The sequence below is a fragment of the Nicotiana tomentosiformis genome, chromosome 8 (genome assembly GCF_000390325.3).
Source record: "Nicotiana tomentosiformis chromosome 8, ASM39032v3, whole genome shotgun sequence".
Taxonomy (NCBI): Eukaryota; Viridiplantae; Streptophyta; class Magnoliopsida; order Solanales; family Solanaceae; genus Nicotiana; species Nicotiana tomentosiformis.
The window spans coordinates 136,501,247-136,573,335 of record NC_090819.1 but is presented as its reverse complement, the minus strand read 5'-3'; the positions used below and the strand labels follow the sequence as shown (position 1 = coordinate 136,573,335).

The window sequence follows — 72,089 nt, the reverse complement described above, 5'->3', positions numbered from 1 at the left end:
GTCAGCTTCTAAATTTACCTTGATTTGTGTACTTTATCTCCAAATAACCCTATAGTTATAGACTTCCACATGAAATCGCAAATTTTAGAAAAAGTTGAATCACTCTTGAACATCGTAGCTTGCTTTAGGCGCGATTAATAATAAATTACCGTGACTATCGGTACGGTTCCCGTGGCATAATCATGATACGTAAATCACAATTCGAGTGTGCGTTTTACGTGACTCGACCACAACTTCAAACAATAATAAAAATAAGCATGTCGTAAATTGCGGGTACATTTTATGTGGCGCGGTTTGCGATGTGTGCCAAAACGACAAGTGTACGACATCGTGACTTGTTCCAGAAATAATTCCATAAATACTAAAAGCGGTTAAAAGTTAAAAAATACATAAGAGGTTTTAAAACATGTATTAAATCAGATAATTAGGTCAATTATTAATAGTTGAGCAACCGTGCTAAAACCACGGAACTCGGGAGTGCCTCACACCTTCTCCCGGGTTAACAGAATTCCTTACCCGGTCTTTTGTGTTCGCAGACCATAAATAGAGTCAAATTTCCTCGATTTGGGATTTAAAATAAATCGGTGACTTGGGACACCATAACTTATTCCAAGTGGCGACTCTGATTTTAATAAATAATCCCATTTCGATTAATATCACTTTAATTGGAAAAACTCCCATATCTCCCTCCCCTCGGGAAAAAAGGAGGTGTGACAATAATGAGTGCCAGCGCCCAGCGGCTGGCAAATGCCATCAGTGTCGCGCGCACCGATAATGCCGCGCGCACAAACCATCACGTTGCCAACAGCGTCGCACGCACAGACAGTGCCCCGCGCGCAGATCCAATGCCAAGCACCAGCGCCCAGCCACTGGCAGATCCAAATAGTGTCGCGCGCGCCAACAGCAATGCGCGCGCAGACCCTGATGCTTAAGACAAAGTTGCTGCCATCAGACTTGCTTCCACCTTGTAGAAGACTAAGTCCTTTTCATTATAATTATAGAGTAGTTTTACTTCATTCATTTTCAGTGTGCTTCTACAGCTTTCTTAGGTCAACTCATGTAACTTTGGTTTATTTTTTTTAAGCATTATTAAGGGGGACCAAAGCATTCAAACATTCAAACAATTTTCTGTATTGGTGTCTCTCCCCCCGACACTGCATTGCATCTTGTAATAGCTTTCGTCATCATCAATACAATCATCATCTTTTATCATTAGTTGCTCATTTTTCGCTGCTCAATTGCTCACGACATTGGTTTTCCCGTACGACAGTGACAATTTAGTCTAGCGTACGGAGGGGACCTCAGTTGGCGCATAGCAATCACACTGATATCGGTTGCTTAGCCTTACGTCGCCATTCCAAGGAACTTCAGGAAGGCGCCGCGTAACAGTATAAAGTCACAGTTTTGTTAGAGAAATCTTTTTCTCCCAATGTAGAATTTTTCGACGTGAATCTAGATTTAGTCGGGTGTCAAATATGGATACTGAATATTGAGAAAGAAATCAAAAAAAGAAAATGATGGTGACTATGATCTATATATGTAGGAGTGATTTAAATGCTACTCTTGTCAAGCCAACTATTATATATGGGCATGGCGAGGTTCTTGAATACATGAGACAGCACTAAGTTAAGTACACAAAGAAAATGAGACCACATGGTCCCTTCTACAATTTATCTGTCAGATTTATGTGTAAGGCAACTGAGGCAATTGAATATAAAAAAGGATAGATCCACCTAAACGAAATTATGAGAGCTTATTCCACTAATAATATTTTCCAGCTAAGTTAGGATTAAATAATAGGAGTAATTAGTTTCATTTTCAATTGATGTATGGATCTTGAGAGGGAAGTTTACAACTAGAGCACAATGGGTGGTTTATTTGAAGTAAGTTTGTGTACAAAAATTACTCCATATTTATATTGGTGAAAAATACAGACACGGCATATTATAAATTTCTGGAATAATAGATCACAGGGACCACGTTAAAGAAAAGGTAAGATAAGCTTGTAATTCAGTTTCAAGTATATGTTTGTATGTCACTTTGTCGTTATAATTCATAATGTCACAAATTCTTAGGATTGCTTTTCACTTTATTCAATGTCCCTTGGACTCTGAGTATCATGTGTTCATCTGCCCAACATTTATTTATTTATACGATCACTTTTCAATTAACTTCTCTTTCTTCTCTTTTGTGAAAGACCAATATGGGCTTCTATAATCAATTAGTTGATGATGGGCTTGATTTGGTTTCTATTAGCCCAAGACTTCCTTTGTTTGGACTGGACTCATCCAAAGAGTTTGATGTGAAGTTTTCATCAATTGTCCCTTTTTGTATGCTGTTTAGGAAATGGTATTCTTTTTATTTCTCCTGCAAAAAATGGATTATTTAGACCACGATCTAAAGATTCTTTTTTGAGAAAAAAAACGATAAACTACAGTCTAATATTTTGTGAGCAAACTGAAAATTAGGCCCGAGTCTAATGTTATCCCGAAAGAATAAATTTTCAAGGATTGTATTTGTCCAACCTCTTAAAAGGAAATAAAATCTAAATAGGGGCCTAAAAGGGGACATTTGCGTAAGTCAGCCTCACTTGAAATGAAGAGCCTTTCGGCTGCAGTATATTTCATACAAAAGGAGAAAAACACTTTGGTGCTAAAGAGAAGGAAAAATGACACTGTGTAGCCGCTGTAAAAATAATGGCCGAAAAAATGTATAAAATTTGTATACTTTTTATATATATACACATTTTGTATGTTATATATAGAAATTATACAAATTTTATACACTTTTTTGACTACCAGATATAAATAGTTTCTGATGGGGGCTAAAAGAGAAAACACTTTGACAATTCTACTACCCAGCCCATACATCCAGAGAGACTAATAGGAGTGATTTGCACAAATAGGACATTTTGGTGCCAATTTTGATTTTTTGACCTCGTTTATGGGCAGAACTTCAACTTTAACGAGTATTATTTTTCGCTTGCAAATGGGCAACATTTTTTACTTTTGACTATAAAGGTTTTCTCATGGAGTAAAGGAGGTCAAAGAAGTTACTGCAGCATGGAGATTGAATTTTATTCTAGAAATAGCGTGTACATGATTTTGGATATTTATGCTAAAAATGTTCATCTTCATGCTACGACTGTATTGTCATGTTACTATAGGTAGGATTTGCTCCACCCTTTACCATTTAGGTGTAAGGTTTGATCAATAAATAGTCATGGTAAAAATTTGCTAGTATCGATATTTAAATCAATACAATAAATACGTAATACGAATATTTACAAATATAATTATCACTAAGCCATACAACAACATACTTAATATAATCCCACATAATGAGATTTGGGAGGGAAGTGTGTACGCAGACCTTACCCCTATCTTGTGGAGGTGGAGAAGTTATTTGCAACAGACACTTGGCTCAGGATATCACTAAACCATAGTCTTAAAAAATATGCTACAACGAAGGCGTAATATATTTTTCTCTCTTTTCATCATTTTTATTGGCCATTCACTGATTCACGGTTTGTCAATCAATAATGTCTAGCGGATTGTCCATGGCGTTTGGATGTAGACACTCGTGAAAAAGAAATCCTCACTTCAAAACTCGATCTCGAATATAACCTAAACAATAGCATATATAGTACTTCATCCGTTTCAATTTATGTGAACTTGTTTGACTGGACATCGAGTTTAAGAAAAAATGAAGACTTTTGGAATTTGTGATCCTAAACAATTAAAAAAGGGGTCCACAGTATTTGTGTGGTTATAAAAGTTTCTCATTAAGGGTAGAATTGTAAGTTTAAGCAAAATTGTTTCCAAATTTAGAAAGGAGACATTCTTTTTTTAACGGACCAAAAAGAAAATATGTTCAAATAAACTGGAACGGGATAGTAGTATCTTTTTTATCTTAAAATTAAGTAAAATATGTCGCTATCTACTTTGGATCTTAATTAATTATGTCAATGATAACTGAGCTTAACCGTCACTCTTACTCAAAATTTAATTCTCTAGTTCACATTATTAGGGGCCCAATCATACTTAATTTACACTATTTCTCCGTTAAATTAAATAAGTTCTGGTATTCCTTCAGCTGATAGGATATCAATTTACCATGAATGTCACTTTTTATGACGGTAACTTGCATACATTTCGATTAATTTCATGATCAGGTACGCACTACTCCCTATCGGTACAAAGTAATGGGTAACTTGGGCACCAAAATTTGGGAAAATAGAAAAAGATCACCTAATATATTTTGCCTCGACTGGAATTTGAATTTGAAATCGTATGATTCTACCCCATTTTGTTAATCACTAGACCATACCTTTGAATGCAGTGAAGTCAAATTGAGTTTCAAATTAAGTTCCATATATATGTAGAGTTCCCAAACCCCAAATTATTTCTGTTGAGTTGTTTCAGAAGATGAATAAGAAAGAATTTATTCGTTCGGCATCCTATGATCAATAAAAATGTACGTAAACTTGAATTTCATGACTCGAACTAGCTCATCTAGTTTTAGGTAAAAAGAAAAAGAAAAAAGAAACTCTTATGTGCTTTTGTACATAACTGGTAAGAGGCATAACAAGATCATCGGGTGAAGACACACTATCATTATACTATGAGTAAAGTGCGAAGCTATACTCTAAAGATAGATACACTAGATTCCGACCTTCTCGCTGCTCTGAAAAATAAAAAAATAATCATCAATGATTATGATGGAATGAATAAGATTTTTCTAAGAATTTGGATTCGAGTCTTTGAAATGAAAAAATTCCGACAGACAATGCTTTCCTTTTCAATGCGAATTCAAATTATTCGAGATTATAATACAAATATCGAATACCAACTAAGAAACAAAAAAAAAATAAACAAACGAGTCTGCTAAAAAATATAAAATAAATTAGGACCAAATAAAATAAAATTGAGAATGATGTTAAGTTGGTCAAGGAAAGGTCATCAGTCTCATGATTTGAAAGTTGAGACTTAGCTCATTAACTTATTTGCACTTTTTTTCTTTTTTCTTTTTTTTTTTAGTTGACGTGGACTCTCCTATATATAGGGGTTCCCCCATACCCCTTAATACTCAAAGTTTAGAGCTTTTTGTTTTGGGGTTTGGGGGGTGGGGGTGGGGGGTTAGTTAGGTACAAGAGCAGGAGAGACATCCCACATGATAGAATGACCCACATTTCTGACTAATGTCTCTGCTAATATCGTTATCATTATCAGAGTTTTGAAGAAATGTGAAATTCTGACTGATAGAGTAGTCCACTTCAGAAATCTTCCCTGCTCATTGGCTCTTAAATGTATACAAAAATTTTAAATTATATATATTGAAATTTTAATGAATTTTTTAATAATATTAGTACAGTTCAATCGGTTGTGGCAAGTTAATATTTTATTTTCGAAGTTAATATATCATATATGCTTGATAAAGAGAGTTACACATTACTGGTCAACTTAATTAAAAATGATACTATAAAAATTCTTTACATCATTAGTGTACACATAATTAACATAAAACTTGTAAGGTATTATCCTAAATTAAAACAGTGAAGATGACAAGAAGAAAAATCATAGCTTAAGTTAGGTTATATCTATAATTATTGCATTCATGTTCAGCTTGAGGCTGCAGCTTAAATTATAATGAATGAAAGGGAAGCAAGCAAAGGACATGTTACATGAATAAATCTTAATTACAAACATGAAAAGAACAGGAGAAAGAAATAAAGAAGGGGAGGTTAGATTATAAGATAGACAATGCCAGCTCCGAAACAAAAGAAAATCCAAATCAAGGGTCAAAAAGAAAAAAAATAAAACTACAAATCCACATCAAAAGAGATAATGTTTTCTCATTGTTGCCAATGCAAAGGACTCCTTTGATAGGGTCGTTGGGAAAAAGGTGTATAAGAAGAGTGCTGTGTTGATAAAGTTAAAATTAATAATAGTAAGATTAGTTATACTGAAATTAGTTTTTATCGATTGTTTGATTGGTGTATTAAAGATTTTAACATGATAGTTTTATTTTTATACATATTTATCCATGTATTAAAAATCATGGCATTGCTAATGCAATGATTTGATATGTATAAGAATAATATTGAATATGGTATATAATTAATATTTATTATCGATTGATAATCATCAAGCCAGATAAGGTTTAATGAATTTTTTGAGTATTAAAGATTAATAATAATAGCTAAAAATTGAAATAATTATAAATAAAGAAGACTTTCGTCCAAAAATAATGAAAGCCATTTTTTCCTTTTTGGTGGAAAATATTTTTCCTGAAACATATATTCCGGCAATCAAACACTAAAAAATGACATGCTTTTAGAAATCATTTTTAGAAAAATACTCCCCTTCAGAGCAAACATACCCTTAATCCCAGAAAAAGATTCTTCTGCATTATTTTATTACTCAAAATCAAAGTTCTCCTGACATGCATAAAACACACACTAACACTCTAATAGTGGGCTCTGTTTAATTAGCAGCAAAACGTGATTTTACTGTAAAGCTCTGAGTAAGCTCCTCAAAAACAAATAATCTTTATATTGCTCACAGGAAAATCATGTGTCGTGCATATATTAAATTAGCTCATTGAGAGCTGAGTGAGACAAGTGGCCGGGTGCATAGGCGGATCCAGGATCTATACTTAATAGATTTAAAATTCTACAACGACTTCAAGTTTACTGGTAACTTGGTCTAAAAATTAAAAGTTGTACATATTTAATTAATTTCATAATACATAACAAAGCTTAAAATAAACCTATTAAATTCGACTGAAATCGTAAATTAACTCCGCCCCTACAGTGGGGAGGGACAAAGATAGTGTTGTTACAGTAGTTGCATATGCATATGCATAGCTGTAGTTTGGCATTTTTATGGAGTTTGAAGAATAAAAGGGGTACCAACATTACTGTAATTCCATATTGGACATGTAACATGCAGTGGAAACAGCTTTTTTTTAATAATTAAGAGCAGTGAATAATTAGCTTTTGTGCTAATACTATTTATTGTGTGTGAATCATCATGTTTTGTCTTAAGCTGTAACAATATTCACTTTACAAACAAGTTTTCAGAAGTGCATGTGATGGTCTCTACTAAAATCTATAGTAAATAAAATCATCTCTTTTTATTTATCTTAATTAGGTCAAGGCGTTACTAAACCCTAGAAAGACAGAAGATAAAAAATGAATAGAATAAACTTAGATCCCTGTAGAACGTTGAAGTTTTATGAGTTGTGCTTCAACTTTGTCTGTAAATTTGAGAGCATCAAGTACATATTAGTACTGTACTTTTGTAAATATTATTCATAAAAAATCAGTAATTTTAACGCAAATTAAGGCCACATATCCTTTTGTTTTGGGGGAATTAACTTTATGTTGGAAGAACATAAAAGTGCAAGGATCGATATAGCTAATATATATTGACAAGTATAAACTTTTTTTACATTACCACTATAGCTAATATATGTTAACAGTATAAACCCTTGTTTACATTATCAGTATATCATATGCTAGACTTTTTTACCCTACATATTTTACATTTATGTACTGTACATTATTAGGAAAGATTATTTTTACCTACTAAAATAAATTTGAAAGGACCTAGGTATAAGCTTCCAACTATATTATGTGAAGTCAAAGAATTATAATATGTCATCATGAGGAAAATATTTCTTTCACTTGTTAAATGTGATACAAATATATACTATTGTTTAAGACCAAAAATCAAAATATTGCCTATGTATTAAATTGCGAGGAAAATAAATTTTTTCACTTCCTAGAATAAGTTACCTCACGCATATATTGCTTAAAATATGAGGGGGGGGGGGGCAACTTTTGCCTTCTCCATATTATTATTTATGTCTAAAATCAATATTTTTATATGAGAAACTATTTAACTCAATCACGTATTACCGTCACTAGGAGATTTAAGTCTAAAGTTTCCTCCTTTATCAAATTTAATCTTCTTGTTTGCTCTTTTCTTTCTTGACAGTTTTACAAAACAAAAAAAAATCTGTAAAATTTATTCTTTCTTGAATTATATGTTCTAAAAATTAAATTTAAATCCACAACGGATCTTTTAAATGAATTTAGCATGACCACAGGGTTTAGTCATTTGATGGTTAATTAGAATGTAATTTTTTTCTCCTTGTTGCGCCTAATGAAGCTAGTGGTTTGTGCTATCACATGTCTAATTAAGCTTTGATTAAAAAGAAACCTTTAACTTTTTTGCTTTTTAGATGCAAGTTGGTGTTTAATATCTCATTAATAACGTGGTAATTAATATATTTTCATCCATATACTTATTAAAAAAACAAAGACAAATTCTGACATGCCTTGTAATATTCCTAACCTTAATTAGACTTTATGGCAGGCAACTTCTGATAACTTCAGTATAAAAGTAATAAAAGATTTTGGAACTAAACGCGTACAAATCTCGTTTGGTTATCATGGAAGTCCCCTATTTTAATTACAAGAACGGCTAGATTTTTAATAATTTAATTCTTTAAGTTAAGTGAATTGCTTTGGCATCATTAAGTGGAGTTAGCTGGCTTAGCTCCTAATCCTCTCCTAATAAAGCCTATTTGCCTAAAAATACATTACATATAAACTATAATATCTGTCTTATTTTTTTATGAAAACGTTATTATTTAGAGAGCCAAATAATTTTTTTATTTATTAAAATATTTCAAACATTTTATATATATTTCTAATTATAAATTATTATGACTTAGAATTTTTAAGTGATTTACAAGTATGAAAATTTCTTATAAGAAATACTAAGGAATTCATGATAAAAAAAATTAGGTACTTTGAGCCACGTATTTCGAACACTACAATTTGTTTTTGGTTAAATAAAGGAGATAATATTAACTACTTCAAGTTATTAATATATTAATAATTAATTCTAATTAAAAATATTCTGTCAAAAAGATAGGATTGACTCACTTTTGACTAAGAAAAACCATATGCACACGTAAAAGTGTAAAACATATACTTATATCAACATGGTCATCTTATTATTTAGAACTATAGCTGTGATAAAGTCAGTCCACATAAATGCTGACTGAAATCCACATCAGCTACTATATTAGGCAACAAATTGTGTCCATATTCCTAAAATTGAAATTATTATTGATCATGATACAAAAAATTATATCCTTTATTAGTTCCAATATATATTGCATCTTTTCCCACTACTCTAAAATTCATATTCTCGGTCACTCTATAATTTCTCAAATATACTAGATTCCTGTTGCTTAAGTGTTATTAAAGGGGAAGAGTTTCCTACTAAATATTTTTTAATTCCTAAAGCTCGAACCCGATATTTTAGTTAAAAGTACAGGGATCACATTCATCCCATCAGAATTCTGAACAGTTATTTTTATCACTCAAATAATACTCTCATTTAAACATCATAAAAAAAGAGAGTATGACGGTGCTTTTTGTTTTCAATATAGGTCTAGCAATAATTAGCTTTCATAATGCGTAGAGTGATTAGAATAATCAGATGTTTATATTCTAACGAGTTAATGGTAAACTGTCTCAATATCCTAAATTCCAGCTGATTAGAAAGCTAGTTTAGACTACTACTTCGAGAGAGAAATATATCACGGGTTCTGTTACGAAAATTTGTGAAAGGATATGAATTCTAACTGCTTATTATATAAAATTAACTATTACGCACTATTTGTTATAAGTTCCTAGGAAAATTTATTTGTATTTAATTAGCCACTGAAATAACACAAGTAATTTCCTTTAAAAATATAATGATGGGACGAAAACTTTAACGGGAAGTGGGTCTCCTACGTTTGTTGTTTTTTTAAAAAAAGCCCCTTGCTAGTACCTTTATACAAAACAAAATTAAAATGTTACACAAATACGAAAATAAACAATTTCTCCTTCCAACTATCGCCTTTAATTTTTATAATCTACGACAATTTATGGATATCAATTTACATCCAATCATGCAAGCGAAAACAATCCAGAGCTTTAATGACGTATCATAACTTAGCTTTTTCATTTTTGCATTTGAGATTATATTATTTTAGAATATCTAAAAGACTGTGATGTCCGAATCTACTTGTTTATCACGACTATTTTATTGGATATATGTTATCTCTCATCAAAGTATCGAACGATTTTTATCCATCAAATTTTGGATAAATGTGAAGAAATTATTGACTTCATTGGTCATTACTATGAATTTTTTCTTGGTGCTTAGGGTAGCAAAGATTGCAAATCTTGAAAGATATAGAAAGACGTACGTTTTTTGAGTATTATCGCTTGGAAAACTTTTTGGAGCAGAAAAGCTTTTTAAATAGTATTTTTTTTTTTTAAGATTTACTTGTTGGTTGTTGATTTAAAAAGATTTGGTAACGTTTCAAAAGAATTTTCTGAAAAGCATTTTTAGTGAAGAAAAAAAACCAACACTTAAAGACAGGGTTAATTTCACTGATGGTCATTGAACTATCTTCCAATTTCACTAAAATTATTCAACTATTTTTTGTCACTTAAAAGTAATTAAACTTTATTATTGTCACTTAAAAATCATTTTGCCTCAAACCTCTACCATAAATATGACATGGCATAAAGTTTAATAAGAAAAATCCAAAAATAAATGTCACATAAGCTTAAATGGGTCATACCTACTTTAGATCCATGTCACCGTTAATAAGATCTCACCCAAAACCTAAATGGCTTTGATAAAAAAAAAATTAAATTCCACATTAGTTTAAAATGATTATCCTATATTACAAAAATTTTGCCTTTTTTGTTACATAATGCACATTCATAATTATTATATACTAAAATAATCTATGTTAGAAAATTCTTATTTTGTTTGTATGCCCTATTCTAGTCATTTTATAACTTTACTGAAGCTAAAATATTCTATATCCCAATATCTTCTGTCTGTAATTGCATGTCTATTGACAATTTTTATTATGCACTTTAATTGCATGTGTTGCTTACTAAGCACGTTATTTGTATGCTAGTGTTGCTTAATAAGCAACATTTTAAAATTAATGGAATGGTAGTTTGTGAAAATAGATTCTTATTAGCCTTATTATTATTGTATGCTTATGATGCATTTATATGTTATGCGAGATAGAAACAATAGTATTTTAACTTCATTAGAAAATTATAAATATGTTATGTGAGTTGGATACAGTAGTATTTTAGCTTCAGTAGAGTTATAAAATAACTCGGATAGGGCATACAAACAAAATAAGAATTTTCTAGCATAGATTATTTTGGTATAGAATAATTATGAATGTGCATTATGTAAAAGTAAAGGCAAAAACTTTGTAGTATAAGATAATCATTTTAAACTAATGTGAAATTTAATATATATTTTTTTTATTGAAACTCATTTGGATTTTGGGTCAAATTTTATTAAGGGAGACATGGATGTAAAGTGGGTATGACCCATTTAGGCTTATATCACTACTAGAAATTCGATAAAAACCGACCAAAAAATCGACCAAAGTTGGTCAATTATGGCCAATTACCGACCAAAATGCGACCATTAGGGTGTGGACGGTGTTTTGATGGTTGGAATGGCTTACCGACCAAAGTTGGTCGGTAATTACCGACCAACTTTGGCCGGTAGCTTAAAACGACCATCTGACAAGTTTAAGTACTTACCGACCAACTTTGGTCGGAAACATATTTTAATAATTTAATTTTACCGATCAAAGTTGGTCGGTTTAACTAAATTATATTTTTTTTTATTAATTATTAAAATTTAAAAAAAATGACCAACTTTGGTCGGTAATTGAAAATATATATATTTTTAAAATAATTAAAATTAAATATTACCGACCAACTATGGTCGGTAACCTCAACAGTGGAGGCAAAATACCGACCAACGTTGGTGGGTAATGTTAAATTTTGGGAATTCAATGTTCATTAACCGACCAACTTTGGTCGGTATTTTGAAATAATTATTTTTTAAATTAATAACCGACCAACTTTGGTCGATTTTTCTGGGTTTAATTTTGGCATAAAATGCCTGTTTTGGAAGCTACACCACCTGCCAGCATACCAATACATCTAATAACAACACAACAACAACAACAACAACAACAACACAACAACAACCAAAACATTCAATAAAAATTTTAAAACTAACAAATTAAAGTTCAATTGAACATAAAAATCCAAAACCAAGTTAAAACTAATTACAACTAGTTCAAAACTGGTTATATTTGTCTAGTTCAAAGTATATAAAAGCAACATCATCATCACTGTCTAATGAACTTTTATTTACAAATACTGTTTTGTGGATGACGGGAAGAACGATCACGGGGATGACGGGAGGAACGATCACGAGCAGGACGGGAGGAACGATCACGTGGAGGTCGACCCTCTGGAGATGACTCACGAGATCGGGGCAACGAAAAAGCTCCACTAGATAGGAGAGTTCTGATATGAGCTTGCATGCCAAGGAATTGAGTATCTTTAAGCCTTTCTCTTTCCTTGGCCGCTTCTAGCTCGGATGTGAGCTTTGTTACTGTCTCCCGCATAGCGGAGAGGCTCTCCCTATTAAGTTGCTCGCCTTGCGAGAAAGTCCCTATTCCTCGCATTCCACACTTATAGCGATGGAAGTTTTTTAGTAGGAAGCCTGTATACCTTACCCCATTTTGGACCGCCAACAGACTCCAACCATATTCTTTCAGCATCTTTGTCCAAAGGTTGGGTTGGCTCACCCGATTCACCGGCTCGATGACTACGGATGAATTCCTTCACGTTACTTTGGTAGCGACCCTATATTATTTTAAATTAAATTATTCTTTCCAAATTTTTATAAAAGTAAATTATAATAATTAAAGAAAATTAAAAGCTTTCATATGCAGTCGAGGCCCACCTATCTTAATCCCCCTCTTTCTTCTTCTTCACAATATGCGTCTCCTTGAATAGCTCATCGTGACTCATTGGACGCCCATACTTCTTTTCCTGAAAATAAAATAATTTAGTTTAATTTGTTAATAAATAGAATAGATATACTTAAAAAATTAAAATAATTTAAGCAATTACGTACCAATCTTTTTTTTATTGTTCCTAGGCTGATTGTATCTCCAGTGTGCAAGGAGCCTCCCTTCTCGGATACGCGAGCTTTCTTTCCTTTTTCGCACCTCTCTAAGATCTCTGCGGTAAGCCATTGCCTTTGCAAATCATTCCACAAATTCTCAAGTAACTAGCCAAGCCTTTTGTTCTTCTTTCTAGCATCCAAGAAAGCATTTGCCAATCTCTTGCGTGCTTTATGATAAAAATTTGCAGCAACTTTCGCGCTATAGCGGTCTTCCCATACACACTTACGCTGTATTTCAAAAGTTAAATATTAGATGGAAATATCATAAATATAAATTATTAAACTGTTTAACAGAACATTTATACCTTAAAATTGATTGAAAATTTGCTCCTTCAACGAGAATGGGCAATCAGTCCAAGTCGCATAAGGGCCATCATAAAGCTTTTTGATGGCATTTGTGATTATCTTTGTAGTCTTATTACCCGGCTTGAACCTGCAATTTAACAATAAAAAACATTAATATCTTAGTAAAAATGTTACAAATCAATAGATTAATGTAACTTGCTTTGGGCTTGAACACCTTACCATTGTTTGTTGTGTGTAAGTATAATTCAGGCCGCCTGCAATATTCTTGTAAGCCCATTATAGCCTTCGAGGTATCTTTTGTCTTACCTTTAACATCCATCACTGTATTGAATAAATTGTCAAAATAATTTTTCTTAATATGCATGACATCAAGGTTGTATCGGAGAAGATTATCCTTCCAATAAGGCAACTCCCAAAATATACTCTGTTTCGTCCAATTATGATTAACACTATATCCGGAAAATCTATAAGGTGGAGCCTCAGTAACTTTACTGAAGTTCTAGACCCTCTCCCAAATTTTCTCACCTGAAAGTATCAGAGGTGGAGAATCATATTCCATTTTATTCTTTTTGAATGCATTTTTCATCCTTCTAAACTCATGATCATCAGGCAAGAATTGACGGTGACAATCAAACCATGATTGCTTTCGGCCATGTTTCAAAATGAACGCTTTACTATTTTTCATGCAGTAAGGACAAGCTAGATTCCCAACAGTCATCCACCAAGACAACATTCCATACGTAGAAAAATCATTAATAGTCCACATTAAATTAGCACACAAATTGAAATTCTGCTTGGTTGATATGTCATATGTTTCAACACCATCATACCACAATTGTTTTAGCTCATCAATCAAAGGTTGTAAATATACATCAATCAAACTTTTCGGATTATGTGGACCGGTGATAATACAATTTAAGAATATATATGGACTAGTCATACACAACTCAAGTGGTAGATTATAAGGTGTAAGAAAGACAGGCCAACTTGAATATGGTGTCACAAATATAGAAAAAGGCGTGAAGCCATCCGCACACAGACCTAACCGGATCTTCCTTAGTTCACTAGCAAAATCTGGATATGTCCTATCAAAGTGCTTCCAAGTTTCTCCATCTGAAGGATGGCACATAACTCCAAGTAGTCTTCTATTTTCAAAGTGCCATCTCATATGATGAGCATAACTCATCGACGCATATAACCTCGTTAACCTAGGTATAAGAGGTAAATAATGCATCGCCTTAAAAACAACCATATTCCCGCTGGAAAGCCTCTTGAAACGAGGCTTTTCGCAAAATTTACAAGTGTCTAAAGTTGCATCATCTTTATAATATAACATGCAACTATCTTCACAACAATCAATTCTCATTAACGAAAGTCCCAACTTAGAAACCAATATTCTCTTTGCCTTATAGAAATCACGAGGTAAGTTGATATTAGAGTCAACTAGTTCACTCATAAAGTCAATGAAAGAGTTCATGGCTGCTTGAGAAATATTCCAATCAGATTTGATACTTAGTAATCTAACTGCAACAGACAGGTCAGAGTGCAGACTTCCTTCACGTAGTGGACGACTAGCTTCCTCTAACTGTCATAAATATGTTTTGCGTCATCATTAGAAGTTTGTTCAACATTTTCATTGGGCTCACCCCTGAAGTGCATCCCAAAAGCATCTGCAACCATATCCTGAATTCTAGAATCAAGATTTGTATTCTCCACCGACCTATTACTTTCACCAACAACCATGTTATGAAATATCCTACGGCTACCATCGATCTCTCCATGATTAGTCCACACAAAGTAATTCTCTATAAACCTCTTCCTATAAAGATGAAGCTTAACTTCCTCCGATTTTTTAAACTTCATATAATCGCACCTAACACAAGGGGCACCTAATTACTCCTTCACTTTGGTATGGTGGAAGTGACATTGCATGTCTAATAAAGTCATCAACCGCTTCTACAAAATCCTCCCGCAATCCCCGCCGATTAGGATAATTCCTATTGTACATCGAAGTACGATGTTCCATCTATACAAATAAAACAAGAACAAATTAATTTATTCTACAATTATAAATTAATTATATATTTTTTAGTTAATTCAAGATAATTTTTTTTCTAATTACACCAATTCATATCCAAAAGGTCGAATTCATATCTTAAAAGTTCAATTCATATCCTAAAAGTTCAATTCACAAGAACAAATCCTAAAAACTAAAATTTTAACTCATATCCTACGAGTTCAAACATAAAATAACTAAACTAAAGAAATTCAACCCATACCCTAAAAGTTCGATTCACAAGAACAATTTAATTATATCTTTTTTAGTTAATTCAAGATAATTATGTTTTCCTAATTACACCAATTTATATCCTAAAAGTTCAATTCATATCCAAAAGGTCCAATTCATATCCTAAAAGATCCAATTCATATCTTAAAAGTTCAATTCACAAGAACAAATACTAAAAACTAAAATTTCAATTCATATCCTACGAGTTTAAACATAAACTAACTAAACTAAAGAAATTCAACCCATACCCTAAAAGTTCGATTCACAAGAACAAATTAATTTATTCTATAATTATAAATTAATTATATCTTATTTAGTTAATTCAAGATAATTATTTCTTCCTAATTACACCAATTTATATCCCAAAAGTTCAATTCATATCCAAAAGGTCCAATTCATATCTTAAAAGTTCAATTCATATCCTAAAAGTTCAATTCATATCCTAAAAGTTCAATTCACAAGAACAAATCCTAAAAACTAAAATTTCAATTCATATCCTACGAGTTTAAACATAAACTAACTAAACTAAAGAAATTCAACCCATACCCTAAAAGTTCGATTCACAAGAACAAATCGTAAACCCTATATTCTAACTAAACTATTCAAGACAATACAAAGTTAATAATTCAATTCTAACTAAACTATTCAAGACAATACAAACTCAAAATTTAAACACTCATCAATTAAAATAAATTCATAACTAATTGACTAATTAACAAAACTAATTAGTTAATAAAACTAATTAACAAAACTAATTAAAACAAGACCTAAACCCTAATCCTCAATAAAATACAATGTTCAATAATTGAAACGCTAATCAATTGAAACTAATTCATAACTAATTAACAAAACCTAGAAATAATAAATATACAGATTGTAATTCAAACCTAGAATTTTTAGGAGATGGAGAAGGAGAGGGGCGGCACTGGCAGTGGCAGCGGCGACGGGGACGACGGAGGCTGGGCGGTGGCGACGCAGGGTGGGGAATGGAATTTATGTGAGGGAAATAGAGAAGGAGAGGGGAAGGTATTGAGTGCGGAAAATTGAGAAGGAGAAGGGAAGATAAGAGAGAAATGGGGGTTCCCCCATTTTTCAATTCTGATTTCAGAATTACCGACCAAAGTTGGTTGGTAATTTTGATCGGTACATTAAGTGTTGACCGTTTTACCAAAAACCAATCAACTTTGGTCGTTTTTAAAAAAAATTAAATTCTTTTTTTTTGTATTTTTTTTCTTAAAATATTATAAACTATAAAAAAATATTATAAATTATAAGCATTTATTTTATTTAACTATAAAATTATTATAAATAATTATATACTATAAGCATAATCTTTATAAATAATTATATTAACTATTTACTTTTAATAAATTATAATAGCAAAGTAAATTTTCTAAGTTATAATTAAGTATGTGAGTAATTTCTCTCTCACACACACATACACTATATTGTAATTGATGCTAATAACTTCTTTTTTCATTCGTTTATCACTACTAATGCATGATATAGATTAATCGATATATAGGTCGAGACGTTTTGATGAATCATCGATTAGTTTTTATCGATACATCTAAGTAAGTTATAAGTCGATGAATCAATTTACAAATAGATATATTTGATGATAAAGTATATATAATAATTAGTATCTTCCCAAGTCTATCCCTAAAAGAATCCGCCCATGTGGTCCTAGAGTTTCGTGTTCTTATATATATACGGCTATATATATATATATATATATATATATACAGACACACATACACAAACACACTTCACTGTAATACTTTAACTATATACATAGCTTGTTATAGTATATGTTAGTGTGTATATATATAGCTTGTTAAAGTTTGACCATATTTGACCTATTAATTTAACTCGTTTACTTAATACTAATAACTTCTTTCGTTTATTTAATTTGTGATCTAGATATATATATATATATATATATATATATATATATATATATATGACAAAGATGTTTAGTATTAATTCTTCTATTTTTCATTCATTCATCACTAATAATGCATGACATAGATTAATCGATATAGGTCCAGACGTTTTGTTTTTACTATTAGTCGATATAGGTCAAACATTTTGTTTTTAATATTCATCGATGCATCTAAGTAAGTTATAAGTCGATAAATCAATTTACAAATAGATATATTTGATGATAAATTATATATACTAATTAGGATCTTCACAAGTCTATCGCTAAAAGAACTTGACCCTATGGTCCTAGAACTTCGTGTTCATATATATATATATATATATATATATATATATATATATATATATATATATATATATATATATATATATATATATACACGCTAAATTGTACTACTTTAACTATATATAGAGCATGTTATATATAGTATATGTTAGTGTATTCATTATTTGTATTACAAAAGTGTTAACGAATTACATTTATATTATTTAGATAGTAAATATAAAAGTAATTCAAAAGTTTGACCATGGTGACGTAATAATCGACCAACTTTGGTCGGTTATTTTGCAGAAAATAACAGTTACCGACCAAAGTTGGTCGGTAAATGCTTCCCGTGCATTAACCGACCAACGTTGGTCGGTAAATTTAAATATAAATTCTTAATTATTATAAAATATTTTAAATAATAAAATAATTATTAAAATTTTAAAAATTGGGTCCAGATTACCGACCAACGTTGGTCGGTAATCCAAAATTTTCTTGTCTAATCAGCTGAGTCAATTCGTTGACCAATTTACTGATCAACGTTGGTCGGTATTTAGTTTTAAAAAATGTAAAAAAAAAAATTCCCAGTTTCCGTCCAAGCTGGACGGTTTTTGGTCGCTTTTTTTGACCGACCAACGTTGGTCGGAAATATTTGATCGGTTTTTAGCGGATTTTTAGTAGTGTTATGTGGCATTTATTTTCGGATTTTTCTTATTAAATTTTATGTAATGTCATATTTATTGTAGTGGTTTGAGGCAAAATAATTTTTAAGTGACAATGATAAAGTTTAGATATTTTTAAGTGACAAAATAATTAAATAATTTTAATGAAATTAAAATATTATTCAATAACCATAAGTGAAATTAACCGTTAAAAAACATCATTCAAATCTTTTTTGTTTAGCAAACGACAGAATCACAGAAAGACAAAGGAAGAAACAGAAGAGGGGAACAGAATTGAGTGGGCGATTTGGAAATTAGTGAAGAAAATGTGATGAGTCTGAGCAGGAGAGTGGGTGCTCCCTTCCAACTGGTCGGAGGTGGGTTGTGGCGGGCCGAGGCAAATGTAATTTTCCTGTTACGAGTTCTATCTGTATTCAATATTTTTAATATGTAAATATATACATAAAAATTATTAAAATATAAATAATTATTATCTGAACCCATAATATTAAAAGTATAAAAAATTCAATATTTTATTTTTTATAGATTGAACTCATCAGGTCAAAATACTGAATTCGTTAGGGTATCTTTTAGACACACACTCATCTGATCTAGATTGGACAAAAATAATACTATTCATATGTGTATATATATGTATAATAAGGCTCTATATATATTCTTGCATAGTAATTCCATTCTTTCGTGGGGCATCATGTCTTGGCGTTGTAAGACATGGTTTGAGGGTGAAGGTCTCCTTTATATTTCCTCTATTTTAAATTTCTCCTTCTTTTATATATATATATATATATATATATATATATATATATATATATATATTTTGATTTGGTGTAAGAAAATAGTTTTAACCGAGTCAAGTTCGTTGTAAAGATTAGTTTTTTCAAATGATTAGAACTAATGACGTTTACAATATTTAATTCTAATTCTTTTAAAATTACAAGTGTAATAAAAGCATTCGTCGACATTTTCATTCGTAAAATGCAGATTTAGTATTGTAAAATACAGAATAATCAGTACGTTTAAAGTAAATCTGAATCTGTGTCGGACACATTTACTAAAGAAGTAAATTATTTATTATCAAAAAATTTACGTTCATAAAACTCAAACTCGAGACGAAACAAGGGTGTCCATTAGGGGTGTTCATAGGTAGGGTTGGTTCGAGTTTTTCAATTACCAAACCAAACTAATTATATCTGGTTATTAAATCTAAAGACCAAACCAAACCAATAAAAGTCGTGTTTTTAAATCTCTTTTTCTCGGATTTTTCGGGTTTTATGGTTGTTTCTGTTTTTGTTTCATAAAGTCTTCATAGCAGAAAACATAGAATTTGTGCTCCAAATATTTCTTTAATCCTAGTAAGACAGAACTATATAAGGTATTTTTTTTAATAAAATAGCATAAATATGAAATGATTTATGGCATTTTATTGAAATATTTAACAATAAAGATGAGAATCGCATAAAATAAATATTATTATTAAGCCATAGTGAAAATAAACATAATTTAAAATTACTAATAAGTTGCTAAAATAAGTACGACTAATAAGTACTATTATTTACATGACTAAACACTAAAAGAAAAATAAGTTATGCATTTTATCTAAATCAAGGAAAAACTAAAAAATAGATATCTAACATTATTTTCATTCAGAGTACAATTGAATTGAATGTCTTTTATTATCATTAGTATTGATTTGATTTTGGTTTAATTTAGGATTTATTTGAGTTACTAACATTTATGAACTATAAAACTTATTGGAGCATCCAAAAATTATAAGTCAAACCTTGAAATAATACGTTAAAAGATAAAATTATGAAAAAGTTTAAAAATATTTATAAACTACACTACAATAAATATTTTTATGTATTAAATATATTTAAAACTTCTATACATATAACGTCGGGTTGGTTTGGTTTCGGTTTGATTTTTTTTAGTTAAAACCAAACCAAACCAAATATCGTCAGATTTTTTTTTCCAATACCAAATCAATCAAACAAATCATAGTCATTTTTTTTTCTCGATTTGACTCAAATTATCGGGTTGATGCGATTTATCGATTTCATTTGTGCATCCCTCACGTACATCACTATAAGTGGAGGGGCCTAAAGGAGTGTTGTAGAAAACACAAGTACCCTACTCACCCAACCTTGGCCAAGAAAATGCCACGCCTCTTTTCGCTTAAATCCAAATCCCATGCTCTTTGGCTGGTTGGCCACCAATTGCCGACATTTTCACTTTTAATCCCTATTTGCCATCTCTTTTTTTCTTTCTTTTGGTTCTTGTTGCAATACTCTTTATATCTTGGATCCACAGACATATATTCATTTTCATTATCTCCATATATAAAAAAAAAAACTAAAAATAGCTAGATCTCACAACCCCATAATTCTTGGAGTAAAGTGATCTCGATCATGTTTCTTGATCCACCAACATCGATCAATTAAGATTTGAATATTCACGATTTTTTTGTATCATTAATGAAACTATATAATTTGTGACTATACTCATGCGTATAGTCACATCCTTTGCACATGTTGCCTTTCATAATCCATTAATAAATGAATTTTCGACAAATAATGTTATATCTTATTGATGTCGCACTTTAGATGTCGTACGTAACGTGCGACATCAATATTCAAATTTTCAACAGTGTTCTAATTTTTTTTTGAGCAAAAACTAATTGAATTTAATGTCCTAGCTACATACGCGACTTGTAAGACTTTTTTTTTTTTGCTCCTTAGCGATATCATAATTTCCTAATGGTATATATAATAATGCTAATGTAAAAAAAAAAGGACATTAAAGTGGAATATGGATAGTCACAACTCATCTACGTTTTTTGTCACATACGTGGTGGGTTCAGTCCTCCAAACCTGTTAGAGCTCTCTTCAACCTACTCATACGATCAATTTCACGTCAAATAGAAGAAAGATAATAGATATAGTGATAATTACAGGAGGCACATAAGGGATAACATGAAAATACGTTGCAGATTTCCTTCACGAAGTGGACAAATTGATGGGGTAAAGTGGCGCCCTAATGAAGATGCAACGGTGACAACACGATGGGCCATTGCACCAAATATCACCCACTAGCCATAGCTAATGTGTGAATCCCTCAAACCCTAAACTTTTGCGTAACATCGTTTTCTTGCTGCTTTAAAATTTATAAACTTTAAATTTTGTGTGTTCGTTGATGTTCGTTACTCCTATTTTAATTTGTTATTACTCCATCATGTTTTGGCTTGTTTTGTTAATGTGACTTTTCAAGAAAATAAGATGATTTATTGTTTTTTTTTCATTTAATTTTGTTGCTTTTTTATGATGTTTTGGCCTGGAATGTTTTGTGAGTTTTCAATAAGCTAAGTAGATGAATGAATGGATTTTCTTCAAATTTGTTTTTCTCCTCGTGCTTTTCAAAAGGATGATTAAATTGCTAGAACCATTCGCCCCCACTTGATGCCTTTGGATATTGCATAATTTCTTCGTGGCTTTTCCCTTTTGGTCCCATTGCTTTATCATTCATCTCGTCTTATGCACGCACAAATAAAAAAACCTCTTTTTTTGTTAATTCTTTTTTCCGTAATATTTCCGTAGATTGTCACAAAAATTTAAAGTGATACTGATGGGAGTCTTTCGTACAATAAATAATGATTCAATACTCACTGTTCTCCTTCCTTTTACTCTACGAAATAAAAATATATTTCGAACGACTTTGTTGGTTGATATCGTTTTAATTTGAAATAGGGCTAGAGCTTGTAAAAATATGGCGAGTTTAGAGTAGCAGCCAATTAATACATTTTTGAGCGATTTCTATTTTTATGATTACATTTTTCATGTCTTGGGACTTGTATGTACATAACCGATACGATTAATTCATTTTAATTTCTTCTTGTAACTGGATAACTTGGTAAAGAATATTGTGTAATTTGTGGACTTTGGTCAGTTTTCAATCACTCTCAACGAGAGATAGCAAATACTTGTACTCAAAATACGTTGAAAATATAAAGGTGAAATTTCAGCCAAAAGGTTGAAAAGAGAGCTATTGGCACCCAAATGAGTCCTTTTTGAGGAATTTCATCTATCTATGTTAGGATCGGAAACCACCTTTTACAATCTATTTTCGCCATAATAATTTTCAAGAAAGTAAAAGCCTGTGCATTTACATGATTAGTCAAATTTACATGTGGAATGAATTTTTCCTTTTATCATACCCTACATTAAAGCGTGATATTTCGTGCACTGAGCTGCCATTATATATATATATGTCAAATTTTCAGCCAAAATTATTGGGTTCAACTGAACTCATAGCTTATAATATATATCTGTTCCTGTATTTATGAATATAGTATATACACTGATCATATAACTTTTTAGTTTTATAATAAATAGATATACAATATTAGATCAACGAAAATTCGTAGGTCACTTCCTCGAGAACAACTAATACCTTTTTTTCTTCTCTTTTGTGGGCTGTGACTCATCTATTGATTTTGTCATAAAAAGAAATACTCAACTTGTTCAACGCACAATTAATTTCAATTTAGACACATAAGGGATGTTGTCATAATTAATCCTTGAAAATGAAACATGATCTAGTAAAGTGATAGTCGTTGAAAAATTTTAAAAATTCTAAAAGTGTCCTTAGTTATAATAGTAACATATATTACTCATAGATATCTTTTAGTACTCAACAAAGAGCTTTTATGTTATCTTTTGGTGTATAAATTGAATACAAAATTATTTGCCAGTCTTGTGTTTAGATATATAGTGATATATAATATGTCATAATTGTTTTTTGGTCCACCAAATTTTACTTCATTCATATCATTAGATTTGTCTATATATTTATTTAATATAACACTGAAAGATTATTTAAATTCGTCACAGAAAAAGATGTAAATGAAATGCACAAAGGAGCCTCTTCATTCCCTTTTTGAGTGACGATATATTTTTCTTTATGGATAAGAGTGAGTTGCTCTAGTGATAAACATCCTCTACTTTCAACCAAGAGGTTGTGAGTTCGAGTCACCCAAAGAGCAAGATGAGGAGTTCTTGGAGGGAGGAAGCCGAGAGTTTATCGAAAACAGCCTCTCTACCCAGGGTAGGGTAAGGTCTACGTACAAACTACCCTTCTCAGACCCACTAGTGGGATGTACTGAGTTGTTGTTGTTATATATTTTTCTTTATGCTTTACTTTTCATGTAGTTGCTCAGATATTTTCAATACACTAATTTTTAGTTGGATTATTGTTCATATATGCAATTCTCGACCATTAACTTAAGTGAAAAATTACATTATATATCCCATAGTATTTAATTGCACAAACTAAGTGAGAAATTTTTCCTAGAAAGCAGTAATACTTCATAATCTCAAAATTTTTGTCTACATTTTCAAACATTGAATTGGATGAATTAAACGCTCTTTAAATAAATTCATGTAGTTTTTTATTTTTGGTAATTAATATTTTATGTTAAAATTAACACTGCTTAGACCAAACATCGAAATATGGAGAAAAAGCAAAAAGACAATGCTTGAAGAGTTGAAGTAATACTTAAGTATTGGACAAAATCTCACTCAATTGAATCCTCTTGTATTGACCAAACATGCATTGAGATTGAGAACATTTAATTACATATTTAAAAATAAACAATTAATGTATCAAATCACATTTATTCCGTTTTCATACTCCAAATCTTACAATTTTTTTTTTCAATTTAAGCATCCCAAATTTAAAGCACATTATATCGATTCATTCCATTTCCATCAGAAAAAATACACTATAGTACGGTTATAATATAACTTTGTATGCATATCAAATGACCCCTGAAAATCTATTCAAAATTACCGAAGTGGTAAAAAGAAAATCTGAAAATTTGACTGTTGGAAGTAAAAATAGAGAAAAGCATGAGGTAAAAAGGGACAAAACAAACATGTTCATCAGTGAACGACCCAAATTGTACGACAACTCCACCCCTACAACTCCCGAATGGGACATTAGCGTATAATACAAACACATCGTCACGTCCCCCCCCCTCCCCCCCCCCAATTTTCACAGGTTCCCCGTAATTTCATTCAAACCCAAGTCCTTTTCTGTCTTTTCAACACTCCCCTTTTCCTCCTATATAATTCACCTCCCCGTTTTCCGTTTTCTCTCCGCTTTCTCAAATCTCAGCTTCTTCCCTCTCTAACCATAGCTCCATTTTTTACACACACTAAATTGCTAAATTGCTTCACACAATTCGTGGGTTTGCTTTTCTTCTTCTGAAACCGAATATTTTAGTATTTCGATTTTCGAGAAATAATGGGTTTTCCAGTTGGTTACACGGATTTATTCCTACCCAAATTGTTAGTCCACGTACTAACAATTCTGGGTTTTATCAGAAAGTTCATTTGCACGCTTTTCACTGTTCTGGGTCTAGGAGATTTCCTCGAACCCGAAATGCCATTCCCGACCCGACCCGAATCTCACTCGGAGCTCCACTCAGTGTCAGCAACGTTGATCCGGGAGCTGTTGCCGGTGGTCAAGTTCTCCGAGCTGGTTGAACCGCCGGAGAGCTGTGCCGTTTGCTTGTACGAATTTGATGGGGATGATGAGATCCGACGGCTCACAAATTGCCGACATATATTCCACCGGAGCTGTTTGGACCGTTGGATGGATCATGATCAGAAGACTTGTCCACTTTGCCGGACGCCGTTTATTCCCGACGATATGCAAGATAGTTTTAATGAGAGATTGTGGTTGGCTTCTGGCATTTCTGATTTTTACGGCGAGTATTCTCCGGTCGCCGCCGGTTTGTAGCGTTACTAATTTATATTTGGTGGTTGGGATTTGATAATGTAAAATGTATATACTACAAGAGAAAGAAAAGAAAAAAGATGAGGGAGGAAAAGAGAACATAAATTACTCCTATTGTATAGTGTACAATTTTGAGACTATGGAATGAAATCGATAGTTTTAATTTTCACTTTTCGTGAATTTTTTAACTCTACTTACATCTTTTGCATTTTAATTTCTGCTAAATTTAGATGTCTCACTCATGTTGTGTAAATCAATTAAGGTCTAGTCAATATTGTTACAATAATTAGTACACTTTGCTTGGTCAACTATTGAATATGTTGGATAAAAAAGACTATCCATTCACATAAATTCATTTTTTGGCAAAGACTATGAATGAGAAAAAAAATATCAAGACGTGTTCAAAATCATTTAATTGAAGGGCAATTATGTAAGAAAGAATAGAAAAAAAATGCAATTATAGCAATTTAATGTGTATTTTTGCTAGTAATATGAATCAATTAGACAATTAGTTGTACGAGTATCCTTGATATGCTGGCTGTTGGAGTATTTTGTTTTTTATACAATTAATTGCAAATAGGAAACTATTTAAAATTATAAAATATCTCAAGCTTGGAACTGACAATATTTTTGGTCAATATTAACTTTGGATTAGTGCAAATTGAAGCGCGGCTAATTATTTGATTAAGCTTTGAACAAGAGATGAGAGATGAGATTTGATATCATAACTTCTATCTTTTAATATTTAGGATTATCAATTACACTGAAAAATTATCATAGGACGTTCCTTTCAGGAGAGGAATATAAAGCATTAGGGGGTTGTACTGTTGGTGCTCAGTGTTAAATTGGTACCTTCCCGTTTAAATCGGATCTTGTCTTCCACTTCCCCAGTGTACGATACTACTCCAAGATTTCTACTTAATTTGTAATTTATTTTCATTTATATTAGTAATATGTTCATAAATTTCCCTTTAAATATTTCTAGGCAATTTTGGTTAAACTGCGTTTGAAATTCAATTGTCATGTTATAATAACAAAAAGATCATTTCATACTTCACCATCTAGTACACATGTCTTTACTCTTAACTAAACGAAACAAATTACATTTTGGTTTAGTTATTTGGTGCCTCTCGATTAATTCACATTCATCTGCCTGAAAACTTATTGACCGAGAAAAATACTTACTATTAAAAGTTTCATTTTCAAAGTTAATTGATGATAATAAATTATATTTTAACCATTCCCTTTCTGGCTAATCGATGAACCACTCCATTTCAATAATACTTCCAATAAAAAAGAAGAAAATGCAATGAAGTAGTAATAATTAAATGGCTCTCATATAAGTTAGCGCTAGCAACTTTTTAGATTGAACTTGGGTTTGGAGTTTGGTGTCAGCATAGAAGAATAGAACCTATGTCTTAGGTCTTAGAATTAGCTAGGGTTTTCAGATACCTAATATTCGTTGGCCCCTACAACCAAAAAAGACCTATGTATCCCTGGCCAAGTTTAGACTAGGACTCAAAAGCAACTCTTAACCTTTTTTGGTTTCTTGTTTCGTATTCGTATCCAAATTTCTATTAAATTTAAATTCGTATTGAAATTTTTTATATGAAGGGTAAAACGTTCCTTAATAAATATGATTTCATACTTAGCAACGGCGAATCTAGAACAACGAAATGCATTATTCAATATTTTTGGACTGTCATGTCCTTATGATAATATTAGATCAATTTTATGAAATATATATACATAAAATACCTTCTTTGATGGAAAGACCATGAGTTCATGTGCATCATAAAATAGACCGATTTTAGCCTGGCCCGACCCGGTAGTAAGGGGAGGGGCAAGGCTGGGTTGGGACGGGGACTAAATTATGCTGGGTAGTTTTTTGGTACTGGTTAACCGACCAGCATGATCCATTATGGTCAAGTCACATGGGAACCAGTTAACTGGACCGGCCCGGACGATTCAATGGCTATTTTTTTTTAATTTTATAAAGTTGACGATTGTTATACAAAATAAAAAAAATAAAAAATTAAATAAGCCCGGCTCGACCCTGCCCATTAGACCCGGAACCGTTCCGGTTAAATTTTGCACCGGGGAAGCCCGCGGAACCGGTAAACCCGGTAAAAAATAATCGGAACCAGTCCGGTAACGAAACCGGCCGGTTCCCTTTTCCTCAACCCCTACCCGGCCCGGCCCGACCCTTTGACATCTATACCATAAAACGACCTAAATCCGCCATTGATGCTCACGACTCGAACTTGAGATTCATAATTAAAGAACAAAGAAGTACTTATCACTTCAACATAATTCTAAAAGGACTCTGAATTCGATTAAGGTTTTTTTTTAGTTTTGACCTATGTCAGAAACTATTTATATTCGGTAGACGAAAAAGTATATAAAATTTGTATTATATTTTTTTAAATATAACATAATATGTATATATACAAAAAAATATATATATAAAGCCGCAATATTGAAAAGCAAGTGTCAATGTGTCAATAGTAGTACATTGTTATAACCTGGCCTCATGGGTTGGTCTTAACTCTTAATAGGTTTGGTAAAACTTTGCCATTTGTAGTGTTGGCCTTGATCTTTGTGCGATTCTTTGTTTGTTTGTCCCTGAAATATTCAATTAACCGACACCTTTACGACTTTGTTACTGTCTCCTAATTATTGAGCTTTATTATTGGTGTTTATTAGTAATATTCCTCATCTCCTTTGTTTTTTCGGGTACAATGTGAAAGCTGTCAATATATATATACCTTAAGTTCTTTGTCGAAAAAGAACATTTCAGAGATAAAACAAATTATAATAACCATCATTCTCAGTCAATTTTAAATCCATCCAATAGAATTGCACAAGAAATAAGTTGATGAAAAGTGGTGGAATATAGTGCCATGCATTGTGGTAATAGTTCTAAATCTTTGCTTATCAAAAGTTGTTCTGGATTAATTTTATGACAGGTCATTCAAATTTAATCAATTGATTACTAATCATAAAACTAATATAAAAAATTAATCATGCATTATATCATAGAAAACAAAATGAACGTAAAATTATGATATAATGTAATTATGAACGTAATGTAATTATGAACGTAATTATGAACGTGACACAAAATTATGAACGTAAAATGAACACAAAATATAATCATAGTATATCATAGAAAACAAAATGAACATAAGTATGGTCTTTTTATCCTTAATCAAATATTTTGTGTTCGAGCACTAAAAATTTAATTTTTTTAAATAGAGAATACTTTACCCTTTAATAGATCTTATGCGATACAAATTTGAATTAATCGGATCTCCAAAGTACGTACCGGATAATGAGTGAGAAATAAAAAATAAAAATAAAATCCGTCATCCCTATTTTTTCACCAATCTCCTTTGTACTTAATATAAACTGAATTATCGCTTGGACTGCAAAAGGTACACATAGTATGTGATATACAAATATATCTTTTTCTTTCTTTGAACAAACAAATCACATTAAAAATTAGTTCATTCGTGCACGAAAAAGAGAAGAAAAATATACTTCTCCGTACATGTATGAATTATGAACTAGACGTGCTCGACGCGTAATGAAGCTTCTATACTGGATTACTTTCCTTAGTGCCACGTGTCTAATGCCCGACAAATTGATCTATTCTATAGTTAGCGACTTCGTCTCAAACTCTCAATTAGTAGGAACGCAAAATCTATTATGCAAAATGATTGAAAGAAAAAGAAATTATAAGGAAAATACTTATATATATATATATATATATATATATATATATATATATATTATTTTAAAGAATTAATGAGCTGATGTCCAAAATAATGTTAAATGCTTTGATCGTTGTCCTATGAATGTTATATTTTTCTGGAATGATGTAAGCAGATAGATAAGTTTCAATAATTTCCCCTAAATTGATGTTTTGAAATTATTACATTGGTACATTCGAATTGGACAATTGATTTTTTTCCTTCCAGAATTAGGTCTATAATTTCTTATCTATCTATTGTTTCTCTTCTTAATTTTTCTTTTCTTTTTCCGTTGTTGTCACGTATCATGATTTCGGAGTTTCATTGTCACAAAAACCAGTGTTTTTCTATTCTAACAAGGTCGAAATTGCCAAATATTCTATCTTTGGTTGATAAAAGCCACCTCAAGAGTTGTTACCTTAAAACAAGAAAAAAAAAAGAAAGAAGAAAATGAAATAAAGAAAACAGACGCCTGCGCTTCATTTTAGGTTGTCTTTTGAAAAATACAACCCAAAAAGGAAAATTATTACAACTAACACAATGATAATGTTGCTAAATTATATCCAAAGAAGGGTAAGTTCTTTGTAGCTTCACGCAGCTAAATTCATACGTCTTTTTTTTGTCTTTTACTCTCATAATAATCTTTTATTTTATTTTTCAAGAAAGATGGCTTACATCATTGGTGATGGAATGATAAGTCAAACGTATAGTCACAGGCAGCTGAATAAAACAAATTTATTTATTTAATACTCAAACACAAATAGAAGAAAATAAAAGCCAAACCATGAAACGTTTCCTTCAAATTACAAAGATGAAAAGTAGATAAAAAGAAGAAAAAGAAATTAAAAAACAGCCGCCCACGCTTCATTTTAGGCTGTCTTTTGACAATATGAACCAAAAGGGGAAAACCATTACAACTAACACAATGATAATGTTGCTGAATTATATCCACATAAGGGTAACTTCTGTGTAGCTTCACGCAGCTAATTTACACATTTTTCTTTGTTCTTTTATTCTTATAAATAATCTTTAAAGTATTTCTTTTCAAGATATGACTTACGTATTTCTGTTTACCCGAAAAATAGATAGAGTTTAAATTTATACGCAGTTCCGAAGATATGTGGTGCAACTTAATACAAAATGCAATGATAAATAAAATGTGAATATAGATTGGAGAAAATATAATCTAGACAAGGCAATCAAGAACAATGAACCTTAGGATTTAACAAATAGAATCAATCTAAAAAACTGGAATAACCACTCTTTCTCGTAGAGGAATATAATACTTTCATTATAATGTAAATCTTAGAAAAAATATATCTGTCCCTTACAGAAATGATAACCAAGCCCTTTTATAGTGGAGGGATTCAGCTCCAAGCATAATAAAATAAACATTCAGTGGTAGACCCATGATAAATCAGCTTTTCCATAATTTCTGCCAAGATTCCCTCTAGTGGGATTGCAACGGCTTTTGTCTGCGAGCTCGATCTTGCTTATAATCCTCAATTTTGGTTCGAGCTTGATTTCGGCTCGAACTTGTGATCTTGGTTCGAGGCCGATCCTGGTTCGAGTCTGATCCTGGTTCGAGCCCTCGAATTGATTCCAGGTCAATGTAGGTTGATTTTTGGATTATCAGCACGATAGATCTACACGCGTCATGGTTCGATTCTTGTTCGAGTTTGATTATGATATCGATCTCGACACGGACCGGCCTCCTCGGGTTCGAGGTTAGTTCGCGCCCCCTTCGGGATCTTACTTCGATACACCACCCTTCGAACCATACCGGACATGCCAAGACTGAAATCTATTTTGACCGTATACAGATAGTCCCCTCGTTTCTCAGAAAGAATATGGCGAGAAACGATATGATTTTCAACAGCTCGATAGGATTATATCTTGTCGTTTCCATCGGGTTCGACCATGATGCATATGGTAGCTGTCCCGTCGGTTTAGTCTTTCAAGGCATTTAATGCATGTCAGGCGGTGGTCTGCTACTGCTGATACTGAACCGCCATCGTTTGAACCTATAAATAACCCTTACCTTTATCTTTTACCATTTTTACATCTTCTATCTTCTAAAATTTCCCAAATTCTTCTTTATACTCTCCAACTTACCAGAAAAGTTGTGATTTCTTTCCGAAAGAACCCCTCTTCAATTCTACCAAATCTCTATCACTTTCTTCTACTCCTTACTTTTGAATTCAAAAATGGCGAAAACATCGCAAACCATTCCTCAGAAAGAGAAGGCTTCATCTTCACAGTGTGTCGCCGATGAGACACCGACAGAACCACGGCCTGAGGAGTGTGTCCCCGGGGCATGCGTCCTTACTTCAGATTTTAAGGTTGATAAAGGTTCATCGGTCCCTGGCCGGTGTGATCCAGTATCGAGGTACATGTGTTCGATAACCGAGAATCACCTCGATCTGTTAAAGAAGGATTGCAATTGGGGTGAAAAAGAAGTAATAATACCTAGCCCTAACGATGATATCACTTCTTACGTGTAAGGGTTTTTGACTGTATATACTTACCCTTTCACTTTGGGTCCCCTCGATCCCGTCGTTATTAACTTCTGTCTACAATATCAGGTAAACTTAGGCTAGGTCCATCCTTCTTTGTGGCAGATCGTTATCCTGATCCGATATTTCATGAGTAAAATCAAGGGGATGACGTTCACCCTCGATCATCTTATCCTGTTGTACCGTCCCCGACTTTTTCGGGGAGGTTTAATAAAACTCCAGCGTCGGGCTACCAAGGCTCTGTTCTCAAGTATTGATGAGGACAAGGACCGGGGTTGGATGAGCAGGTTCGTTCGAATAAGGACTTCGGACCTGATCCCGACTGAAAAGATGCCCTTTCCCGAGGAGTGGAATATGAAACGTAAGTGTGATCTTGCTATTGCTTCTATTTTGTACTTTAATTTATTCTCTTATTGACACTCCTCTTTTTGTGATGTAGCAGTTCCCTGGATGCCCGGAGCGGTTCCCGATCTCAAGAATTGGGTACGGTCTCTTGTTTCGACCTCCATATACGTCGAGCACTCATGACGTGATTTGTCAAGGGGTCGGTGGGAGGCCAAAAATCACGGTAAGCTCATTTCTCGGCCTCCGACGATCCAAACAAGGCGTTTCTCAAAATATATTTTATAAGGTTTCCCATATGCAGGTTTGGGTAAAGACGCGGTCTTGAGGCCTCTGTCCAATGAGGAGGATGTTTCGACCTCTATCCCAAAGCCGGTGAAGGAAAATAAAAGGAAGAGAGCCTCGTTGCCCAAATATCCAAAACCGAAGAAGAGGACGGCTCGTAAGCCGAACAAGAATGTCATTCCTTTGACCGTAGAATCCGTTTTGCGTCTAAGGGATGAAGATGAAGAAGAAGAAGAGGACAATGAGTCCACGCTGGCGGTCCGAACGAAGAGAGCCACCGATGCTTCATCGCCGGCTGGATCGATGATGCTCTATGGGGCTCCACCTCGAACTAAAGATATACCGGAGAGAGATTCAGGTAGAGTCCCCGAATTATCATATGTCGAAGATGCCTCTCATCGGAGTCAACCGGCAGGGGTTACAATCGAAGAGCCCCTCGAACCCCTCCGAGCCGAGGGGAACGCTCCAAGCAAGTCACTTGGGGCAGCAACGATCGAGGATTCACCTACGTTTCCCGCTTTTTCCGCAGGGGTGATTCGGGAAGCTCAAGCTCTGGGAGCCCTAGATGTAGACAGGCCTCACGATGAAGAAGATCCATTTCGTGACCTGTTTACCGGTATCGAGGACGTTGCCGGTGCCGGTGATGAATCCGATCTTTTTCACGGTTTGCGACAGACTTTGAATTAGGTGAGCCTTTAAAAATCTTTTTGTTGGTACTACCTTTATGTTCGTTTTTCATTAACTTCGCTTCTTGTTTCTTTGTAGGTTACGATAGTCCATCAAGAACAATGTTCTCATTCCCAGAATGAGCTGCATCGATACGCGGCTGACCTAACCGCGCTACTAACGAGAAGAACTCCCTTAGACTTTCCTTAGGGCAGAGAGAGAAGGAAATAAAAGACCTCCGAGCTGAGCTGGACAAGGCTTATCGAGATCAGAATGATTTGTCTGAGCAGGTAATGATGCTTTTGAAAACCTATGGGTTCGATACCGGAACGATAGCTAACATTTCGGTCTCTCAGCTGCAGCAAAAAATCGATATGATAAGGAAGCTTCATGAGGAGTTCGACGTGATAAGGATGGAATCCTTGCGGTGGAAAGAAGGTATGGACCTCTTTGCTGCAGTAAAAGAGACTGCTCGAGCCTAGTTATCGTAGTCTGAAACCCAACTTCAGAAAATGAAGGAAAAAGGCATGGTTCAAGCAAGAAGAATTGAGGAGCTTGAGGCTCGGTTGGCCTCTGTACTCGCCAAGGCCGAATCTGATGCTAAAAAGGCAAATGCCGATGCGGATGTGCTCGTGTCTATCTATTGGGCCGATGCTGAAGCTGCCCAAGTCCAGGCAAGAGAGGCAGCCAAATTCGCCGATGGTCGAGCGCATTGGGTCGCCGAACTTGCTAAGTACCGATCGAGAAGGGAAACTCTTGAGGAGATTCATGCTCGCGGCTTCGATCTCACAGAAGAGATAAAAAGGGCAAAAGAACTCGAAGCTGATGCTGAAGCTATGGTTTCCGATGATGATGACGATGGCAATGGGAGCAATAGCGGATTCGAAAATGGGGGGGAACCTGATAAAGAAGTGACCGCTCCCGGTTGAAAATTTAGTTCTTAGTTTTTACTTTGTAATCACCCATGCAGATAAATTTGTGTATATGCATATCTCCCCTTTTGCCGACTCGTTTTTGTTTTTGTTTCATGTGTTGTGGGGACTTTATTCGCCTTATGAATGTTTCCATAATGTTTTAAACCACTTAATCAAATTTGGACCTCGTAGTCTCTGCAACCAAGCGAGCGTTTATTCAAACTTGGGGCAATGTAGCCCTTTAGGATTATTAGTTGTCAACGATTCGATCTTGAAGAAATATAGCTCGTGGGCGTGATGGTCGAGTGAGTGTTTTGCTCGCACTCGAATTAATGTAGACCGTAGGATTTAACGGTCGTGCGAGTGTTTTCCCGAATTCAAAAATAAAAAATAGCTCGTAGGCTTGGTCGAGTGAATGATTCGAACTCGAATTAATGTAGCCCGTAGGCTTAATGGTCGAGTGAGCGTTTGCTCGAACTCAAAATAAAAAATAGCCCGTGGTCTTGGTCGAGTGAATGATTCGAACTCGAATTAATGTAGCCCGTAGGCTTGGTCAAGTGAATGATTCAAACTTGAATTAATGTAGCCCGTAGGCTTAATGGTCGAGTGAGTGTTTGCTCGAACTCAAAAAAATATAGATCGTAGGCTTGGTCGAGTGAATGATTCGAACTCGAATTAATGTAACCCGTAGGATTAATGGTCGAGTGAGTGTTTGCTCGAATTCGAAATAAAAAATAGCCCATAGTCTTGGTCGAGTGAATGATTTGAACTCGAATTAATGTAGCCCGTAGGCTTAATAGTCGAGTGAGTGTTTGCTCGAACTCGAAAATAAAAAATAGCCGGTAGGCTTGGTTGAGTGAATGATTCAGACTCGAATTAATGTAGCCCGTAGGCTTAATGGTCGGGTGAGTGTTTCCTCGAACTAGAAAAAATAAAAAATAGCCCGTAGGATTAATGGTCGAGTGAATGAATCGAACTCGAATTAATGTATCCCGTAGGCTTAATGGTCGAATTGTATCTTAATTCTTCGCACGTTATTACACGCCTGGGTTCAGGCCAATCTATATGAGCATGTCTCGCTTCGACCATTTGGCTCTTTACAGTTTTCCTATTGGGACCCTCTTGCTTTGAAATAACTCTCTTGCGGGACCTCAGATATTGTTATAAATGCTGCACGACCAATGGTTGCCTCATTAAAAACCTTACCGAAAAACCCATTTGGGATAAAACCGGTCTAATGGAAAAAGAGTGCAACGCGTGCTTTCTGGCGAGAGATCCGTCCCTTATTCGGACTTCTACAAGGGGCAGTTTCGAGATATAAACGAATATGGAAAGGTTGTACCTTAACAGTAGTACCATTTTAGATGTGATACATTCTAGTTGCTTGATAACTGTTTGCCATTTATAATGTTGATCCTATACGACCCCTTTCCGGAGTCCTCGAGTACCTGATATGGTCCTTCCCAATTCGGTCCTAGCTTCCATTCATTCGGATTTCGGGTATTGATGGTAATTTTGTTCAACACTAAGTCCCCAGGCTTGAAATGGCGGAGCTTGGTTCTTCGATTATAATACCTTTCGATTCGCTTCTTTTGGGCGGCCATTCGGACGAGGGCAGCTTCTCGCCTTTCGTCCGATAGTTCGAGGCTTGTATTCATAGCCACGTTATTTGATTCTTCCATCAAGAATCGAAATATGGCACTGGGTTCACCAACCTCGACTGGCATCAATGCTTCGGATGCATATACTAAGGAGAACGGGGTCCCCCCCGTACTGTATTTTGACGTTGTCTGATATGCCCAAAGGACTTCGGGCAGGATTTCTCTCCATCTCCCTTTAGCGTCATTCAACCTCTTCTTTAAGTTTTGAATGACAGTTTTATTTGTTGATTCGGCCTACCCATTCCTACTGGGGTGGTATGGCGTCGACAATATCCTTCTTATCTTGTGATCTTCGAGGAATCTTGTTACTTTGCCGCCAACGAATTATTTTCCATTGTCACATACTATTTCGGTGGGTATCCCGAACCGGCATATGATATGATCCAAAATAAAGTCTATAACTTCTTTCTCTCTTCATTTCTCGAACGCCTGCGCTTCAACACATTTAAAAAAATAGTCAGTCATAAATAAAATGAATTTGGCTTTACTTGGGGTCGATGGCAAAGGGCCGACGATATCCATTCCCCATTTCATGAATGGCCACGGGGATAGGACCGAGTGGAGTTGTTCTCCGAGATGGTGGATCATCGGTACAAACCTTTGACATTTATCACATTTACGAACAAATTCCTTCGTCTCTTTGCCCATATCGATCCAATAATACCCTGATCTGATTATGTTTTGGACTAATGTGTCAGCTCCAGAGTGATTCCCGCAAGTACCCTCATGCACTTCCCGTAGGACGTAATCGACATCCCCCGGACCCAAGCATACCGCCAACGGTCCATCAAATGTTCTTCCGTCCACTGTTTTGTGTGAAGCCAGAGTGAATCGAGCAGCTTTGGTCCGTAGGGTTCTGGAATCTTTAGGGTCCAATGGGAGTTTTCCGTTTTTCAAATATTCGATATACTTGTTTCTCCAATACAGGTTAAGCTTGTAGAATTTATTTCGGCGTGACCTTCTTCGATTACCGATCTCGAAAGTTGAACAACATTCCCCGAGCCCGTATCATCTACCTTGACCGAAGACCCCAAATTCGCCAGTGCGTCGGCCTCATTATTCTGTTCCCGTGGTACATGCCGTAAAGCCCATTATTTGAAATGGCGCAAAGTGATAAGCAATTTATCTAAATACCTCTGCATTCTACCTTCTCGAACTTCGAAGGTTTTGTTTACTTGACTCACCACTAGCAAGGAGTCGCAACTGGCTTCAATGATTTCTGCTCCCAAATTTCTAGCTAGCTCGAGACCTGCAATCATGGCTTCATACTCGGCCTCGTTGTTAGTCAACCTGATAGTTTTAATTGATTGCCTAATAATGCCACCCGTGGGTGGTTTCAAAACTATGCCCAGCCCGGACCCCTTTACGTTCGAAGCCCTATCCGTAAAAAGGATCCATACCCCCGATGATGTACCTGATTTCAATAGTTCTTTTTCCACTTCGAGTACGAGGGCTGGTGTGAAATCGGCCACGAAGTCTGCTAAAACTTGAGACTTGATGGCCGTGCGGGGTTGATATTCGATATCGTACCCACTGAGTTCAACGGCCTATTTGGCCAGTCGGCCTGATAACTCGGGTTTGTGCAAAATATTACGAAGTGGGTAAGTGGACAATACACATATGGGATGACATTTGAAGTATGGCCTTAACTTCCTCGAGGCACTTATCAGTGCAAGCGCCAACCTTTCTAGGAGCGGATATCTAGTTTCCGCCTCTCCTAAGGTTTGACTCGTATAATAAATGGGGAATTGCGTACCTTGCTCCTCTCGAACTAGGACACCGCTTACGGTGACTTCCGATACTGCCAAGTACAAACAAAGTTTCTCGTCCATTTTTGGAGTGTGAAGCAGTGGTGCGCTTGATAGGTATCGCTTTAGTTCTTCTAATGCTTGTTGGTACTCCGGGGTCCAAGAAAAATCGTTCTACTTTTTGAGTAGAGAGAAAACTTTATGACTTCGATCAGATGATCTCGAGATGAACCGGCTTAAGGCGGCGATCCGACCCGTTAGTCTTTGGACGACCTTCACGCTGTTTACGACGATGATGTCTTCAACGACCTTGATTTTATCGTGGTTAATCTCTATTCCCTGATGTAATACCATGAAGCCAAGGAACTTGCCCGAACCGACCCCGAAGGCACATTTTTCGGGATTGAGTTTCATTTTGTATTTCCTTAGAATCTCGAACGTTTCCTGCAAATGAATTAAATGGTCCTCTGCGCGTAGGGACTTGACTAACATGTCATCAGTATAAACTTCCATTGATTTTCCTATTTGTTCTTCGTATATTTTGTTCACTAGGTGTTGGTAGGTGGCCCCTACGTTTTTTAGCCCGAAGGGCATCACATTATAACAATACGTTCCATATTTGGTGACAAATGAGGTTTTTTCCTGGTCCTCCGGGTTCATCTATATTTGATTATACCCGGAATAGGCATCGAGAAAAGTGAGGATCTCGTGGCCGGTCGTGGAATCGATTATGTGATCGATGTTGGGCAACAGAAAGGAATATTTGGGGCATGCTTTGTTCAAATCCTTATAGTCCACACACATTCTAAGTTTGTCCCCCTTTTTAGGGACTACAACTACGTTGGCTAACCATTCGAGTTATTTTACCTCCCGAATGGACCCTACTTTGAGAAGTTTGGTTACCTCGTCCTTTATGAATGCGTTCTTTCTATCAGACTGGGGTCTTGTTTTTTGCTTCACCGGTCTGAACCTGGGGTCCAAACTTAGCTGATGCATCGTTATGTCCGGCGGGATCCCTGTTATATCTAAATGGGACCATGCAAAACAATCGATGTTATTGATAAGAAATTAAACGGGTTTCTTCCTGAGTTCAGGGCTCAACCCTATTCCCAAGTATACCTTTCGCTCGGGCCAACACTCGATTAATATGACTTGCTCTAGCTCCTCGATCGTCGATTTTATGGCATTGGAGTCATCGGGAATCATGAAAGATCGAGGGATCCTTTGGTCTCTATCTTCTTCGATTTTCTGGTTATCTGGCTGGGTTGAAGCCGATGTCTGTGATTGCTATTTGGTGTCCGATTATCCTTCCGGGCCCAATCCTTTACTCGGCGAAAGTGAGGACACTGGTTTAGCTTCATCGACGACAAACATTTCTTTCGCGGCTGGTTGTTCTTCGTACACCATTTTGACACCTCCCGACATCGAAAATTTGAGGACCTGGTGTAGGGTCGAAGGCACAACTCTCATGTTGTGGATCCATGGACTTCCGAAAAGGGCTTTATACCTCATATCGTCTTCGATCACGTGAAACTTTGTTTCCTGGACGGTTCCGACCACATTTAGACTATATCCCCTTTAGTGGTTTCGCATGCCATATTGAACCCGTTTAGGACCAGAGTTGCAGGTGCGATCTGATCCTGCAGGCCGAGCTGCTCCACTACCTTCAATCAGATGATGTTGGCCGAGCTACCTAGATCGATTAACACACGCTTAATTTTAGTTTTATTTACGAGTACGGATATTCCCAGCACATCGTTGTGAGGTTGGATGACCCCCTATGCATCTTCATCACCAAAGGACAGAGTCCCAATGGGTGCGTAATCTTGAGTCCGAGATCGCTTTTCCTTCACCATCGATGTTTTAGTGCGTTTAAGCATTGGTCCCCGGGGGGTATCGATGCCGCCGATGATCATGTGGATAACGTGAAGTGGTTCTTCTTGCTCGTTTTGCTTGCTGAAATCCTTACTTCTAAAATGGCTCTTTGTCCTATCACTCAGAAACTCCCGAAGGTGCCCTTTGTTAAATAGGCGAGCTATTTCCTCTCTTAGTTACTTGCAATCTTCCGTTATGTGGCCATGGGTACCATGATATTCGTACGTTTTATTGGGATTTCTTCGGACATGATCGGTCTGTATTGGTCGAGGCCATGTAGTGTCTTCGATGCGTCCGATGGCCGACATGAGAGCGGATGCACCAACGCTGAAGTTATATTCTGATAATCGAGGTGCTTCTATAGACTCGACATATTTATCGAAGCCGCTCTTACTCATAAGCCCCCGAGAATTTTGTCCCCGATCAGTTCTTTGATTGTTCCGAACTGCGTTGCTTGCTAAACCGTTGTTCGTCCGATCTGCGACGTATGGTCGATATCGGTCTCTGTTTGACCTTTGTTCTCTGTTGATCTGCTTTTGATTAATAACTGTCTTATTCTGATGAACAGGTCCGTACGGGCCCCCCGATTGATCATCCTTGACCCTAATTTTTGATTGATATCGGTTGTGCACATCTGCCCAAGTTACCGCTGGATACTCGATCTAATTTTGTTTCAGCCGATGTGATGCTGTCAAACTTAGCTCGTTCAACCCTTGGGTGAAAGCTTGTACGGCCCAATCGTCTGTGACCGGGGGTAATTCCATGCGTTCCATTTGAAATCGGGATACGAATTCCCTCAGCATTTCTCCCTACCTTTGCTTTACTTTGAAGAGGTCTAATTTTCTCGTTGCAACCTTTATGGCACCAGCATGTGCTTTTACGAATGAATCTGCTAACATGGCAAAAGAATCGATAGAATTCGGCGTTAAATTGTGGTACCAGATCATAGCTCCTTTCGAGAGGGTCTCCCCAAACTTTTTCAAGAGCACGGATTCGATCTCATCGTCTTCCAAATCGTTGCCTTTTATGGCACATGTGTAAGAGGTGACATGTTCGTTAGGATCGGTCGTACCGTTATATTTGGGAATTTCGTGCATACAGAATTTTTTGGGGATTGGCTTCGGTGCCACACTCGACGGAAAAGGCTTTTGTATGAATTATTTTGAATCAAGCCCTTTTATCATTGGTGGAGCCCCTGGGATTTGGTCGACCCTGGCATTGTACGTTTCCACCATCTTGTCATTGGCTTCCACTCATTTTGTGAGTTCTTCGAGCAATTTAGTAATTCCGGGAGTAGTCCCCGATTCTTGCTCGTTAGATTTCACTATGGCAGGCTCTGTTCTGGGGGTGATTTCTCGAAGTGGATTGGAAACCGGCCTGCTTTGTGCATGGGTTTGGCTATATAGCTGAGCTATCCCTACTTTCTGGGCTTGCAACATCTCGAAGATCATGTGTAAGCTTGCCCCAATTTCCCCTCGGCTTTGGGTGTCTTGGGATACGGATCGAGCACCTCCCTGAATGCTTCTTTCTTGTTCGGAACGCTGGTTCGCTTCCAAAGCAATTTGTGAATTGACATCGAGTGGTACTTCGGCTCGAATCTCGGGTACTTTGATTCGAGCCTTGGGTGGTGCCAAGTTGTTGGTTTCATCTTGAAGGCCGGCTTCATAACCGGTCGGTGAAGCCATTCGATCAGTGGCCATTCGTAGCTGACCCTGGATTGAAGATGTTTTCGGAAAAAAGTGACCACTATTATCCTCGGCCCCACGGTGGGCGCCAAACTGTTTACCCCAAAAATGGATAGAGTTGAATTTATATGCAGTTCCGAAGATATGTGGTGCAACTTAATACAAAATGCAAGGATAAATAAAATATGAATATAGATTGGAGAGAATGTAATCTAGACAAGGCAATCAAGAATAATGAACCTTAGGATTTAACAAATAGAATCAATCTAAGAAACTAGAATCGCCACTCTTTCTTGTAGAGGAATATAATACTTTCATTATAATATAAATCTCAGAAAAAATATATCTGTCCCTTACAGAAATGATAACCAACCCTTTTATAGTGGAGGGATTCGGCTCCAAGCATAATAAAATAAACATTCAATGGGAGACTCATGATAAATCAGCTTTTTCATATTTTCTGCCAAGATTTCCTCTAGTGGGATTGCAACGGCTTGTGTTTGCGAGCTCGATCTTGCTTAGAATCCTCGATTTTGGTTCGAGCTTGATTTCGGCTCGAACTTGTGATCTTGGTTCGAGCCCGATCCTGGTTCGAGCCCTCGAATTGATTCCAGGTCAATGTAGGTTGATTTTTGGATTATCAGCACGATAGATCTACCCACGTCATGGTTCAATTCTTGTTTGAGTTTGATTATGATATCGATCGCGACACGGACCGGCCTCCCCGGGTTCGAGGTTAGTTCGAGCCCCCTTCGGAATCTTATTTCGATACACCACCCTTCGAACCATACCGGATATGTTAAGACTGAAATCTATTTCGACTGTATACAACTTCATTAGTTCATTGGTTACAAATGCAAAGTTAAACATAAATAGTCATATACATCCGTCTAATATTATAGTGTCATTTTTTATGTTACTTCTTTTTCCTTTCAAGTGAGGGAAACTTTTCAATTTTCATTTTTCCTCATCAATTTTTTCTCTTGTTCGTATGTATAATGATCAATTATCAGTAATTTCCCCGTTATGTTATGTAATTGTGATGATATGTGAATGAAGTATAAATATATAATTTTCTTAATAAACTTTTCCGACTGCTGCTTTGTATGTGGTGTCAGCTAACTGAAGAAATTGTGATAATCAACAAAGAAATCCCTAATTTGATAATGCCATAACAGAGTTGAGAGAGAAAAGAAGGAGCTGAAGTTTGTATTTCAGGAAAAGAGAAAGAAAGTAAAGTGTTACATTGAGCTAACCACCTACATATAGACAACTCATTCCACTAACTTCCTAACTAACTCCCACGTGTACACATACATACTATTAACAGGTTGATATAGTAATATCCTACTATTGTACACTAACACCTCATGTAATTCCTAATTCATCACTCCCCATCAAGCTGGTGGGTGCAAAGACATTGAGCACTCCCAGTTTGCCGACTAGATACTCATGTTGTGGTCTTCCAAATCTTTTAGTTAGAACATCTGCTAGCTGCTCCTTTAAAGGAATATACTGAGTCTTCACCAACACTTTTTGTAGATTTTGTCTAATAAAATAACAGTCGATCTCTATATGTTTTGTTCTTTCGTGAACATTGGATTTGTTGCTATTTGAATAGCAACCCTGCTATCACTATGCACATGTACTGGCAGTTTCACTTATGTTCCTAATTCCTTCAGCAATGCTGTCAGCCAAACAACTTTTGAGACTGCACTGGCCATGCTTTTGTATTCAGCTTCAGCTGAGCTTTTAGAGACAGTTTTTGTTTCTTGGATTTTCATGAAACTAAAGACTCTCCATACTTAATTAGATATCCTGACACTGACTTCCTAGTGTTAGGACATGAGGCCCAATTAGCATCGCAAAATATATTGATCTCATTTGAACTTTGACTGCTCAATAAGATCCCTAGTCCTGGTTCCCCTTTGATGTGCTTTACCACTCTTATAGCTGCATCCCAATGAGACTTCTTTGGTTGTTGCTTGAATTGGCTAAGAGTTTGTACTGAGAATGCAATGTCTGGTCTGGACATAGTCAGGTATACTAGCTTTCCAATTAGCTTCTGATATTGGCCTGCATCTTTCAACATTTGATCTCCTGTTGTGCCCATTAACTGGTCCAGTTCAAGAACTGTCAGCTTGACATTTGTCTCTAATGGAGTTCAGGCTGGTTTTCCTCCACTTAATCCCAAATATGATATTATTTCTAGTGCATATTTTCTTTGATTGATCAAAATACCCTTGTTGGACTTGCTGAACTCCATGCCAAGAAAAAACTTCAATTCACTTAAGTCTTTAATCTTGAAGGCCTGCTGTAAGAAGGCTTTGGTGGCTTCAATCAACTGCAAGTTGTTTCCTATAACTAACATGTCATCTACATATATTAGTATTACCACTATATTTGCTCCATTTCTCTTAATGAATAATGAGTTATCTAGGTTGCTTTGTTTGAACTCAGCCTCCAATAAAGCCTCTGTCAACTTTAAGTTTCATTGTGTGCTTGCTTGTTTCAGACAATAGAGAGATTTTACAAGTCGACATACCAATCCATGCGAGCACGTGATTTTTGCCCGACTAAAAATATTCCTACAAAATCCACAAAAAATAGGGTTTTCTAATTGTTTTAATTCTTATAGAATTTTTAGGAATTTCTTGTTAATTTTGTTTGCATTTAGTTGCATATTTAAAATTATAAAAAAATACCAAAAATGTCTAAAGTATTCATTGCATAGCATTTTAGGTATTAATTGCATTTAGGATTTAATTACATGAGTTAATTGCATTATTAAACAAAAATAAAAAATGGTCATTTTTACATATTTCGCTTTTAGTTTTAAAATTAGTATTTTCCTTTAATTAGTTTAAGTTAATTAATTATTTTACTGTTAGAAATAGATAATTAATTGAATTCGACAATTTAGATTGATGTAGGACTTAATTTAGGTTTTTAATTAATTTTATTAGAAATTTAAAAAAAGAAAAGGAAAAAAAATAGAAAGAGCTTCATCTCAAACTGGGCCAAAAGCCTCTTAGTGGCCCAAAATCCCCTCCCCTCCGTGAGGCCCAACTCCCCTTTACCTAGCCCAGTCCCGTTACTAACCCAAACGATCCAGTTTAAGCACTAAACAACAACGTTTATTAACGTTTAATCTCAGTCGTCGATTGCCTCATCATGTAACGGTGCCGAACTCTCCACCCCTTTCCCTTAAATCTGTCCAAACAGACCCCTCCCCCAAACCCTAGAAACTGACCCTCCCCGTCATCTCTCATCTCTCATCATCACTCCCTCAGAACCTTAGCCACCCTAGAAATTATCGCCGACGGCTCGCCTCCAAACACGTCCAAAACTTCACCAGACAACTACCACATTCTCCTCATCTCATATCTCCGTTCAATTTCACCAAAACCCCCACCAAAATTAGCGAATTTTAGATCCAAAATTCCAGAAAAACCCTAGTCCGGCTTGTTTCAAATTGCTTTGGTATTTTCGTTCGTTTTGGTTCGAGACTCAAAGGAATTGAGTGCTCTTGATGAGAGCAATTGTTTTAGGTTGGTTTCGATCCATTTTGAAGTTACCGGAGTCCGGTCTATTCATCGTTCGCGACTAGAGTTCATCACTCCCGTTGCTCGTCGGTTTGTTTCGTTCATTCATTTCTTTAGGGTTTAAATTAGTATTATTTTTCCTCATTTGTTCTTGCTCTATTTTTTCTTTCTCCCTTTCTTTTGTTTTCAGTTCGTTAATTAAACTTCGCTGTTAATTGCATGCTCAATTAGTTTAACTAATAAACTGATTTAGATTAATTAAAAGTTAAGTATTCAGTAAAATCTCTGATTATAATTTAAATTCAAAATATGACATTTGCTGTGGGTTTTTCCTTATTGAAGGTGGACTGGGCTTGTCTTGGGCCACTTGGCCATGGAATTTGGCCCGGACCCAATAAGAAGCTTCTAGAAAAGGATTAAAGTGCAATAAAATGAAAGAACTAGGTCAAATTGGGGGGTTTAAAAGAGTGAATTTTCAGAAATTAAAAGGGTGGAAAATGAGAAAAAACTCTAGAAAGGGACAACTGTCCATTTTACTGTTGCAAAACAATTTCCTGATTTTTAGAGAGCTGGCAGAATATTCTCACACTCCCTATCCCTCACATATAGCACATGCTCATATTCTATAAAGGGACTCCTCCTCTCACTTTACAGAGGAGGATAATTGTTTTTCTACACATTCACTCTCAAAAGCATACAGGCTCAGACAGAAAAAGAGCCTCTCACTTTACAGAGGAGGATAATTGTTTTTCTACACATTCACTCTCAAAAGCATACAGGCTCAGACAGAAAAAGAGAAAGTAGCTAGAAAGTTCAGGTTTTAGGTTTGAAAATACCAGAAATTAAAATCATAGAAAGAGTTTTCAAATTTGCATCTGTTTTCTGCTACATCTTTATACAAGTTCTATCTTCCTCAAAGGTGATTTTGGACTGAGATTTGAAGCTATTTTCTGCTGCTGTTCTTCTGACTGTTGTTTCTTCATTCCAATTTCAGAGATTTATTTTCTATTTTGTTTCTTTTGCTGTCCAGGTATACTCCTTTTGAACCTTGGGCTACAAATCGGATATGAAGATATGTGTGCTTTGAAATTAATGGAATCAGTCATTTTCAGCTGTTATTTATTGTGTTTTGTCAAGTTGTTTAATTCTTTTTCTTGCTAACCAGTATCATATTCTGTCTGTTATTAGTAGATCTAGACCCAAAATTGGTACATAAGTTTTCATGTAGTGTATAAATATGTTATGGTCTTAGTCTTTATACTGGATTCTCATCCAACGTTAAATGCTTAGCTTAGTAAATCGTTGTTCTGGAATTTGATATGCTTATGTTTATGATCCAAAGAACACACAGAATTCACTCTTTATTTTTTATTTCTACTCTCATCTCATACTAATTTTAAATAATATCTAGTTTTCTGGGTTGAGTTTGGAGATGTTATGTTATTGGTTTTCTATTGCTGCTTATATTTTGTTTTCTATGGCTGTTTGAGTTGAAAACTGGTTGTTTGCGCTGCTGTACTCATTCTACTGGTTTGAGCTATAGCTCCTAAAGATCATATTTCTCTACGTTATTCTGTTGCTGCTTGTAGCTAGTAGCTCTGTATTACTTCTGCAGAATTAGGTACACATACATCAACTTGTAATTCTTTTCTTTCATTAAAATGACTTGATTCATGAGATGAATGGTATTTCGAGGCTATTGTTATGTTTTCTGTCATCCACATGTAACGTGATGGTCAGCCTATTCTAAATTTGATAAAGCATGTTTAAATGTCTGTGATTGAATCGACTAAAGTTACATCTATAAGAAGCTGAATCATATGTATTTTCATTAGTTCATGAGCAATGACTGTTGTTTTAAGTCCTATTCGTTTGATCTAGTGCTATTGATTTCTTCTCTTATTAACTAACTAAAGTTGTAGTCTACGTGATTCATCATGGTAAAGGTTCGTGTATAATTTTATGTTAATTGGTGATATTGCCGATTGGAAGTTGATCTTATAATCATTTGGCTAAGCTTTTATTTTGATTGTTGGTTATACGCCATGAGATTGGTTTGCAAGGTTAGCCCAATGGCTATTCTTTGTAAATCAGGAGTGAAGGGAAAAGAAGCATATGGTCTAGAAAAGGCTATTTTTTTTAATTTTACGTATTCCCTAAAAGTTGGCAAATTCACCTATGTTCTCATTTACTTAGCTTTATTGTTAATATACAAACAAGATTAGGCTGTAGGATATTAAACCAAATGCTTTAAGCCTGGACCCACTAGAATGATGATTGACTATTATGTTCATTTCCATTTCTTGTGATAGTAATAGTTTAATCAATACACTTCTTTTCAATTTGTTAAAGTGTTTGGTTCGAACAAGTAGTTTCTCAATATATGCTTCATTCACAATTGTCCAATATCAATCTGAACGCTGAAATCCCTCTCGACATATAAAGTTCCTTGGCTGAATAAAATGACTAAGCCTTTACCTCAACAACTCTTTTCCATAACTCATGAACCTTACATTTAATCTCAAACATAGAGAATGAATAATATTCGAACATCGTAGTTTGCTTTAGGCGCGTAATTAAATCATCACAACTATGGGTACGGTTCCAGTGATGTAGTTGTGATACATAATTCCCAAAATTCGGGTGCACATTTCATGTGACTCGATCATCACTTCAAATATTAATAATAATAAACATGTTGTGAGTCGTGGGTACGATTCACGTGACACGATTCCTAATGTGTATAAAACAACGAGTGCGCGATATCGCGACTTGTTCAAATAAATTCCATAAATACTAAAAGTGGTTTTAAAGGTAAAATGCACAATAGGTTCAAAACATGTATTAAATCAGATAATTAGGCCAATTAATAATAGTTGAGCGACCGTGCTAAAACCACGAAACTCGGGAGTGCCTCACACCTTCTCTCGGGTTAACAGAATTTCTTACCCGGTCTTCTGTGTTCGCAGACCATAAACACGAGTCAATTTCCTCGATTTGGGATTCTAAAATAAACTGGTGAATTGGGACACCATAATAATTATTCCAAGTGGAAACTCTGAAATCAATAAATAATCCCATTTCGATTAATATCACTTAAATTGGAAAAACTCCCCTATCCCCTCGGGAAAAAAGAGGTGTGACAATCCAGACTCCCCCTGACTTGTAAGACCATATGGTAAGTGCATATAAACTTCATCATGTAAGTCACCTTGTAGAAATGTATTATATACATCTGGCTGGTGGACTGCCCAATTGTGCATTGCTACCAATGAAAGTATAGTTCTCACAGTGGTGATCTTCACTACAGGGGAGAAGGTCTCATTATAATCAAGACCCTTTATTTGATTGTAGCCTTTGGCTACTAACCGAGATTTGAATCTCTCCACATCACCATTGGCCTTGAGTTTGACTTTGTATACCCATTTACAAGCTATTGATGTCTTCCATTGAGGCAAAGGAACCAGTTCCCAAGTCTTGTTGTCTTGCAAGGCTTGAATTTCAGTTTGCATAGCCTCAACACATCTTGTATCCTTAGAATCTTTCTGAAAGGTTCTGGGCTCAACAATTGAAGAGAATACACCCAAATATGCCTGATAAGAAGGAGAAAGATTATCATATGAGATATAATTGTGGATGGGATATAAAATAGTGTTGACTCACTTCCTTGTGGTGACATAATATGTCAACCAGACAGGTTCTTTAGATTCCCTCTGTGTTATTCTTAGGGAATTAGGATGTGTTCTTACTACATGAGGGTCAGGGAAGGATGTGACAACCTCTAATGTGATAGCCTTTGAATAATTGATTATAGGAGAGATGCTTCCAGTGGTAGCATTAGGCTGTTCTTCTGTAGGTGAATCTTGTGCAATGCTGTCTGAATTATGCAAGTCCTCAATGCCATGGATAATGTCATCTACGTTGTCATATGGCACATGTAGCTGCTTAGTTGCAGCAATAGGGTCATCTGTATTTGCACCTTCAAAACCAAAATCATCATTAGTAGCATTGGGAATACAGAGTTTGATTTGTTTCTTAAGGTCATCATTTATAGATTGAAAAGGAAACACAGATTCCCTGAACACCACATCTCTATTGACAAAGAACTTGTGTCTATCCAAATCATAGAGGATATATCCCTTAGTGACACCAGAATACCCCCAAAAGACAGCCCTGATAGCTCTACTTGCAAACTTATCAGTCATGGGTAGTGCACTTGCAAAACATAAGCATCCTAGGGCTTTCAGATGAGAAATGGAAGACTTCCTTCCAAAGAACAATTCATATGGTGACTTACCATCAAGTGCCTGTGATGGTAGCCTGTTAATAACATATGTTGCAGCCAGGACACATTGTCCCCAGAATTTCATTGGGATATGGCCTTGAAACTTGAAAGCTCTTAAAACTTCAAGCAAGTGTTTGAGTTTTCTCTCAGCTACACTATTTTGCTGTGGTGTATAAACACATGTTTTTTGGTGAACTATTCCCATAGACTTACATAGATCTTGCATTGCTGAATTTATAAACTCTCAACCATTGTCAAACCTAATTGTCTGTACTATTCCATTGAATTGTGTTTGGACCATCTTAAGATATGACTTAAAAAAAATCATAACATCACTTTTAAATTGCAAGAGAAAGAGCGAGGTCACACGAGAGTAATCATCTACAATTGTGAGGAAGAATTTATTACCATCAAATGTTGGTGTACTGCAAGGCCCCCATACATCTAAGTGCAATAGTTAGAAAATTCTAGTGGTTTTAGTACTGCTTAATGGAAAAGGTTGTCTCACATGTCTAGCCATTAAGCATACATCATAACTATCTATTACAGATTTGCAATCCTCCAATTTATATCCCATAAGTTCCTTCATAGATCCTCCAGATGCATGTCCTAATCTTTTGTGCCATAGAGATATGTCCTCCTTTATTGACTGTACACTTAATCTTTTGACTGTTGGTGGTGTATTACTTTCAGCTTTAAGAGAAGCCTTTGGGACTAGCAAGTAAAATCCATCTTTCTCTCTACCAATCCCCCTCACTTTCCCATTTGAGAGGTCCTCGATTAGGCAAAAATCAGGATAAAAGGAGACAAATCAATGTAAGTCTCTTGTTATCTTTGATACTGAAAGTAGTTTGTATGCAAACTCATGAACATACAGTACATCTTGTACGTTCTCTATTTATGTGATTTTACAATTACCAACATGTGACACAATGGTACAATCTCCATTAGGCAAGTGAACTCTTTTGTCTCTAGTAGGGCTAATGTTCTTAACATTTGTTAACATTCCTAAATCAACTACCATATGGTTGGTTGCTCCTGTATCGATGTAATAACCCAACCAGTCATTTTGAGTGTTTACGCTCCTTTCAACTATTTGAAGTCTTGAATAACTTCCTACGAGGTATTATGACTTGTGTGAATTGTCGGTTTTGGTTTGAAGGCATTTCAGAGTTAGCTTGGAAGAATAAAATTTCATGTTGGAAGTTTAAGTTGAAATAATTAACCGGATGATGACTTATAAGTAAACAACCCCGGAATAGAGTTTTGAAGATTCTAATAGCTCCGTATGGTAATTTTGTACTTAGGAGCGTGTCCGAAAAATTATTTGGAGGTCCGTAGTGGATTTAGGTTTGAAATGACGAAAGTTGAATTTTTGGGAGGTTTGACCGGGGGGGTTGACTTTTTGAAATCGAAGTCAAAATTCGATACTGAAAATTTTATTACCTCCGTTATGTCATTTATGACTTGTGTGAAAAATTTGAGGCTAAGCGACTTGATTTGAACATGTTCCGACGTCGTTTGTGAAAACTTGAAATTTCAAAGTCATTAGGCTTGAATTCGGGTGTGATTCGTGGTTTTAGCGTTGTTTGAGGTGATTTGAGGGCTCGACTAAGTTTGTATGATATTTCAGTACTTGATGGTATGTTTGGTTGAGGTCCTGGGGGCTCGGGTGAGGGGGGAGGGTTAACGAGTCATTTTTGGCCTTGGTAAGATTGCTCATATATGTTCACACATTCTTCTGATTTCCTCTTTCGCGTTCGCGAGTGGCCCCTCGCATTCGCGAAGAGTGTTTTATAGGTGTGAGATTTTGTTCTTCGCGTTCGCGAAGGGGAGGTCGCAAACGCGAAGGTATGGTCGGTGTGTGCATCGCGAATGCGGGAGTGGTGTCACGTTCGCGAAGAGGAGTTAGGCAATTGGGGACCCCATGTCGTTGTTCTACGCGTTCGCGAGGTTGTGGTAGCGTTCGCGTTCACGAAGGTCTGAGCTGGTAAAGCTTCGCGTTTACGTAGGGTGAGATTGGTAAAGCTTCGCGCTTGCGAAGCCATGGTCGCGTTCGCGAAGGGATAAACTCTAGGCAGTTGTATTGGGCTTCGCGAACGCGAAGAAGTGAGGTATGGAAAGAAAGTTTAAGTTTAGTCCCATTTTCTATTTTTAACAATTTGGAGTTCGGATTGAGGCGATTTTTGAGAGATTTTAAGAGAAAACAACGTGGTAAGTGTTCTTAACTCAATATTGGTTAAATTACTCGAATCCATGGTTATTGTTATCATTTAATTGGTGAATTAAGTTGGAAAAGTTTGAAAACCCTCTTGGATAAATTTGAGGATTTGAAGGTCGAATTGTTATCGGAATTTAGTAATTTTGGTATGGTTAGATTCGTGGTTAAATGGGCGTTCATATTTTGTAATTTTTGTCGAGTTGCGAGACGTCGGGCAATTTTTGGAGTTAAAATTCGAATTTTTATGAAAACATTATATTTTCATATGGAATTAATTCCAATAAATTTTATTAACTAAATTAAATTAATTGTGGCTAGATTCGAGGCGTTTGGAGGCAAATTCACGAGGCGAAGACATACCGGAGTAAAGGATTACACGGTTTGAGGTAAGCAACACTTCTAAACTTGGTTCTGAGGGTATGAATCCCCAAATTTGGTATGATATAAATATTTTGAAGGTGACACTCACAATAGGTGACGAGCATGTGGACGCGCACCAGAAAAATTGTATTTTGAATAAATCCTGTGCAGTTGTAAAGATTAAAGAATCATCTTATTATTTGAACATTTCCCCACGTGTTAGATAAATTGAGATGAGGATATTATTAAAGATCATGTTTAGGTAACGTGCCGATATTTTGGGACCCATGGGGTCGTATTGCGGTTGAATTAATTGTTTCAAAAAAAAATATACATTTCACACTCAGTCATATTCGTCAATTGTGTGGATATTTATGGGATCGAGCTGCGCGCTGCAGCAGGCCATATTGGCTTTATATATATTATTATTAAATGGATTAGGGCTGCCCGCCGCCAGCAGGCCAAAATGGATTTATACATTATTATTGTTCTGGATCGGGGCTGCCCGCCTGCAGCACGCCTTATTGGCTTACTATTTTATGGATCGGGACTGCCCGCCTGCAGTAGGCCATATTGGCTTTGTATTACGCTTGGGTTGAAGGAGTCCCTCCGGAGTCTGTACACACCCCCAGTGAGCGTAGATGATTATATATATTCGGGATGGACTTCCTAGGGCATGGACTCGCCTTACTTACTGATTATATATATATATTCGGGATGAATTTTTCCCAAGGCATGGACTTGCCTTACTTATTTGTATTGTGATAAATGTTACGTGGACACGGATCTTGTCCGTATCATTTACATTTGGGGATAAATTACCTAGGGCTGGATTAGCCTTATATGGTACTGAATGACTGACTGTCAGTCGACGTGTGTATATATATATATATATATATATATATATATATATATATATATATATATATACAGGTTGGAATACCCTCAGATTGGATTGGCCATAAACAGTACCGAGTGACCGGATAATTTGTGACCAGTATTTATATGAGGTCTTTCTATTGAGATGTCATATTCCTCATATCATTCAGTGTTGATCTATTTCACTTGTACTGAGTTTAACTGTTGAACTTGAAAGCATGCATATATTTCTGTACCATTAGTTATACTGGACTGTACATGCAGAGCTCATCATTTCTTTCAGCCCAGAGGTTAGTCTTGTTACTTATTGAGTTGGTTGTACTCATACTACACTCTGCACCTCGTGTGTAGATCCAGGTGCTTTCGAACAGGGAGATTGTTAGATTTCAGAGTACTATCAGTTGGAGACTATCAAGGTAGCTGTTTGGTGTCCGCTGACCTTGTCTCTCTTCCCTTCAGTTATTGTGTTGTTCTATACTTTCAGGCAATGATTTTTACCAGTCAAATATTGTATTCATATTAGATGCTCATGTACTTAGTGACACCGGGTTTTGTGAGTGTTATATTTGAAATTGTGAGATTTCTTCCGCTGAATTTAATTATTTTGTTTTCAAATGTAAAAGAAATGGTAGTTTATTGAGATTTTCAGCTTGTCTAGTATTGAGATAGACACCATCACGACATGTGAGATTTTGGGTCGTGACAATCGACTATCCAATTTTCCTTTGCTATCTTAGCCATAAACGAGTAAATTGTACCTGCCATGTTAGCCATAACTTCTTTAGAGGATCTTTGTTGAGCAGCTTCATGATCTAATCACACTGATCTGCTGTGAGTTGAGGTGCTCATTGCTAGTTTCCTTCCTTTATTGCCTCTAGTATTTCTCGTCTCCTATCTTCAGCACCTGCAAAATTAGGATTAAGATTCTCAACCTGAACATTATATGTTGTGTTTGTGTTCCCTTTCTTCTTGTTCTTGAAGTCTTGAGGGTAAGATATTATCTTATAGCATCCTTCTTTTGTATGGCCCTTCATGTGACAGAAATCACATTGTACTTTCCAGTTTCTCTTTGATTTCTAATAGTTCTGGTAATTTCCTCCTTTACCAGCTAGCAAGGCAGCTAAGTCAATCCCTTCACCAACAGTAGATGTATTAGCCACTGACCTCTCACTTTCCCTTTCAACAAGCATTGCATATGCTTTGTTGATACTTGGTGTTGGACTAGTCATAAGAATTTGGCTACGAGCCTGCTCATAGTTGTCATTTAAGCCCATCAGAAACTTCAATACCTTCTGCTTTTGCATGAATTCGATGAAGTTCATTGATATAGCACAGTCACATGGAGGAGGAACCATGCTGTCAAACTTGTCCCACAAATTTTTGAGTTTAGAAAAGTCAACTGAAACACTGTGTGTTCCTTGAGTTATTGTCGCTATAGCCTTTTGTAGTTGATACACTCGTGATGTATTCACTTTATCAAATAGTTCCTTCAGACCTTCCCACACTTTTCTCGCATCTCTTGCATATTGTATTCCACTAATCAATTCCTTTGATACTCAGCTCATAATCCACTCTAGGACAATAACATTGCATCTATCCCATTGATGACCCAGTTCTGAATCAAAATTCCCCTTTTTTAGAGTACCGTCGATTAACCCTAGCTTGTTCTTTCCTAACAGCTGGATCTCCATCGCACGACTCCTGGTGGAATAATTTTCTGAACCAGTCAACTAAATTGAGATGATCGGAGCTCCGGTGGTACCCGATGGGTAGAGAAATAGTAGATGATTGTGGTCAAGATATGTTTTCGCCGCCATTGTTAATCCTTACACACAAACTGCAATTCGAAGGTTGAGATTGCTGTGAATTGAATAAGATCGACGGATACAATTCACAATCGCGATTCTATCGCTTTGATACTATGAAGAAATTGTGATAATCAACAATGAAATCCCTAATTTGATAATGCCATAACAGAGTTGATAGAGAAGAGAAGGAGCTGAACTCTGTATTTCCGGAAAAGAGAAAGAAAGTAAAGTGTTACATTGAGCTAACCACCTACATATAAATAACTCATTCAACTAAATTCCTAACTAACTCTAGGTTTACACATACACACTATTAACAGATTGATATAATAATATCCTACTACTGTACACTAACACCTCGTCATGTAATTCCTAATTCATCACTAACTTCTCGGTCTTTTTCAAGGAAAAAAAAGCAACGAAAAAAGTACAATTGTGTTTGATAGAATGAACGTTATTTTTTTTATAGAAAATATTTTTCATAAAAAAATTTCTTTTGAAAAGCATTTTCTACTAGTATTTAGTTGGTGAGTAAATAATATATTTTAGCATGTTAATTATTAGCAAACCGCGTACTGCTATAGTGAAATATTTGAGTATTATAGACTAATAACAATGTATAAGTATGTATAGTTAGAGCGGGTGATATATATGACATGAAAAACAAAAATAGTTTTAAGGAAAATGACTTCCGTCAATATGTGAGGGGAGCCATTTTCCCACTTTTCATGAAAATGCTTTTGTAACAATAAATTTTGGCATCGAAAAAAATAAATAATCAAGACTAAAAAATTGCGTAACGAATGTAGCATTTGATTTCAATAAATGATGAGTGTTACAATCTATATGGTATTCCTCTGATTCTTAAAGAATGTAAAGTATCTTGATAAGCATGATTTTGATTTGATTCAAGGGCTTGTAAAGTTTGATCTTGAATCTTCTTCTTGAACTTGAATTTGGATTTGATCACGAACAAGTAATTTGATCTTGAACGCCTTGGTATTTGATTTGCCTTCATTCTTAATCTTGAGCTTGAACGTGTAGCTTGTAGAGAAAACTAAAGCCTTTGATCCACGAGCTCTCTACTTGTTTTTTGTTCTCAATTCTGGTCCCTTCTAGCTTTATGAATACCTCTATTTATAGTTGTAGGGGACGGTGTGACTGTGCGATTTGATTGGTCTGTCTAAACTAACAAATGTTATATATCTAAACACTTGGCACAACTCTATTAGTTGTTGATTTGACTTGGCATGCCACCCTTTCTAGACACATGGCTCATTTATTTGATTTGAATTGTCAAATCACTTGACACATGGCATGAGTACGAGCTTTAAGACGGGCTAGCTATTTGGACTTTGGACTAGTAAAATGGGCTCGTTTTTTGGAATCCAACTAAATGGATTAGCCCAAATAAAATAGAACTTTAATTTAAATCCATGGTCTTAATTCTTCATAATTTTAAATTGGATCTGGGCTTGGTATTTCTTGAATCTAGCAATTTGACCAAATTTAATATTGACTTGAATTCCATAAAAATTTACATGTTTATAGTTTTATTTTTAAAAGTATTTTCTTATAACAAAAAACAGAAAATGACGGGAAAATAGTTTCCTAAAAAGTGACTTTCATCATTTCATACATCTTAATGTAAGTAGTGTATGCTCTTTTAGATCACTTAGATATTGAAAAATTGGATTATAAAATTGCGAAAACATGATTCAAGAGCTTCAGTAACTCTATAAAGAACTTGTATCTTAGCTTGTCGAAGTAACACGAACTCTTGAAAAAAATTCAAAAAAACAAAAAAGGGGAAATCCATGACCATCTTTTATCATATCTGTTAATGCATGACGAATATTTGAACTTTAATTTACTACAAACCCTGCAATTACGAACCTTTCTTCAAATCATAGAGATATTATAAGGCCATAGAAGATACAAACTAGAGCATATAAGAAGCAAAAATTATGCATTATAAATACATGACCCAAGTTAATTTAGCTAGTAAACAACAACCAAATGAATTTTTCATTTGGGTTAACACATCACATGTCCACAATGAATGTAATATCCAAACACCAAAAATAACTCAACTCTATGATACACAAAAATGCTATGTTATTTTGGTAATCACAAAAAAGCCTACTACACATTTTTCATGAGCAGGGAAATCTACATAGACAACCTCAGAACAAGCAAAATATAAATGCTTTCAAGTTTGTGGTCTATATAAACGCCTTCCCTATATGATCGTAGAGATAAATCATATACAGCTTCTTTAGTACGTAGTTGAAATGACATAAGTTCTAAATCTTCAAAAACTTCATCGCCAGTAGCCAGGTGGTGGTGGCGGTGGTGGATAAGCTCCGGGAGGATAATTACCTCCGGCTGGTGGGTAACCAGTAGCCGGATAACCTTGTTGCGGTGGTGGTTGACCGTAAGGCGGTGGTGCACCATATGATGGAGGATATCCAACAGTGGGCGCGTAAGGCTGATCAAGTCGTGACATCTGCTGAACTGGTGGCACAGTCATTGGACCAAACTTGCCATCTCTTTTGTCCAATTCAATCTTGTGTTGTGTCTGCAATCTCAATAAACAGTAGTAAGCATAAATGATAAAACTATTACTGATTAAGTTTCGGTTGCTTACCTGCATGCAGGCACAAACCCTGCAATCAAATGCAGCAAATTTAGTACAACAATTTATAATCTTGAGTTGTTACTGAAATAAATAGTGTGTGATGAATGTGCAGAGCTTACGAGTAGTAGACTGTGTCAGACATGCATGTTAACACATGAGCAAGATCTTCAATTTCGTCGTCTCCAGTAACTACAGCCAAAATTCTACACAGGCAAGCAAGATATCCGAGGACGACCATGAAACCCTAGTAACGAAGGAAGAATAAAGACATGTCTATTGATCAAATTGCATTTCAAAATTGTACTATGGACTAATTAAATGAGGAAGAGTTAGAAGAATTACAATAATGCAATTATCACATTTTGTTGTTTTTATGTTGAGTTCATCTTGTAACAGGAAGCGGGTTGAGCTCACTGATGTTCCAAAGCAACAACAAACCTGGTGGTTAAAATCAATAGATCAGTATCACATTTGTTGCCACGTGACCAGGAAGTCACGAGTTCAAGCTGTGAAAACAGCCTTTTGCAGTGTAAGACTGCATACAATAGACCTTTGTGGTCCGGTCCTTCCCTGGACCCGGGGAGCTTAGTGCACGAGCTGCTCTTTTAGTATCACAGCAGAATTAATCACGAATATGCAGCATTTAGTTCCTGATTCTAAATGAATGAATGAACAAACAATTTAATTTGCTGACCTCAGTTGCAAGGCAAAATTCAGGGCAATGACTTTCTCCGCATCTACCACTGCAAGGCATATAACCAGCGCAGCACTTATACCTGTAGCATACAGCAATTTGTTAATAAGAAAGGTAGCCTCTCTCCAAAATAATAGCCGACGAATGCATATAGTCGGTATATTAATATATAATATACATATTTTATACATAATGTCATGATAAGTGTATATTTTTTGTATATTTGGCTAGCGGCTATAATATTATTTTTGATCGACTAGACAAATGTATTACTGGAGAAAGAGAAAGTGTCTTACCTTCTCATATCACCATATAAAGCTCGTTTCCGAAGCAAATAGGATGCACAGGGTGAACTGCAGTTGATGAGATTAGAGATGAAGTCACTTAAAATACTAAAATTACTTATTTGTATAATCAAATATTGATCAGTACAATGGCTGAGCAACGCCACGAAACTGATAACAAGAATCAATTCAGAGAATTTTATCCCAAAAAACCTCTGCATCTTAAATACAATTGACAAAGTAGACTCACAAACACACACACACACACCCCACTGCTGTATTGACTTGACGTTAAATCCAATGTTTTCGATGCTAACCTTGTGAATTGTGTAAATTATGCAAAAAGATATAAGTTTGATCAATAATAAAGGAATGAACAATATCTGCAGATACAGTCCTTACCCTTTCAATTCTTTAGGTGAAATTGTTAAAGGTAATTTCACAAAATTGGTGCTAAACCAAATCACGTTTCCTTTTTATGAAGACAGTCATTAGTTGATATAAAATGGTGGAAGATATTAACGTTTTCAACAATTCAAGGTAACCAATCACTAGATTTAGACATAGCAACCAAATTCAGGAAATAAACACAAATCAAGGTAGCAAATCAATAGCATTGGAGGAAAATAACATCGATAAATACACAACTCACCACCACAAGGCAAAACACCAATCTGCAAACAAAACATGAAAATTTAAACGATTACAAACACGAAAGCACACACATATATATAATTACACCTTTGATTCTCATATACAAAATACTTCATTTGTTTCAAAAAAATAAAAAATTAATGCGGCTTTGAGTACTTGGATCAAATGATTCAATTTTAAGCTATGTTACTCGAACCCCCCAAAATGTTACCACAACTGCATTGGATTCTCCAAAAATACATAGCTTTTGGAAGATCCAACTAACATCCAGTGATATTTTTGAAGAGTTCGACCAACATAGATTTTTAAGCTATATTGCTTGGACCGTCCAAAAATGCTATCGTATTTGTGTCGGATCCTCCAAAAATGCTTAGTATTTTGGAGGATCCAATACACATCGAGCGATTTTTTTGTTAAGAGTGCGAGTAACATAGATTTTCAGTATCAATTCAAACATACTCCGTTATTATAAAAAAAAAAAAAATTCACATATATCTTTTATTAATGAAAACATTAGAAACGATTGTTTGACTATTCAAATAGTAAGAGTGTCATATAAACATACATCCGGTATCAGCTTTAATGGTGTTCAAGAGATCAGTGCGCCAGAAATTTTGATAAAATTCACGGGTCTTCGCCTTATCAATGAATGCTTGTGATGACGCCATTTTTTCTTCTTTTTTTCCTCAACTATCTCAGATTTACTAATGAATACTATCAAATATGAAACCCCTTTTAAAATTGTTTATAAGAAAAGTTTGGACCTTCGTCGACGAAGACGAAGCGTCTTTTCGCAAAGAGCCAAAATCAATTCTATTCTCAATTAGTGTCTTTTATACTGATGAAATTAGACGAAAGTAAATGTTACAAAACCGTCCAATTTTTTCCATTTTTCACGGTGGGTCATTGAATGAATCTTGTACACCAAAAATTTCTATGGTCTAAATTTGTTTTGGTTAGAGAGATATTCAACCCATGGTCAAGTTGTCTCTCTTTTCACTGCCCTTTGGTTGTTGTATACAATAAGCTCAAAAAGTGTAATTTTTTTCGTTTTTAAATTATCAAACAAACTAACATTCATCAAAAGTATGTTTTATTTCAATTGGCAAATGAACGAAACCAGATGACCTTTTTTAACTCCATTACTCCATACCGGTGGTTCCAACAAAGAGGCTGTGAGTTCGAGTCACCCAAAGAGCAAGGTGAAGAGTTCTTGGAGGGAGGGAGCCGATGGTCTATCGAAAATAGCTTCTCTACCCCAGAGCAGGGTAAGGTCTGCGTACACACTACCCTCCCCAGACCCCACTAGTGAATTATAATGGGTTGTTGTTGTTGTTGTTGTTGTTGTTGTATTATACTGAGAGAGGAAGCTATGCTGCTATAAGCACAAAAATATAAGAGAAGAGGAAGAAAGGTCAAAATAGCATGGCTTGCGAGTTTTCGGTAATTGAAAAATAGTCATTATTTTATGCTTAAATAATATCTGGACAAAAATATACTAACTAAAACACGGAGAGTTCCAAAATAATATATTAGATTATGTAGCTCGTGCGTATAAAATTCCAGTATATTATGTTGGAACTTCAACAAATTATAAAATTCTAGCATATTTTGTCAGAATCTCATATGTACAAAAATCCAATTCCATCATATTATGCTGGAATTTTTTCGAATTTTTAAGGGTGTTTTTATTTAAATTTTATTTTTACATGAAAGAACGACTAGTTTTTAATTACTTTTAAAATTGTGGTTAATTTTCAATTAGCAGTTCTAAATCGGGTTATTTCTGATTTTTTTCGGAAGAAGAAGAAAGCCCAGTTGGCGCTGCCTCTATGTTTGCAAAAATTGAACCTTACAAGTTTTACAACTTTGATGAATTAGGTTAGTTTCGCAAAGTTAGTGGTCAAAATGTGGAGTACCGTAGTGTTAATGAGTCTATTTTGTTAACTTTTTGTCCCTTACGTTAGAGATCGGAGGGAATCTTACATAAATGTCCAAATAAATCCTAATTTACCAAACTCTAGCCATTAATCATAAACTTATTAAAACTAGTCAAACATATATAAAAATTAAAACCCAAATAAATATATTTTTTCTCTTCAAGAATCATACGCAAAGATCTCCTTTCATATTCTTAAGCGTGGTTAACAACATTAGATACAAGACGGAAAGGAAATTCATGGATGAGGTAGCAAACAAGGTAATGATATACAAAAAATATATATACAAAATTCCAAAATCTAAGCAAAAAAGGAATTTTTTCAGTGGGTATGGTTGAAATTCATTGAAATTATATGGATGAGTCAATATACAAAATTTGAGGAAGATTGAAGGTGATTTGGATTGATTTGGTATCAAAATTCATAATTAAAATCGAGTTCAAAAATTACTTCTACGACATATGTATCAAAAATGTATCACGCATGTATCACACACACAGATATACATGTGATATACAAATATGACAGAGTGTGATACACATCATTTTTTTCATGTTCATCTTCTACTTCTAGTTTTCAATTCAAACCACCTCAAAACTCCACCAAATAATTCCAAAATTGAATTTCAAACTCTTTAAGATGTACCCAGTCTATTCTAATAATACCCGCTCAAAATAAATTACAAATTTGATATTTTTTGGCTACAAATAGCTAATTGGTTAATATTGATAACATTTGACTAATATGAGTAATATTTTATGAATTGGCAAATTTTTATAATAAGCTTCTTATAAATGGATATAGTTGGTAGTTTCCGAGATTGAATATGGGAACAGGAAAGGGGACAATGATAAAAGAAAATCACGCATATTGTATGAGAGATCAAAAGTGTTCAATTTCAACAAATTCAAGGATTAAAACTGCTCAAAAAATATATTTGAGGGATTAGAAAAAATGAACATCAAACATAAGGTAGTTTTTCATTTTCTCACTAAAAAGAGATAATATGTATTCAATAAATCTCAGCTCCCATTTAGCCATAGATTTTGACGGCTATTTTTTTTCAAAAAAAATTAAAAATATTATTTGTTCATGGAATATGATCAGGTTTTGAAAAAAATTGAATTTGTTTTTCAAGTTCCCAAAAACTAGTTTAGGGTTTTCTTTCCGTCACAAAACTTCAACTTTTTTTTTTCAAATAAAATTATGTCCAAACCCAACTTCAACTTTCAAAAAATATCTTTCAACACAATTCAAAAACTCTATTTTAAGTTTTTGTCAAATCTATATCTAAACGCTAGCTTAGTATATGTTATTTGACTCACTAAATATCATAAGTGTTATGTAAAATAGGAAAAGAGAATTACTTCGAAACTACCTAAATTCTAGTTCTAGTACTAAGTACTTCGTAGTCAGGGGCGGACTTATCGTGTAAAATATGGTTCACGTGAACTCGTGGTTCTCCGATTAAAATATATATATGATGTACATAATTTGGCAAAACATATATATGTATTGGATAGACACCATGGTCAAAAAGAGGCGAAAGGGTGCATTTATTTTGGCCTCTTATTTCCAGTTGCCTAAGGTCACGAGATCGATTCCCACCATTCTGTTCTGGTTAATGTTTTACTTAAATATATTTTTTCTTTCTATTTCTACTAACGCAGCTTTGCCTTAAATATTTCTTTTCTTTCTATTTGTATTAACGCAACTTTTCTTTTTGTTCTTTAAAACTCTAAAGCACTTCCCAATTCCCGCACGCTTGGAATTTTAGGAATTTCCCCATCCCCAAATATAATACTATCCATTCCTAATCTAATCCCAATTCATCCCAAAATTCAAAAAACATAAAACCCTTATGCAATTATTGATTTGCAACTTCATGAGCTAAATAGCAGCTTTGATGTAGTGACTAGTGACTTACTCCTTGGTATGGCTTGCTTGAATCCGGTCGATTCATTTGTTAATTTTGACAAACACAAAATAATGAAGTTGGCCAAGTATTATCCAAGTGAGTTTGATGACAACAGTTTCGAAATCTCAGTTTTCAGCTTTGATAGTTTCATTGTCTATGCTCAAACGTGTGATAGCAAGTTTGTCAACTTGAAGGAAATTAAAGATCCTGCTATAGTGATGGCAAAGACAAAACTGGACCAAACTTGGTGTTATGTTTATTTACTTGTGAAGCTGACTTTGATTCTACCTGTTGCTACTACAAGCGTGGAAAGAGCATTATCCTCAATGAAGCTCATAAAAAATGATCTACGTAATAGCATTAGTGAAGAATTTTTGAATGGTTGTTTAGTTTGCAATATAGAGCGTAAGTTATTTGCAACGGTAAACAATGATGCTATTATAGATCTTTTTCATAAAGTATGAAAACTCGTCAAGTACAATTGTAAATTGATGATATTTTCTTTTTTGTGATAATGAAATTAATTATTTTTTGCTCGCTACGTTATTGTACTGTAAAAACTTATGTCATCAAAATTAATATTTATCTTAAAAGCAATGGTGAATCCATCTTCCCGGAATCCTAGATCTGTCTCTGTTCGTAGTCTCCTTTCAAATTTTTTAAAAAAAAATTGAAAACACGTGCTAAAAATATATGGAGAACTCTTGAATAAAGTAAAACTTGAAGGACTTGATTGCAAAATCTCCTCCTTTATATAGTGGAAGTGGAACTAGTCTTCTTTCCTTGTCTGATTTTATTTTTGCTTAGAGTGTAGAGCAGTCCAAATTTAAATTGTCCTCTTTCTCCTAACTTTCAGAAAAAAGCTCAAAAGCAATAGTACACAGCTACTGTTTCACCTTTCTTCAGTAAATCAGAGCAAAATCAGAGAGAAATGAGTTTCTTGTCATTTTCCTATGTCACTGACAACAAAGAGTTCTGATTAAAGAACCCCCCTCACCCCAACCCTCCCCCACTATTACAATTATTTTTACATTTTTGTCCTGTAACAATAGCTTTGTGTATTACTATTATAGCCACACTAGAAGGAACAAGAAAAGGGAGAGTTTATTTTCATCAAAGAGATTTGAAACTATTTCCAAGATTTCAATTTCAATGTCTTCTGAACTTTTTGTATTTGACAACACTTTCTTTTCTGACCCTTTTTCTCCATCTTTTATTGATACTAATAGTAATATCTTCCAAAATAATATCCAAGATAACAACTTCACAATAATTCAAGAAACTCCAATTGATGACACAACTTCTTTTGATCAAATTTCCTCAATTCTTCTTTCCTCTTCACCTCCAAGTCATCAACTTGAAAATCTTTCACTTTGCCAAACAATTCCTTTAAATGGATTTGGTGATTTTTCTGTTAAAGCAGAGGAATTTCAAGTTAACTTTGAGTCTGATTTTATTGGTTCTAGTTCTAGTATCAGCAACCCTTTAATGGTACCTCAAAGTTGTGCTGAAAATGCTGTGAAGTTGATGCAAAGGAGTTTTAGCAGCCATTCTTTTGATAATAAACCAAGTTTCTCCATTTTTACACCTCAGTTTGATAGTTTAATTGAGTCTACAAATTATCAAACACCTGCACTTACCTCCCCTGAAAATTGCTTTTCTTCTGGTCAAATGAGAAGGGTTTGCAGCACTGGTGATTTGCAAGTTAGTCCTCTACCTAAATTCCCATTTTTTTAGTAATTTTTTAATTCCAGTATTCTATTTTTTTGACATGTTTAAATGATTGAAAACTTTTTAGGTTGATTCTTTATTTTAGAACGACGTATTCCATTGTTAATGGTTGGATTTTAACTTTAATATTCTTATATATTTAATAAATTTTAAATACCAAATATATTATTTAAGCAAAAATTATTACGTTCGAGCAAAACTTATCTCAAGATTAGTAACCAAATAAATAACTAGGTGATACTAAATTTTTATCCTAAAATTATTTTTACTTATTTATCGTAGGCCATCCCAAAGTTTTTAAGGACTTTTGGAGGTCCCATCGTTTGTTCTATTTTTCAAAAGTCTCGTTCGGTCAAATGGTGTCATATAAAATGAGATGGTATGTTTTTTTCTTTAAATTAAGAAAAAAGAAAGAAATTAACAAAAAAAGGAAGAAAAATATAAAAATTTCTTGATCATTTACTTTTTTTTTTTGGTGGTTTAACAGAAGATGAAGACAAATCAAACAAGGAACACTTTATTATCAGGGGAAAGAACATTTATAGAGGAAGCAGCAAATATCAAAGTGGGGCGTTATAGTGCAGAAGAAAGAAAAGAGAGGATTCATAGGTACAGAGCAAAGAGAACACAAAGAAATTTTAACAAGACTATTAAGGTAATTAATTAACACAGTATTTCTCTAAATTCTTTTAGGATTAATTATTTGACTGAATATTAATTAATGGTACAACAACAGTATGCATGTAGGAAAACACTAGCCGACAACCGTCCAAGAATACGTGGCAGATTTGCACGTAATGATGAAGCTTGTGGAGAGATTCCCAAAACTACAATATTGTTTAATAGATTTGAAGATGAAGATGATCTTTGGGTAATATTCTCTCCCTCACCTTTTCTTAATAAAGATAAACACAACCCCACTTTCAACATCTTTATTTTATCAACCATAACGCTTTATTCTTATTTAAATTTGAGTTTTTTAAACCTTATATATACATACTACTATGTTTTTTGCAAAATAAAAATAAAAATAAATAAATATATATATATATATATATATATAGTTGAGTGTACATTTCAAGCCGACGAAGCCGAGAATTTTTCAAGGGTGTCCAAACTTGATAGAAATAAAAAAGATTCTCTGATAAAGAGCATTCCATATATGCTATATATAAACTTAATATTTTACCTATATATACAATATAATTTTTTGGCAAAGGATGGTCAGTTGACCACACTTGACAGGCTTAGCTTCGCCCCTGATTTCAAGACTAGTCTCTCAATTTATATTTTGGATCCATTATTGTGCATTATTGAAGTATCGATTAATTAGTAAAATTGAACCTTTAATCTTATAATTGTCCTTTTTATTTTACTTTGTGGTTGTAGATTGAGGGAGTTCACGAAGAGGAAGAAGATCAAGGCTCAATAGGGAGATCAATACCATTCTATCACAGCTTTGGTTCAATGACACAATATAATCAACAATATTCAAGCCACTAAATTGGGTCATTAAAATTAATTAATGACGGTGCAAAATTTAAGGGTAATATTAGCCTCTAGGAGCAAAAGAAGAGGCAGATGGTAGCTTGGTTTAATGAATAATAAGTTAGGTGCACTTGTAGTTGCTACATTTAAATGTCTATGGAGGGAGTAGACTAGCAAGGAAAAATTGTTTTTCTCTTTTTTTGTATTTTAATTTTATTTAGAAACTTAGTTAAGAGGTCATGTGCAAGTCATTATATATCCTCTCTTTTATTAAATATAGATTACTATCCACTGAATCTGTAAATAATATGGCTGTTTTATTTGTGTCTAATAATAGTATTGAGTATGAGTTGATTATGGGCTTTGCTTGTGCAATTTTACTATGTTAATTATGCATGTTTGGAAATAATCGTTTTAGGAGAATCCAAAATATGTAGAATACGTAGGGATAAACGTAACCATGCAAGATGCATGGGAAGGTCTGTGAAAAAAAATTTTCTTTGAGTTTAAGTTTTATACACGGAAAGCGTAAAAGAATTTTTAACTACCAACAATAAAAAAAGATAAGTAAAAATAATAGTTAATTACCTGAAAAATAAGACAAACAACCTTTAACAACAAAATTAAATTATATTAATATAATAGTACATTGTCAGCTTATATAAGTTAGATCCATTATCTTTTTCTTTTTTAAAATTTGAAGTTGATCCTTTTATATGCAATGATAAGCTAGCCAAAATTGGGTTTGTATGTCTTTTAGAGTTTTGCCTTCATATCATGCTTAGTTGTATGAACAAAAATAGTAGTAGTTTTTACTACAAAGTAAAACTCTGTCTCCTCTCTTAACTATTGTAAATGAAAAATAAAATAAAAGAAAGAACGAATTCATCTAAGTTTTAACTTATGAAATTAATTAAGACTTTTATTCACCTAGTGTTTTAATGATTCATGTTTTGTAACTAAGGGTTATTAAAGGAAGCGTTTGACATATTGATTACTTTTGAATGTAATTAATTAGACCAGGAGAGAATGAACTTATGGTTCAGTGAAGTTCTATATATTACAACCAACCCTAAAGATATTTTTTTAGTGTAGGCTATATGCTTTTTAAAAATCAAATATGTAGGTGGATCTCTGAACAACTTGTGCGAATCTTGCTAATTAAACTTCCCTAAACCAATTTAAAATACCTAGAAAACCTTTTGAATTGCTTTTTTTTTTTCGAAAGAGAAAAAAGTAGTTTTTATTTGCAAAAGTGTAATTTTCCACATCAAATTGCAAAAAGATACAGCAATTTCAACTTGTAACATTATCTGCCACATGCAAAATTCACCAGTAACTTTGTACTACTTGTTTGTCCATATTCAACGTACTTGTTATCTTGGCAACTTACCTTAGTAGTTAATCAATTTTTTTAACCTTTTCACTGCTCATATTGTTTTGTTGTTTCATTGTTTTTTGTTGTTTTTTGTCCTTTTTTTAATTGCTGGAGCTCCTTTATTTTAATACTTACAAGAATAAATTATATGAAATAATTTATGAAACATGCAAAGTTTGCAATATGCTGAGGAAACTTAAGTCATCAAATTTAATGCGTAATGACCTTTTAGCTTTTAACAAATGTAAAAAATGTGTTTTTTCTCAACTACAGGGATTTTTTTATTTTTTATTTTTAAAAAGACTGCAGGCTGATAATTAAGTTTCTCTAGGATTGCATCTATAAAGCAAAGTTGCATTTGCCATCGCATGATTTTCAATATAGCAATCATCCCATCACTCTTAGGTCTAATTTTTGACTATAAGCAACATATGTTGTGCTGCACTAACAAAAGAGATGTTAGTAAAATCATTATTGTAATTAGCTTCTTCACCATTATAATTAAGTTATGAACTACTAGTGTAATAGTATTATTTAACCTTTGTGGAATAATTTCTCTCCGTTGGAAAAGAAAAGCAACAAATAATAATATTTTACTCTTAGAGCACAAATTGTTTTTGAATTGCTTAAGGGAAAGTTATAGAAGAACATGGGACCTTTTAATTTTATCATTTATCAAAAGTTAAGTCAAGGAATTTCAAACCCTAGAGCCTAGGAGATGTAATTAAATAGTAGTATTTAAAAACTAAAAAGATCCTCAACAAATTATATTTGATTAACCCCTTTCTGTGCTGTCAAATCAAATGCTCTATACAATCATAACTTTGCTTGAGTCCTCGCTAGAATGTGATAGTCGGCTGAATGTCTTTTAGTTGACATTTTAGGGGTCGTTTGGTAAATGGAATAATAATAATAATTTTGAGATAATATTTGAGATTAACTTTATCTCATATTTGATTTGGGTATTAACTAATCACGAAATAACTTTTATACTAAAATAGTGGGATTAGTTATCCCACGTATATAGAATATGAGATAACTAATCCCATGGGATATCACACCCATGATATATTCCACCATTATACCAAACGACCCCATATTGTAATGTTATTATAACAACAACAACAACAACAACAACAACAACGATCCAGTAAAATATCACTAATGGGGTCTGGGGAGGGTAGTGTGTACGCAGACCTTACCCCTACCCCGAAAGAGTAGAGATGCTGTTTCCGAAAGACCCTCGACTCAAAAAAATAAAAAGATAAAATGACAAAAAGGAGACAATATTAGTATCACACATATTGTAATGTTATTATGATTTTGCTTATTCATAATAGAAATTTTAGGCTGCTTTTCATATCTTAAATATTGTGTGTGTGTGTTGGGGGGGGGGGGATATATGCATATCTCCACATATATTTGGATTTTGCTAATCTATTCTACTATATTCCTTTAATAAGTTATCGTTTTTTATATTTTTCTTTCTATAATTTGCCCTTAAAGTCATGTTTGTTCATTTGAGCGAAACAAAAAAAGTCAGTTAGTTAAAATAGGGTGAGAAAAATGAAGTGTCAACTTTTCTAGAGATGCTGAATTAACTTAGATAGGCATCTTCTGAAAAAAAATGGAGTGTGAAAGACAAAAATGTCTATATTATTGATGTGTTGACAGAATTATTTTTTAGAATTAAAAATAGAACAATACTAAAACACCTATATTTTCAGTTGTCTTTGCTACATGATTAAGTACGTATTTGAGAAGACAGACATGCTTTTGAATGTACAGCTCGAAATGCAAGTAATAAAACCAAAAAGGAACAAGTAAAAAAAAAACACTTTTGGGAGAAGCCTTTATTCATTTGTATATATTCCCATAAGGCAAAGACATGCTTTCTAGGCAGTAGGCACAGCTTAATCAAACTATTAATTAAATATCTTCAAATAAGAAAAGAAACACTTCCCAAATCTTGATTAGCATCTTTTTTAGGAGCCAGCTTTATTTTATTAATAGTTGCCACCATCAATTATATATTGAAATGACAAGCTATATATCTCCTTTATGAGAGTTCTATTAGAAATGCCCCCCAAAAAAACCTTTTCTTTGACTAGCTAACACTGGGAATCCATCTTTAATTTCTTATCGGGCTAAGAAAAGCTATGACTCAATTATTTTTATTGAAAAAGAGTAATTCGGTGTACAAAAGTATTTCTCATTCACATAGGCTCCGTGGAAAGGTCACATTTTACGAGGTGAAATGTAAGGAGCCTACCCGGTGCAAAGGTTGGTGACGGATTCCATAACTCAAATATGTGACATATAAATTATCTGAAGACAACTTTACTCAATTATTTTTATTGAAAAAGAGTAATTCGGTGTACAAAAATATTTCGCATTCACATAGGGTCTGTGGAAAGGCCGCATTTCACGAGGTGAAATGTAAGGAGCCTACCCCGTTGCAAGGGTTGGTGACGGATTCCATAACTCGAATATGTGACCTATAAATTATCTGAAGGCAACTTTATTATTGCTGCAAGACTCCTATTTCGACTCAATTACCTTTTTATTAATTAATGATAATAAAAAGAATACAGTTTTTTTTGGTTCTTCTGACACCTAAATAGATGAAATTAAGATTAAAAATAATGGCTGTGAACCCCAAAAGAAGCAATAAGCATCTCCGAAGTATCAGAAATGCTAATGCAAAGACCGAATCTCATTTTGTTTTTCACTGCTCTTTGTGTTTGCCATTAGTGGTCTTTAATATTACTTAATTAGGAACAGTTCATTTGTACGGTTTCCCTTTTTTCCCTAACAAATTGATTGTGCAGTTTGGAAAAAATAGTGACGTCGTTATTGTCATGTAAAATTTAATTATTTCAGTGAAATTGCATTGGGTAGTATCATAGCTAAATTTGACGCTACAATCTTCATAAACTTGGCCTTTAGATCAAGATATATGTTAAACAAAAAGAAAATGATTATGTTTCAATTCAAATAATTTTATTGAATGTAGAAAAGGTTTTAACTCGTAATTATCCAGTTCATTAGTGACATTTTCTGTTTTGATCTAATGGTCTTCACGTATTTATCCTTTTGGCTATGCTACATTGAGCCCAAATACGCTGACAACTTTTGATGATGATGATGATGGTGCAAACTTTACCAAGAACCTCAAGTCATTAGGGTGTACTTAACTCCTTAAGCAAATTTCACACCGGAAGTCTTAGACTCTAATTGTGTATTTTACAATGTGCAAAACTAGACGGCCAATGGCGAAATCAGAATTTGAAATTTATGAATTCTAAACTTGTTACCGAACTTATTGAGGAGCGCAGAACAAAACAAAAATTTGATGCTCGCTAGCCAAAGATAGTATAGTTTAATTATCGTCTCCACATGGATTTGATTTAAACAATGCTCTAGTAATTTTTAGTTTAACTGCTATTCAGGATGATCAAAACTTGATTTGGATTGATTACGAACTGCGATTAACTACTAAAGTAAAGCAATTGACTATTGACCGCAAAAAGCTAGAGATTCACAGAGCTAGTTATTATCAATGTAAGAAATAAAGGTGTTGACATGATAGGCGCAAGATAACTATTTGAGATTTAACTCTAGTTTAATTCACTCTAATGTTCTAATGATTCTCACGAATTCACTCGATGATTAGTTCAAACGTGTAGTCACGACTCCTCTCTCGATTAAATCTTTACTCTACGAGGTGAACTAATATAAGCACTGTGAAAATATACAAGCATGTGTTAATGGATTAATCTTTAGGAAAATGTCTCTTTAATATTCTCCCAATTTGATTTAATCAATAATTCAACAAGCTCTTTCGATTACTTAAAAGAATCACTGAATTAAACCAAGCAAAATAATGCAAAGATAATCACCAACATATTCATCTTTCGATTAAATAAACTGGTGAATAAAGTTGCAAACACATAAAAGATCCATAAACGAATCCATGCAAACAACAAGAGTTAAAATCCACGAATATTTATCAAAATATCATAGCCGTAAAACCCTAAGGTAAACTACTTCATACTCATAGAAGAAGTCATCACACTTATAATTAAATGTAAGAAAATATCAATCTAACGTTACAATCCAAACTCCCGTATTGAATTGATGGAAAGATGATGAAATCCTATGTCTTGTAGCCTACAATGCTCTCCCACAGCTTCCAAGGTCAAAAGTCCCTTCAAAAATATATTTCTGGTGTATTTATACCAAGTAGAAACGGGCATGGACAAAACTACCCTCTCTGAGCCGAAATAAGATTAACTGGGCGAAAAATTGCACAGGCACGCCGCACTAGACGACGCTCTGTGCGTTGCATTATTGGGGATTTCCAGAAACTTGGAAAATTTGACTCTACCGCTGTTTTCTCTTGACGCGCCGCACCACGCGACGCACAATGCGTCATGATGTTCGGCCAGATATGCATATATTTAAGCATTATTGCCTCACATTAAAGCACTTTTAATCAACTTTTGAGTATTAATTATATTAGTTTATGCTTAATATTATATTTTAACTGTGTAGGAATAAAGCGGTGTGAAGATGAAAAAATTTGGAGCAAAACTGAATAAAACGTGGAAGAAAAAGAAAGGAATATAAATGAATATAAAAAGGAGAAAAATGGGGGGCACACCCTTTGGTGTTTGTCCCCCCAAGTGAAAGACAAGAAAAAGAGAAATAAGCAAGGCATCTAATGCACCAAGAATTTGAAATTGAAAAACATTCACTGCCTCCAGCGCCACGGCCAGAGCCAGGCGTTGGTCTGGACGCTGCGATTGCGGGATTTTCCTATTTTGCTCAGGATAAGGTTATTTTGGTCCTACACGGTTCTAGCTCGTATAAAAGGGGTTCTAAACCTAATTTGGAGGGGATCTAATATATTTTTAGATAGGAGAACATGCCACTTTGGAGGGGAGAACACAAACCACGCTTGAAGGAGGCTTCTAACTAGTTTTTCTTCTCTTCTCTTCCTTTAATCTCATAGTTTATTAGTTCTAGAGTTTTGGGTGCTACATGAACGTTGTAGTTTGAAGATTGAATTGTTCTTATTATTTTATCATATTAGTTTATTTATTCAAGCTTGTGCTTAATTATTTTATTGCTTGATCACCAATTGAATACTATCTACGAATCTAGGATTGAACTCGGGAGAGGGAATTTTAGATTGCATATAAGATTGAGTAGAGAGAGATCTTGAACTCGAGCATCGGGAACGGATTTACGGTTAGGATAAGAATATACCTAATTGCCTTGCTTGGTTACTATACAGGAATTATTAATGCGTTCTTGTTAATTCTAATTCCATAGGAATATATGCGTTAGGTTAGCTTGAATAGACGAGTAGTACTTCGAGAGAAGGTTGCGAGTAATATTAACCATGTCAACCAATAAATCAGA

General features: G+C 34.6%; 4 protein-coding genes and 1 pseudogene across 4 annotated transcripts; 3 read left to right on the top strand and 2 right to left on the bottom strand.

Moving 5' to 3' along the window:
- The first annotated feature begins 24,735 nt into the window (after positions 1 to 24,735).
- Positions 24,736 to 25,555, top strand: LOC104116112 (brassinosteroid-responsive RING protein 1). The gene has a single exon (XM_009626905.4). It carries the CDS (start codon positions 24,892 to 24,894, stop codon positions 25,387 to 25,389), a length of 498 nt encoding a protein of 165 aa, XP_009625200.1. The 5' UTR covers positions 24,736 to 24,891; the 3' UTR covers positions 25,390 to 25,555.
- A 16,646-nt stretch (positions 25,556 to 42,201) lies between these two features.
- On the bottom strand, positions 42,202 to 43,570 carry LOC138898214 (uncharacterized; annotated as a pseudogene).
- A 12,413-nt stretch (positions 43,571 to 55,983) lies between these two features.
- On the bottom strand, positions 55,984 to 59,010 carry LOC104118033 (uncharacterized). Its single transcript, XM_009629202.4, has 8 exons — positions 58,770 to 59,010; positions 58,203 to 58,224; positions 57,563 to 57,619; positions 57,267 to 57,348; positions 56,915 to 57,010; positions 56,692 to 56,816; positions 56,582 to 56,600; positions 55,984 to 56,512 (listed from the first exon to the last, which is right to left on the bottom strand). The coding sequence occupies exons 1-8, from the start codon at positions 58,870 to 58,872 to the stop codon at positions 56,255 to 56,257; spliced, it is 762 nt and encodes a 253-aa protein (XP_009627497.1). The 5' UTR covers positions 58,873 to 59,010; the 3' UTR covers positions 55,984 to 56,254.
- A 3,123-nt stretch (positions 59,011 to 62,133) lies between these two features.
- On the top strand, positions 62,134 to 62,526 carry LOC138898213 (uncharacterized). The gene has a single exon (XM_070184260.1). It carries the CDS (start codon positions 62,134 to 62,136, stop codon positions 62,524 to 62,526), a length of 393 nt encoding a protein of 130 aa, XP_070040361.1.
- Positions 62,527 to 63,074: 548 nt separating this feature from the next.
- On the top strand, positions 63,075 to 65,638 carry LOC104118032 (zinc finger protein CONSTANS-like). The gene is made up of 4 exons (XM_009629201.4): positions 63,075 to 63,766; positions 64,281 to 64,448; positions 64,530 to 64,664; positions 65,183 to 65,638. Exons 1-4 carry the CDS (start codon positions 63,215 to 63,217, stop codon positions 65,294 to 65,296), a joined length of 969 nt encoding a protein of 322 aa, XP_009627496.1. The 5' UTR covers positions 63,075 to 63,214; the 3' UTR covers positions 65,297 to 65,638.
- Positions 65,639 to 72,089: the final 6,451 nt, after the last annotated feature.

Excerpts from the sequence above, each read along its gene's own strand:
- LOC138898213 (XM_070184260.1), top strand. The coding sequence starts at position 62,134 with ATGAAGTTGGCCAAGTATTATCCAAGTGAGTTTGATGACAACAGTTTC.
- LOC104116112 (XM_009626905.4), top strand. The coding sequence starts at position 24,892 with ATGGGTTTTCCAGTTGGTTACACGGATTTATTCCTACCCAAATTGTTA.
- LOC104118033 (XM_009629202.4), bottom strand. The coding sequence starts at position 58,872 with ATGGCGTCATCACAAGCATTCATTGATAAGGCGAAGACCCGTGAATTT. Across the intron at positions 57,620-58,202 it reads TGGTGTTTTGCCTTGTGGTG|TTCACCCTGTGCATCCTATT; the intron begins GTGAGTTGTGTA and ends CATCAACTGCAG. Across the intron at positions 57,011-57,266 it reads AATTTTGCCTTGCAACTGAG|GTTTGTTGTTGCTTTGGAAC; the intron begins GTCAGCAAATTA and ends TTTAACCACCAG.
- LOC104118032 (XM_009629201.4), top strand. The coding sequence starts at position 63,215 with ATGTCTTCTGAACTTTTTGTATTTGACAACACTTTCTTTTCTGACCCT. Across the intron at positions 63,767-64,280 it reads GCAGCACTGGTGATTTGCAA|AAGATGAAGACAAATCAAAC; the intron begins GTTAGTCCTCTA and ends GTGGTTTAACAG. Across the intron at positions 64,449-64,529 it reads ATTTTAACAAGACTATTAAG|TATGCATGTAGGAAAACACT; the intron begins GTAATTAATTAA and ends GTACAACAACAG.